The sequence below is a fragment of the Amphiura filiformis genome, chromosome 2 (assembly GCF_039555335.1).
Source record: "Amphiura filiformis chromosome 2, Afil_fr2py, whole genome shotgun sequence".
Lineage (NCBI taxonomy): Eukaryota > Metazoa > Echinodermata > Ophiuroidea > Amphilepidida > Amphiuridae > Amphiura > Amphiura filiformis.
In genome coordinates this window covers 36,967,513-37,039,601 of record NC_092629.1, presented here as the reverse complement: position 1 = coordinate 37,039,601, position 72,089 = coordinate 36,967,513, and the positions used below count along the sequence as shown (strand labels likewise).

At 37.1% G+C, this 72,089-nt stretch overlaps 3 protein-coding genes across 3 annotated transcripts; 1 reads left to right on the top strand and 2 right to left on the bottom strand.

Moving 5' to 3' along the window:
• The first annotated feature begins 2,919 nt into the window (after positions 1 to 2,919).
• Positions 2,920 to 9,147, top strand: LOC140140446 (metabotropic glutamate receptor 8-like). The gene is made up of 2 exons (XM_072162209.1): positions 2,920 to 4,725; positions 8,647 to 9,147. The coding sequence occupies exons 1-2, from the start codon at positions 2,920 to 2,922 to the stop codon at positions 9,145 to 9,147; spliced, it is 2,307 nt and encodes a 768-aa protein (XP_072018310.1).
• Positions 9,148 to 16,867: 7,720 nt separating this feature from the next.
• On the bottom strand, positions 16,868 to 39,459 carry LOC140146165 (peroxisomal succinyl-coenzyme A thioesterase-like). Its single transcript, XM_072167927.1, has 9 exons — positions 39,257 to 39,459; positions 37,613 to 37,850; positions 35,951 to 36,208; positions 34,977 to 35,146; positions 24,412 to 24,528; positions 23,796 to 23,881; positions 22,330 to 22,438; positions 20,744 to 20,945; positions 16,868 to 18,890 (listed from the first exon to the last, which is right to left on the bottom strand). The coding sequence occupies exons 1-9, from the start codon at positions 39,332 to 39,334 to the stop codon at positions 18,754 to 18,756; spliced, it is 1,395 nt and encodes a 464-aa protein (XP_072024028.1). The 5' UTR covers positions 39,335 to 39,459; the 3' UTR covers positions 16,868 to 18,753.
• A 25,367-nt stretch (positions 39,460 to 64,826) lies between these two features.
• On the bottom strand, positions 64,827 to 65,438 carry LOC140140407 (uncharacterized). Its single transcript, XM_072162170.1, has one exon. The coding sequence runs from the start codon at positions 65,436 to 65,438 to the stop codon at positions 64,827 to 64,829; it is 612 nt and encodes a 203-aa protein (XP_072018271.1).
• Positions 65,439 to 72,089: the final 6,651 nt, after the last annotated feature.

The window sequence follows — 72,089 nt, the reverse complement described above, 5'->3', positions numbered from 1 at the left end:
AAAGCTTTACCTTGCACATATTGTTTGTTTTGCCTGATTTAGTTTCTTTAACAGTATCTGCGTTTTGATATTGCCTTTTTCCTTGTTTAATTTTGATCTATTTTGAAATGATATTGTTTGAGCTTTACATTGCACATATTGTTTGTTTTGCCTGATTTCACAATTTTCACAGTATTTGCTCTCGTTTCAATGTGCAATGTTGGCTTATTGTCAGCAGCGTTTCAGTATAGAAGTTTGCAAAAAGTGATTGAAGTTTGCAAAAGGTGATTGAAGTTTGCAAAAAGTGATTGAAGTTTGCAAAAAGTGATTGAAGTTTGCAAAATGTGATTGAAGTTTGCAAAAAGTGATTGAAGTTTGCAAAAAGTGATTGAAGTTTGCAAAAAGTGATTGAAGTTTGCAAAATGTGAAAAAGTGATTGAAGTTTGCAAAAAGTGATTGAAGTTTGCAAAAAGTGATTGAAGTTTGCAAAAAGTGTCCCCTCATGGTACACCATAGTATATAGGTCTTCATCTTGTTTTTATTTCAGTTTTTATTTGTGTATAGTTTTAACCAGTGTAAAATATATATTTTGTTTTCTCTGTATAAATTAATATGTTTTTTTATTATTGTAAAGTGCTTTTAGATACTAGTGTCCTTTTCTAATGCGCTATAATAAGACATAAATTATTAGTATATACTATTGAATTCACTCATTCTGTGACCTAAAACGGGCCAAAGGAAAGCGCGTTTTTGCCATAGTTAAACCCTTTTCTCACCAATTCTTGTCATAATCAAAGCAAATTTTAAAGTATTATATTGAATTCACTCATTTTGGTGACACATTTGTGACATCACGTAGACTACTTCGCTAATCCGCTATACTACATGTACAAAAATTATACTTTATCCCGGAGTACAATTATTGTGGCCTAAAACGGGAGCAAACGGGCTAAAGGAAAGTTGCCATTGTCAAACCGTATTTCCTTTTTTTTTTTCAATTTTTCATAATCAAATCAAATTTTGGTTATAAATGGGTCTAAAAAGAGAGGTTCACGTTTTGTAGATTTTGAGCCAGAAGGGGTACAGATGCTTCATTACATGACTATATGCCAATACGTACCGTAAAATGGGGGTAACTTTGGGCACTTTTCAGAGTTTTTAAACCACTGCTTCCAAACAAAACCAATTATATTTCTAATTAACTCTTTTTTGTGACATTAGGGTTCCCTTCTACACCTTGAAGTTGAAAAAGATTTTTTAATAATTTTGTAAGGGTGCCCTAGGGGTTAAAAATGACCTGACCAAAGTTACCCCGCCTTTGGGACAAGTTTGGTCACAGTATTACATTCCATGAAGGAAAAAAAATCAAAAAAATTGATCTTCGCTGAATATGGGCAAGTTGTTGTTTTTTGTGACATTTGACACCTTGCAAAATTAATCAAACACACATCCTTGCTCACAAATATCGATTTTTATTTTTTCTGAAAAAAATGTAAAAAAAATGCTGATTTTTGGTCAAAAATCCCGCTTTTTTCGTAAATTTCAAGGAAATTATACGCATGAGCGACTATTATTTCTTCCAAACATATTTCTTAAAATTGACACCAAATATGACTAAAAACAATATTGCTGTACGAAAATATGACCATTTAAAAAAATATATTTGACCGACCAAAGTTACCCCGCTGACCGAAGTTACCCCATTTTACGGTACAGTCCTTGCCTTTTGACTCTCGTCCAGGGGCGCCAAAGTGACCCCCTGACCAGCTACGTGTACTAAAATGACTGCACCGGGATATACAAGGTGTCACAGAGAAAATTTCCGAGTGAATAAATTTGAAAATAAGTCAAGAAATAGGTATCGGAATCTAAAAATTTAAAAAGCATCGCGTATATCATTTTATTGTGAATCATGTACACAAATATTATTTGATTCGGTTGACAGGTTGCGAAGAAATGAGCAGGACCGGTAATTAAAATGTCATTTAACAGAGAAAATGTGAAATAAAAATCAAACAATTAAATATTTTGCAATTCGCAATTTTGGAGGCGGGAAGGAAACATCAGTAAAGTCGATTGTGAAGGTGCCCAATGAAACAAATAATATAATCAAAAGAAAATAAATAAATATAAATACAAAAAAACTATTAAAGGAGAATTTCGTGATCCTAGCATCCTCTTTTAATGACATTTTTCAGTACATTTCCACGTAAAAAGTATATTCCCAAAATTTCAGTTGATTCCGATTTTGAGTTATGTGTATTACACTGCTCTATAGACAATACGTTGTAATTTCGTTCTGGTGCACCAGAACGAAATTCAAATTTCGCGATATCTTTGCTAAACGAATTAATCTGCAAGAAATATTTTGTACATAAAAACATTATGTAGCCAGAGTATTCCAGTGATATAAAAATCTCAACTTTTTTGAGAAAAGTGGGGGGATGAGGCTGTGGATCACGAAATGCCCTTTTAAATACAATCAAATTAAATACTATTCTCTTATCCGAGCGATATAAATCCCTCCCCCTTATAATTCCTCCTGGGGCTGATAGCAAGCGCGATTACATCATGCATATTCATAGATTACATGGGTGATTTTAATATCAAAGCAAATAATCAAACCCCATGGACAAATTCCACCAACGACAATGTCATGAAAAAGGTGCTGCTATTTTGATCTAGACGTCGATTCGTTTGTATCGTCACATTTTTCTTGTGGAGAAAATGTATTTGATGATGTGGTCACAACTTGTAATCGCAACTATCCTTCTAATTCAGACCGCGCAAAGTTTGAACACAAGTTTTGTGCAAAGTGTTTGTGAAATTCATCAAAAAGACGGTGATTATATCATTGGTGGACTCTTTTCGCCCTATGGCTACGCTTCAACAACTTGTGATGGGGAAATAAAAGACTTCATTATAGGTATGATCGAATCTATGACTTACGCTATAGAATCCATCAACAATCAAAGTGATTTGTTATCTGGTGTTGATTTGGGATATGAAATACGAAATGCTTGTAATGATGAAGATATTACATTGTGGACAATGCTGACGATGACTACTTCAGTTGGTAGATATGAATATACAGAAACGTGTCCTGATCAAAATCGAACCAATACAGGCAAAGTCATAGGTATTGTTGGGCCCACATCAAGCAAGACAAGTATTATTGCTGCAAAAGCAGGTAGAGTAGCGACGGTCCCGCATATTTCATACTGGGCAACGAGTGACGAACTGAGCGATTCGGACAGATTTCCCTTCTTTTTCCGCACTGTTCCTCCTGATAAATTTCAGGTAAAGGCGATTGTTGACATTTTACAACATTTCAACTGGAAGTACATCGCGTTGTTTTATTCTTTAGATTCTTACGGAATACATGGTGCACGACAAATTGTACGGTTAGCTGAGATTTATGATATTTGTATCGCAATCAACGTTCCCGTTACATTGGCAGCCTCTGAAAGAGAAATCGAAGACATAGAAGAAAAACTTTCGGAACACGATAAAGTGACAGTTATTGTATCTTTCGCTGCATCTGAGAGTGCAGTGGCTGTTCTCCAAGCTGTCAAGAAGTTAGAAACAACCAGACATTATACTTTCGTCAGTAGCGATGGCTGGAATCCAACAATAGACTTTGTTGATGTTTCGAAGAGTGGACTCTTCATAAATGCTCGAAGTGCTTTGCCTGATACCTTCCCGGAGTATTACAGTGAACTACCAAACAATCAGCAGCACACAAGTACGTGGTATCAAGAAGGCCTTCGACAAACGCGAGTCGCAGAAAATTGTACCGGCGATTGGGCTTCCTGTCCCGGTTTGAAGGTTCATTATAACACACAACAAGTGATAAGTGCGGTCTATGCGATAGCCTATGCGTTAAACGCGAGCTTGCAAGAATATCACCGTCGAAATGGATCCGCTGACCGACCCATTGATGGATGGCTTTTGAGAAAGAAACTTCTTGAAGTATCCGTTCCATCTGCAGGTGACACTTATTTTCAATTTGATGAAAACGGAGAGGTACCTGGATCGTACCAAATCAACAGCTGGCAAATTAAAAACGGTGTTTATGATTTAGTAGATATTGGCAAGTGGGAGACTCATCTCCACGTTGAAGAGGATGAAATTCAATGGACAACAAAGGATGGAAAAGTGCCGATTTCTCTTTGTATCGAAACATGTCAGCCCGGTTACATCGAGGTTCCACTGAAGAAGAAGTGTTGTTGGGGTTGTCAGAAATGCAATGACTATGCCATTGTTGTGAATAAGAACAATGCTTCAGTATGCAAAGACTGTCCCGTAAAAGAGTGGCCAAATGGTGATTTCAAAGCATGTGTACCTATACATCCATCTTTCCTCGGCTATCATGATCTAGTTTTTATACTCTCAGTAGCTGTTGCTGGTTTAGGGGTTGTTCTCACTGTCTTAGCAGCTGTTGGACTATGCTACTACTCTGAACATTCTCTCATTAAAGCAAGCGGTAGAGAGCTATGTGGCATAAACTTAATCGGACTAGGATTTTTCTGCGTCGTCGTCGCCTTGCTTTTTTTCAGACCTACACATATTACATGTGTGGTCATTGATGTCTGCATATCAACGTCGTTTTGCATTTCCTTTGCACCGGTACTCCTCAAGGTCAATCGTATTTGGAGGATCTTCAACCTGAAGCTCGGCAAGACACTCCGTTATGGCAGTCCGAAGACCCAAGTCATCATCGCTTCTTGCATCATCATGGTAGAGGTATTGTTTGCATATCATTGTTCTCTTAACCCTTGTCTAATTCAAGCATTGTTTATAGAACTTATCGAACATTTTTACAGTATTTCTAACAGGAAATGATATATGGGAAACCACTATAAAGTTTCATGCCCATAATAGAATATATTTTTACAAAATGGCCAGGATTTTGGTGTGAGGGGCAAAGCCAAATTTTCGTCCCTATTTAGGGAAAAGGCCAGATTTGTTTAATGAGTGACAAAGGGCTTGAAATAAAAAAAAGAGGCTAACACTTAAAAGCATGGTCCGAAAATGTAAACAAAAATGAAAACAGAAACCGAAAAGTCAGTTTACAAAGTTCATTAAACGGTATTTAGTTGGTGTTTAGAATGTCACGCTAATCATTAATTACCATGTCTATTGTACAGTCAACAGATTGAAAGATAAGCTAAAGCGAGTGATTTTGTTCGTGCATGTTTCTGTGATAACTTGACATATTGAAATCCGTCAAAAATGATAGCACAGTGTGGCTAAACACTCAATTATTTCATTTTTGGTGAAACCTAGTAACATTACAATACCACGTATGGTTGCAGAAGGTATCATAGAAATAATGTAGATAAAAATTATGGCGATAACACCATACACGAAAAAACAATATATTTGTTGCAAAAATGACAACATAGTACATAGCTTTTCCGGTGAAATTTTGTGAATATATAGAGGTTGTGCGTCAAATTATTGATTGATTCCAAACAAAGGATTTGAACTGGTGTCCGTCACCGTAATCATGGCGCAGTGCAGTCCATTCAATCAAATGTTGTCATCAACCTATTTGATCATAGTGCATTTGTTATGTGTGTGAGACGAACTGTCGCGGTAGATTGCAATCATGCTTTTGTTGAATACATTTGAGTAGTCCGCCATATCTACGGTATGATACATCATATGCACTCGTCGCAAACTCGTCGCTCACAAATTCAATAGCTACATTACTTTATTGACATGTTTATAATCTGCAGCCAAATTGAGAGCAAAATCGGGACATGCTTAAGTAATATATGGCCTCTGTCACTAAACGTGAACAAAATTAAAACGCTTGCAAAGTACATTTGTAACAATATTACAATAATTATCCATATAGTATCAGCTTTAAGATGAAGTATAATTTTTAGGCAATAAAGTCAAAACTATGCGTAACCTTTTGTTCAAGATTAAAAGAAAAGATTCTCCTAATTGTGTTAATTCATTTCTTTTATGAATGTGATTCTGTTAAACCCATTTGGAAAGACTTGGTTAAGATCATTAGAGACAGGCATGATATTGATTTTTCTATTTCATCCTTCGATATAATATTTGGTATCCAAGATGATAAATTCATTACTTACCTTTTATTGTGTATTAAATATTATCTTTATGTTTGCAAATTTCAGGACAAAATCCCTAATTTTATTAATTGTGTTAATTTCATTAAAAAGAAACAGAATATTATATTGCCAAAAGGCACGATAAGCTCTCCTCACATTATACAAAATGGAAATTTGATCTGTAATCTGTTTTATAAATATTTGTTCTCTGTGAGCCAGGACTGTTTATTATTGTGTAACATACTACAAATGAAATGCATCATTTTGTATCTTTTTATGTTATATAACCTTTGTTATTTATTTGATTGTGATTTTTTGTTGATTCTGATGATTTAAAAAAAACAAAAGCACAGGGCATCTCGGTGACTTGTGGAAAATATAATTAAAAAAATATGCGTAATCTTAACAAGCAAAATAAAATACACCTGCAACTAATGCTCAAACTTCATCCCACAAGCAATAAAGAACAAATGTGACGTGTCATGTCAAAAGCAAACACTTTTGGGCAGGTTATAAATTTTGAGGTTTTCACATATCATAACTATAGAGATATTTTTTTTAAATATTTCAATGTTTATAATTTTTATTCATTTCAGCAAACAAATTAATTTTGTTCCACAATGCCGTTTCCCCAATGAATTTGGACATTCCTGAGCGAAGATATTGAGGTCGTAAGTTATGGTATTATAAAATTGGAAATTGAGATATCGGCCTTTAAAAATATTATTGACAATATTGAGAGTAGGAATTACCTTGATAATGTCTCAAAAAATACAGGATGCCAGATACATTCCGGTCTGAAACTATCAGACAATATTTTAAACATTATTAACATCACAAATTCGCAACAAACCCAAATTGTGAAAAAATCACCCCCGGGCAGATTTTTGGCTATTTCTCCATTTATGATCCTGCCCAAAAGTGTCTGCTTTTGAAATGACACGTCACATATTATTCCCCATATAAGGATTCATTCAACAATTATTTATTACGTAAATTTGCTGTTTAGTGTTTTTAAACACTAAACAGCAAATTTACGTAATAAATAATCCATTTTGATATTCAAATAGTTAAAACTATTTGAATATCAAAATGAATTGTTCAAAATCTTACTAAAAGCATCAAGTTTTTTTTAATCTAATAATAACATTGACTCATTTGGGCGTACCATCTGAAACAAATCTTAAAACTACCATTTTATCCATTCATTAACATAATAGTAAAAATTGACCCTCTAAACTCAATAAAGATATTGTTAAAATGATCATGTTACCTACGAATACCCGAGTTTCTTCACGTATCATTAAATAAAGCGTTAGGTGTATGCCTATAGTTCCTTATATTCCAGAAAACAGACATCCCACGCTTTCTTATACAATATGTAAATTGATTCATATCCATTTGTTAAACAAATACAGAAACTGACGTAAACTTCATTTTCAAACATGAACTAGCATAAATTTAATAAGATCACATTGTTCGCGTTATAAAAAAATGAAAACAAATATTTCCTGGCTGAGCTAGCATTTTCCTAACACCCTGTGGTTTACAATACACGAAAAAAAAAAGCATTAATGGAAAATTATACCATTTGTTTTAGATAGATTAGTATTACGATATTGAAAGCATCCTCGTGGTATTCGTTGGTAACATTGGGTTATGATGTCATATTAACTGTCACACGTCCATGATTTTTTTTTCAAGATTAGTAATGGCACTTTTTGTTCCTATAAGGTAAACATCCCTACAACCAATTGGCAAAAGGAAACAAAAACATGTGGAGGCATTTCTATTTTGGACTTTGAAAAAGGACCTGTGTAAACTTTAGATTGGATTCAACCATTTACATTCCCCAAAAAATATATTGGGGGTGGGGTTGTTGAAGATACTTTAATACGAAAGGTCAAGATTTTCAAATGATCATCGGCTTTTCCTCCCAGCTACATATACTTTAAGTACATATCAGTAGATTTTTATTTTGAGGACGGTTAAATATGAAAAAATAAAAAAAATATCCATCTTTAATAATTTGCCATAAAACGTGTTTTATATCGCCAATTTAAAAAAAAATCAAAATTACATGATATCAGAAGGACATTCCTCGTATTCAAAATGCAATTCGATATGTCTGATGTGCACTCCCCGGGTGCACTCATGTGATATCATGTCCCACAAAAATAGTGTGCAAACGTTGATATTCGATCCCTTAAAGGAGTATTTCGTGATCCTAGCATCTTCTTTTTATGACATATTTCAGTAGATATCCACGAATAAAGCTTATTCCCAAAATTTCAGTTGCTTCCGATCGTGCGTTTGCGAGTTATGCATGATTATGTATATTGCACTGCTCCATAGACAATACGTTGTAATTTCGTTTGGTGCACCAGAACGAAATTCAAATTTCACGATATCTTTGCTAAACGAATTAATCTGCAAGAAATATTTTGTACATAAACATTATGTAGCCAGAGGTTTCCAGTGATATAAAAATCTCAACTTTTTTTGAGAAAAGTGGGGGATGAGGCTGTCACGAAATGCCCCTTTAAGTTATGTGCCTTTCTCCCTTCCTGTCTCTCAGGTACTTGTGGCAATCTCGTCGATATTCTTTGCTCCATCAACACCAGATCTTTTGATTCCTCCTCGACGCAAGCCATATTTGGAAATCTTCTGCCAATTCGGTTATGGTTTCTACGCATCTTGTGCCTACAATGCCGTTGTCATTGTTGCATGCTGTTACTACGCCTTCAGAGCTCGTGGTGTTCCAGATAATTTCAATGAATCCAAGTTCATCGCTGTTAGCGTTTATTCTACATTGATAGTTTGTCTCGCTGCCATACCAGTCTACATTACAGCCACTGATGTTGCACAGAAGATTGGCGCTTTGAGTGTACCGTTGCTGTACAATACTTACCTTTCCTTGTGCTGCTTATACCTGCCAAAAATATACGCGATTCATTATAAGAGCATGGATAATGATCAAGGGTCTATGATCAAAGTGAAGGTGTTCAGAAGTAACTCTCAGTCACGCGTGAGTCCCCCTCCCACGGGCCCGCCCACGGGACACCCAGTGACAATCTAAGACGGGAGACCGGGAGTGTGCACGTGCTACGTTTCTTTCGGGATCAGGACATAAGAGGGATTAAATAGGAGGCAGTGGTGTAGATTTCTTTTCGACATAGGGGAAGGAGGGGCGATAGGGTTGGATTTTGTTTTATTATAAAAGCATGGATAATGATCAAGGGTCTATGATCAAAGTGAAGGTGTTCAGAAGTTACTCCCAGTCCCCATCCCACGGGACACCCAGTGACAACTTGAGACGTGAGGGACCAGGAGTGTGCAAGAGCACGTGCTACTTTTTCTTTGGGATCAAGACATGAGAGGGATTAAATTGGAGGGAGTGGGCAGTGGCGTAGATTTCTTTTCGACCTGGGGAGGGGATTTTTATGCAGTATAGTGAAGCCAGCACCTTTTGACGGAAGAATAAGTTTTTGGTGCAAAGCGCGCAAAAAATCTAACCATAATTATTGAAGTCAAACTGGTGAAATTATACGCATGGTGCAAAATTGGAATAAATGCTCGCAAAGCACGCTAAAATTTGCACGTTTTAGGCTAAAAATGACTAAAAATGAGATTAACTTGGTCAACATGTGGGAATGATTGTATGGACCATCCCCCTTATCAATATATTGGGGGGGGGAGGGGGATTTATAGAATAGACACTAGATATTAATGCAACAACGTGAATAAGTTGATAAAGAAACCTATGTTAAACATAGTTTAAAATATTTGTACATATTAGTGTTATAGCAGTGGGTATTGTCCAGGTCTAGAATTGAACATTATAAAGCGTTTAGAAAATTTAACAAATTATCACACAAAACAACCGTCTCCTAAATTTTCTTATTCGGTTTAAAAAAACGTTTACGCCAAAAGTAGTTAAACTTATTGTAGATCCATCCTTTTTGCTCATTCTAGTGATAAAATTTTCACCCAGCGCCTTACCCGATGAGAGGACCGACCATCAAAAATGACCATGATAGGGTGGCGCACAGTGACATCGCCCCGATATCTTCATAGTAGAAATCGCCATGGTAGGTTGAATCCACAGCCACCTATGACCATTTTATTCGGACCTTATGAGATGCATATTATTAGCGAAGTGACTTGACTAAGGCTACTGACAAGAGACGGGTAATTGATTTTTCGCTCTGTGAGCAAGCTTGTATACGACATTGTCGTCAATGGTTATACTCTCTCCACTTGAGTGAGTGCCGCTATAGCCTGCTGCGCGCTGTAGTCCATATAGGACCAACGCAATATAAAATTGAGAGTTTTGGTCAAATTTTGACTTCAAAGCGCACGGCCAATTTTCAAAGCGCACGCTAACGACTATAATATCTGTTCAACAGGTATTTTCAAGTGTATGAGACCACATCTGGTTTCTTGAGAAAAATTCATTTACGGAGATATTCATCATTTTGTAACACAGTATCCGAAGATTTTCGTCTGATATCAAAATCGTGCATAGCAATTCACGTGTATGGATCCCGTGTATTCATTTTAATGTCTCTGCTGCACCAAATAATTATTAGCCAGGCGATGTCGGTGTGTGGCGAGGCCCATCATAGTTTTCTACAGTAAATTCATGATTCTCATAATGCTCTTGTAAAGCTATTGCAAGATATATCAACTTTTTTTTACTTGGTAGTTATGTTGAAATAGTCCTTTCTGTTATATTTTGATAGAAATTCCGGTGAAAACCGCATGTTCATAGAATATTTGGCCAAAAATATTATTTTTTCCCATACTTATGTACATAGCCAGAATTTCCCGCGGCGAGGGCATGCCCACATTTAGCACTACTTTCGGGCTCTGTTGCTATTTAGTATACTATTCAGCTCGCGCTGACGCGCTCGATTGAACGTCTACCGCTACGCGCTCGCTTAGTCCGTGAGGGCCACAGACTGCGGCTAGCCCACATTGTAACGTCATAGCAATATTATGTTGGGAATGTTTGCACCTACTTTGATATCACTGGATAAAGGAGACCCATAGCTATTTTACACTGGTACCAAATATAACAGTATATGACATTTATAATAGACAATTCTCGCGACAGATGATGGTGGATGCGATATCGCTATTTTGACGTCGCCATTGGATTAACACATAATCATGAAATCTTCACAAACAATTCTAAATTTGTTATGTGGTGTCAAAGCAAAATTATCTTACTCTAAAACCGTTGGGGTTCTGCAAAGTACCCCACTGCAAGTATGTTAATTGTTCATTTATAATCGCTAACCGTGTATTGTGAATGGGGCTGTCAGCCCTGTATCTTCGCCAGCCTCGTACGTCCGTGTTGCGTGTCCTATGCCGCCTGCTCGCGATTCATAATACGATGCGCCGCCAGCGGTTGCTTGTGCAAGTTGAACTTTTGACATCCAAGGGTCGACATTGCCGTTAGCTACTATTGGATTTTCACGCAAGGGGCGATAATTATAATAACGTTAAAAACAGCTCCACAAAGGATTCCGTCAGATCAATACATAAGAAATGGATCTACTATAATTATAAATTGCTGTTTTAGTGTGCATTCGTTTATTTTGACATTTAAACAGGCTATAACATGCTGTTCCCGTTTTGCATTTGTATTACGTGGGTTATGGATCAACATTTTTCCATGATGCACTGCATGTTTTGGCTTCTCCTCACCAACTGCTGGTGGCGCATTGTATTGTGAATCGACAAAATTATGGAGGGGGTCGCAAAAAACCCTTCTTCGTAGTCCGTGTTACAAAATATGGCTCTAGGATGAGGGTTAAAAGATGTTATGGTCGATTATGGTATTAGGGTGGATTAACGGGTGACAGGGTTGGTTAAGTGTTACCGTGGGTCACGGTAGTGTTTGATGTAATGTAAAACTGTTATTTCTAGGTTGAACAATGATGGGGATAATTAATGTTAAGAGGCTTTATCCGATAGACTCTGATGGTAGGTGGAAGATGGGGGTCAGCAAATTTTGTTCATATTTTGTCAATCAAACATGTGTCCATGAGTATTTACTGTGGAGGTATTAAAAAATTTTGAGGACCCCCCACTGGGAGATACTGGACCCCCCTCAAATTGACCCCCATGATTGTCTTCTCAGACACAAAAACTTTGAAATGGGCACTAACTTTTGATTAGAGCCACGTAATAACGCGCATCTGCAGACATTTTATTTATACTTCACAGTAATAATACACATTTTGTCTCGACATAAAAATTTAAAATTCTTTGGACAACATTTGGGTTGTTCCATTTTCAGAGAGGGGTGTAATGGCCTTTTCAGCAATTGTGTAAATGTGAAAAATCCTAATTTTGAAGCAAAGTTTGCAAGATGATTGTGAGAGTTCCTCAATATTTTTGTCAAAGTTATTTACTTGTTGGATAAAGTATATATAGGTTGAACAATTGAGCAAATAAAAATCGTGGAGACTTTTTCCGTTTTAAAATGAGCACATCTTACTTTATGCTCTTTTTTTCAGAAAAGTGCAAAATCCTAATTTTGAAGCAAAGTTTGCATGATGATTGTGAGAGTTCCTCAATATTTTTGTCAAAGTTATTTACTTGTTGGATAAAGTAGATATAGGTTGAACAATTGAGCAAATAAAAATCGTGGAGACTTTTTCCGTTTTAAAATGAGCACATCTTACTTTATGCTCTTTTTCAGAAAAGTGCAAAAGTGCAATATTTTCATGCTAAACTCAGGTACGGTGATTTTCTAAGTTTAAAAATGACAATATTTTTCTTTATTTTTAGCTGTATTAAATAAAGCCTAAATTTTCACTTAAGCTCCAATTTTGTCTATCTTTACAGGTAAGGTTCAGTTTTATTAACAAATGTTAGAAAGTGATACAACATCGAAACTAGTACTAAAACGGGCTCTGTTAGCAGTTAATTCGGAGAGGGCCTACTTTTCTTGTGAAATCGAACTTGCTTAATGTTACTGGGGAAATTCGCTTAAATATTAGTATAAATGGCCATTGCCATGACAATTGCCTTCTCTTTGAAATCTCCTAATACACGTAGCTTAAAATTAAAGAATCCATGTATATCAATATACTTATAAAGTGTAATACAAACTTTTTTAATGCAACAAATTGCTCAAAATGAAGAAAATGGGTCAATTTGGGGTTAAACTGCCCAAAATTCAAAGATCATAGATTACTGGGGAAATTCGCTTAAATATTAGTATAAATGTGCATTGCCATGGCAATTGCCTTCCCTTTGAAATCTCCTAATACATGTAGCTTAAAATTAAAGAATCCATATATCAATAATATACTCATTAAGTGTAATACAAACTTTTTTAATGCAACAAATTGCTCAAAATTTGGGGTCAAACTGCCCAAAATTCAAAGGTCATAGGTCACAGAAAAATGTTGTTGCTGTCATCTGGGATGAGGGAGGCAACAAAAGTTGGTAGGCCTATATTGGGTTTTACCTTGATGATAATGGGGACGAAACGCGGGGGACAAAACCTTCGAGTGGATCACCTGATGCGCGTTGGTACTGATACCGGGATGAAAGTTTAGCAGCATGGCACTGATGATGATATAGGACACTATCATGCAGCAGTTTGAGATTGTGCCTGTGACACTTATCAGTTTCCGTAGCAACATAACAACTAGCCATTTATATTATGTTTTTTTTGTTGTAAATTTTACCTCATATTGTGGAGATGTCCTTAAAATTTTACTCCCAAATAGCCAGTATCGGGGATAATAAATTTTTCCCCTCATCTTATTTTAACATACCACTGTCACCGTAGAAGGTCAAGGGTCAATACACATGACTTGGTTGGAGCTCTCTCCTACTGACAGTGTAAAAAAAGATCAGGAAAAGAAAATTTATTATCCCTGATACTGGCTATTCCGGGTTAAATGTTTAGGTCATGTTCACATGATGAGGGAATTTGTCGAAAAATGTTACCGGGGAAATTTGCTTTAAAATTAGTATAAATGGCCGTTGCCATGGAAACTGCCTTCTCCTTGAATTATCCTAGCTCACAATTAAAGAAGCCTCGTATAATCAGTAATATAAAGTGTAATACAAACTTTTGTAATGCAAGAAATTGCTAAAAATGTAAATATAATATCCATTAAACTATCAAAAAAGTATGCAGTGCAAAAATCTAAATTTTTTACTTGATGTAACGTATGTTGCGTGTCTATTTCGTTTTTCCAATTTATATTGTTATGTAAATTTTAACCTGTTATCTAGCTTTTTCTGTAATTTAAATATGAGGTCTATGGGCCTGGTTCAAAATTTGGGTAAAAAAGGTGCATTGGGTCAGAAATGGTCGTAACTCAACACATGAAGATTTGAGACTACTTCTAACTGCATAAATAGATTGATTGACCCAAAACAACATAGACTAGACACCAGAACCTGGTAAAAAGACCAAAAAATGACAAAGTTATGGCTAAAAATGTGATTTTCAGGGAAAATGCGGCCATTTTGGATTTTTGCTGTGCACATTCTTTTTTGAAACCCAGGCTTAACATTTTGTAATTTCATGTTGAGACAGGCCTAGGTCAAATAGAACATACAAAAAACCTTATCCTGAAGCAAAACAAAACAAGTCCCATTTATAGCCCACTCCTAGCATTAAGTTCCACCCCCAGGTTATTAGGATTTAGTACTTTGGGGTATGGGGCCCTACTAGGCCTAGTTCCTATAGCTTAAGTACTGATGCATGTGAAATGATTAAGAATCAGAATAGGAGCTTGTGATTCATAATACCACTAACATGTATGAATACTGAGCTTGTGACATGAGGTAGGGGCTCATATTCAAGGAGCATTATCTACTGGCGATTTTACCAATATGCTGTAAAAGAGAAACACCTACCCCTGTATTTGATTTGCATTCTTAAATGTGGTTCTTAACTCCTCAATGCAATAACTGACTATTGGCTCAAGAAAAGGGACTGCTACAGTGAAAAGATCTTATATTTGATGTTGGTGTTGTATACAGCATCATTATACCAATGTCCCATATTGGGAAAATCCATGTTTGTGTTCTATGAAAAGTAAAAAAGTCTCCATGATTTTTATTGCATTATATAAATGACCTATGTACAGAGGTTCTCTCCTGTAATGAACAATGTGAGAAAGATTGAGGAACTCCTACAATGACGTCACAAAGTAGAGGGATATTTCACTTTTTTCAAAAGTTGTAAAATGTGAAATATGGGCCCCACCCCTGTTCATAAATGGAACATCCCAATATAAACATTTGTTGTTTTATATTTTTTGATAAAGACAAAGGATGAAAGAAGGTGTGTAGAAAAATTTACTTTCATAGATGCTTGTCTTAGGTGCCAAATATTTGTTCAAAAATGGCATAAAACTGCATTTTACAAGTCAGGGAAATACGTGTTAGGGGGCATATTTTAGGGGGCCCCATATTTCCCAGGAGGGGGCATAGCAGATTTTTTTAAACTGATTATCATGAACACTTATCCAAACTTATTAAATTGCCAAAATATGGTTGAAATTTGCTGACCCCCATCTTCCACCTTTTTCCCATGGCATCAGTATTTCTCAGAAAATCTCTCTTAAATCTTGTTTGCATCTTTACAAGGGGTAGACACATGTATAAGGGTATTAGAACATCTGAAAAATACTAGAGAACAATAATAGCGCTATTTATTTGAAATCTTGTTCGCATCATTACAAAGGGTAGACACTTATAATGGTATAAGAACATCAGAAAAAAGACTAACAAATGGCAAGGGAATTTAAAAACAACTTTATCATGAAATGTAAGGAATAACCGAAATTATTTGGCTAATTTAAATTTAAAATATGTGTAATTAGCGCCCTCAATTTTCACACAAATGTACAGTAGACTTATATAGAATAAAAATGACTACAAACAAGCAGAAAAAGATGAACAATTTGATATAGAAACGAAAATCTATGTTAAGAATAGCAAAAAAATATATATTAGCGTGATAGCTTTTGATATTGTATAGGTCTAGAATTGAACATTATAATATGTTAATATTGTATGATCACATCAAACAACCATGGGTGTAATTTGAAGAGCCGAATAAGCTACTCGTCTTTGCATATTTTGCACTCCCTATCTATTGTGATGATTATTAGTGTTAGACATCTGTCTGTATAAGATAAATTAAAATGTATAATGTGAAATTAGCGTCGTTCTTTGTAGTCGAAGGGGTCTTTATTCCGAATCTTTAGTACGTATTATAGCTTTAGACATAGGTGTGTATAACCCGGGTGTATAACGTATACTATAATGTGTTTACACGTGTCTTTAAAAATCGTATAGAGGATATGCAGCCCAAATTCTCTTGAATCTAACACTATTTGCACATTTTGCACTCTGTATTTATTACCATGAAAATATGCAGCTCCGGACGTGCATTATTTGGTCGGGTCATTTGAAAAGTCGATTTATACAAATTAGTATCACTACAAAATGAGTAAATAGTCTCAATTTTGATTGTACTCACATTGAGTAAAAATGTAATCAAATAGTGACATCCATCAATTTCACTCATTTTGTTGCTCTGTTCCCAATTTACTCAACATTGTTACTATTTTAGGGCGTCTTTGCGATGTCCTGCTCCCGGGGAGGGGGCACTCCCACTTTGGAGGTGATGCCTTATATTTTACCACAACCATTTTAAAAATGGAAACTAATGGCCAGAGTACTACACTACACTTACTGGCAGAGAAGAACGGCACTTGTTTACATTTTGAGAGCGTACACAAAGTAACTTAGGCAGATGGGGTTTTATTTGGATAATTCAACCGTCTGACAATCATAACACCAGACCTGTTATCTAACCTGATTGGCCAAATTAATGTAAGATTAATAATGCAACTTTTTATTCTTCAGATTTGTACATAAAGCAACAATTGCATTTAAGAACTCATGCAATAAGCTTTTCATTAGTAATTAATGTACATGAAAATTTAAGAACATGCGCAAAAACACTATTTTAAATAATCATGTTTAGCATGTAGATACCTATTTTATTCCTTGCTCATTCTCTTTGATGTATAATTTGTATTGTGTAGTCGTGCTTAACAAAATAAACAAATAACCTAGAGAGTCAGCGTCTATTTATTTTGTCCCTTATTAAAAATGTTAAGGAAACAAGCAGTGTTCACCTAAATGGCATAGCTAAGGGGCAAGTGTATGCATGTGCCATGGGCCTTGTAGGGGGTGCCAAATCAACCAATTCAGTGCCCGCTAGATTGAGTCTGTGCAACCTTCTAGTGGTGAAAGTCATGTTTTCATTTCCACAAACCATGTTTACTCATCGGTTAAAGTCATAATGTACGATCTTTTTTCAGAATTTACCTTTATTTTTTTCAAAACCGATTTTTTGGCATATTTGTAATACTTACACATGTTCTAACTTAAATCTATGAGCAAGCTGTCAAATTCGTCCTATTTGTAGTAAAACGGGACGATTTTCTGTTGATCCCACATAAAGTCATAATTTTTTTACATTATGACTTTATGTCGGCCACGATCGCAAACCGTAGTCTCGTACAAAACTAGCTTGGTTACGCTCCCTCCACATGTAGCGTAACCAAACTGGCCGCGTAGGAGACTAACTCTGAAGCCGCACTTTTCGCTGTCCTAATCCAAATAGTGCGAGATGTTTCGAGTGATAGAGGTGAAGATTATGATGTTATTTCTTTGCAAATTCCCAAAGTTTTTCGCGTCAAAATGTATTGGGAACTTTCATAATGATTGTATATTATCATTTTAGAAGAAAAAAAGAAAAATCTAAAAATTTAAAAAGATCGTACATTAAGGCTTTAAACAGGCTTGACACAGCAGTATTATTTATTCTAGCACGGAAGACAGAATTTCAATCAAATGATTTGATTTCAGTCGAAAATTAACTCAAATGTGACGTGTCATGTCAAAAGCAGACACTTTTGGGCAGGATCGTAAATGGAAAAATAGCCAAAATTCTGCTCGGGGTGATTTTTTCACAATTTGGGTTTGTTGCGAATTTGTGGTGTTGTTAATGTGTAAAATATTGTTTGATAGTTTCAGACCAGAATATAACTGGCATCTTGTATTTTTGAGACATTTTTCAAGGTAATTCCTACTCTCAACATTGTCAATAATATTTTTAAAGGCCGATATCTCAATTTCCAATTTTGTAATACCATAACTTACAAACTCAATATCTTCGTTTAGGAATGTCAGATTTCATTGGGGAAAACGGCGTTGTGAAGCAAAATATCTCTTTATTTAAGATATGTAAAAACCGATAACCTGCCCAAAAGTGTCTGTTTTTGACATGACACGTCACAAATCTCTTTCATAAATGAAAACCCTCATGGTGGGCACGAGGGTTTTCAAATAGGGTGCATCAATTACAGGTATAGACTGAGTGGGTACACATTGGAAAGCATATTGAAATATATTAAGTACAATTAATAATAAAATTCAAATTTAATATAATTTTAGCTCATACACAACACCAAATCTCCCCCCACACACACACCCCCTCTCCCCCCACACCCTACATTATCCACTAACAGTAACATCCACTGATGCACTCTCACACTTATCATTGCACAATAAGTCAACTTATTAAAATATCAATTTGATAAAATAATAAAAAAAATATGATTTATAGTTTACTAAATAGAGACTGACTGGTTGTCTGTGAGCCAACATATTTGTCCAGGAATTGAAGTAATTTTGGCCAATGGTGTTCTTGCGCTCGTTGATGCTCTCGTAGTGATCCACCCCAGTCAATGACACCATCTGTGGAAGTGAACAAAACAAAGAGATTGTGATGCATTGTTATGTGATAAGTTGCAGATGTCAAACGACCTGGAGGTCAAATGGTCATTGCCCCTTTTTGGTGTCTTCAGCCTTCAAGCTGGCAACTTTGCATCACAGATAGTGCAAACTACTAAAGTATTCCTTTTTTCTGAATTTTGAAGCCAGACTAACATTTTGCTTAAAATTTAGCTAAAATCAGAGCAACTTTAACTTTTACCCCTGCAGAACCTGATAATTGAACTTTTTGATAAAAATTGATAATTTGACTTTATTTGACATAAATCCTTGACCATAGATTGTATAAGTGTGCACACAATTATTTCTTTATTTTTTATATTTGAACTTACGTTGGAAGTAAAGCTGGAATATGTTTTGACAACTGTGATATCCTAAGGGGTAAAGGGTAATTGTCTCACTTTTGGGTCATGTTCAGGATAACAGTATCACAAACAATCACCTCATCCTAATGACATAGTTCAATAACCTCAATAAACAATCATAGTGCAAAATTTGACCTCAAGTTGTAGAATTTGAGTTTTTGTACTCAAATTGTCAAAGTTCATTTAATGAATGTGCAAATGTATTGGGGTTAAAGAAGTGTGGCTGATAGATGAGCGTGTTGTGGATCCTAGTGTATCAACATACAACTTGGGAGCATGCAAATTTGAAATAGGTAATACAGAGAGCTGGTCTCCTTCGTCTAGTGATGACATGAGGTTGGTCCCATGATTATGCAACCTCCTTGTGCATATTTTAAGATGGAAAACCCAAGCTTCAGATTGTCCTACCTAAAGGCACTACATATATTTCAGATGGAAATTTTATTTTTGAGAAGACCATACATACAATTAATACAAAAATATTTTGTGGAAATTTTATTACAAACATAAATGGGGTACTTTTTTAATGGATCTTTTCATTTTACATGTTAAGTTTATGTATGGAGATGAAGATTGGGCTGGAAAGGGTGCTATAGCCTCATTTTAGACAATAAAGGCTCATAAAAAATGACCTCCATACAATTGTGCAACAAAATTGGCATCGAATGCTATTTGAGCAAATGCTAATACTTCTCAAGGGGCTGTATGGGTGGGAGCCGGGGGGGGGGGTACTCAAGTTTGGTTTTGGTAGGGACGTGCCGCTGAGATTTTGGAAGTAGACCCATATATATACCAATTTTTCAAGAAATTTGGACACATTGATATACCAAAAATCAAAATTTTCGGCCAAATTTACCCAAAATTGTCTTAGTTTTTACAAATTTTCCCAAAATTTTGGGAAAATTTTGGCAAAAAAAAAAAAAAATTGGGCTGTTTTCCGAAAAAATTGAGAAATTTTGATAAAAGGACCCATTCATATACCAAAATAGGCTTTGAAAAGGGGTCATTGGTATACCAGAAGGCTGAAAATGCTACCCATGTTTGCGGCACGTCCCCGTATGGTCATTTGTACTGAGTACCCCCCCGGGGGTGGGAGTCATGGGTAATCACTAGGGACGTGGAAAACAAGATCATTGCCTTTGCAACATCTTGCTACAGAGTCATGTCAAACACCAAGCTTGTGGATCATATTCCAAATGAATCTACCCCCTGAAATTTACAACACCACCACCCCACTAGTTGCCAGAGTCAAGACTCTTGACCTCAAATTTCTTGCCTATTTACTGCGTCTATACAGATGACGAGCCTGTAAAAGAATATGACCTTTATATTCCACCACACGCCGACCCAAAAAAACAAAAAAATGTCCTATATCTTTGGTTATGAAACAAAGGTGTACCCCTTGACCAGCGGAGGGGGGGGGGGTTAATAGCTTGTACTTCTAACACTCACCAGCTAGTTTGTAATATGACACCAAAGTAACAGGTGCATAGGGTGGCTCAATTAAATGTCCACATCCTGGATATCTCACTATTTCATAATTGTTACACCCCAGTGCTTTCAATCGCCTCTCGGCTCCATCTATAAAGACTGGCGCAGGCCAGTTCTGATCATCCAACCCCACAAAGAATAGCAGATGTTGGGCTTTCTCCAACTGAAATAAAAGAAACATTTAGAGTACATAAGAAATGGTGTATTTCCGAATGAACATTTTGATACATTTATTACCATTATATCTTACCTCACAGAATTGGAAAAACCATTGATATATTCCTAGACTTTTCTAAAGCCTTAGATACAAATGATCATACATTTACCATAGCAAGCCCCATTGTCTGTGGTATCATGATTGAACAATGTATATAATGTTATTGTCATGTGTACAAACCAATAAGGGTGCAACTTTTGAATCTGCACTTTCTATCAGTTAAGTTTCGTTATTTCTGCATCATTTCCCATCACTGATATGTCAATTTAAAGAAAACACCCTTGCAGGCATTATGGTCACCTTGAGCTTCTATTAGGCCATGTCATTTTGGTCCACTTTCATGTGACAGCCATCAGGGTCAGCCTGATGTTTTTTCCACATTTTAAGTAGGTAATGGGGATACACATTCTGCACAATAACAAATAAACACAATGGGAACAATCGCTTGCTACAAGAGAAAACTGAATATAATTAATAAGAAAGAAAGGACAGTTTACCAACCCAAAATGTTACAATTAAACAAGAAAACAAATAAACACAAATCCCGACTGGCACACGACCCAACTTGAAAAAAAAAGCAAGGGAATGTGCCAGCATCAGATTTGAACCCACAACCTTCCAATCTCTAGACGGACACTCTATCCATTAGGCTACCAACTCCCACTGATAAACAGTGGTTAAAACTGGGTCTAATGTAAGCAGCATTTTGGACCTAAACCAATGAACTGTATTTTCTGGTATGATCAGGGGGGGGGGGGTCACTCACTACTTGACTTGCTACGCACCTGTGTCCAAGAAAAACGTCTAAAAGGGTATGTTTTCACCACACAGCGTCGTCGACGTCTTTTTGAAAAAGGGGTCCTTTTTCAGAAGGCATCGCCATTTAGGGGCCCTTTTTCAGCCAAATCCTTAGATGTTTAGGGTTAGTTATATTATTGTTTGAGTGAGTTTGCACTAATTTGATAAAAATCACCACTTTTTAATTGATTCTTGTTACTTTCGTGCATGTTTTCTTCAGTATCTATATGTCTGCAACATCAAAAAGACACCTTGGGTATCAAATTAGCTCATTTCCCTGTTTACGCCACTTAGGGTATCAATATAGATATTTCTCAGTTGACGCCATTTAGGGTATGGTTTTTGCATGTGCTACGCCATTTAGGGTAAGATTTTGCATGTGTTTCGCCATTAAGGGGTGCAATTTGGTTACGTGAGAATTCGTCATTAAGGGTGCATTTCAGAGGTGTTCGGACGTGGGTGGGAGGCACTTTTGTGTGAGAGTGACCCCCCCCGGTGTGATCCCATGCCGCTCACACACACCCTGACTTACCTCAATTATAGAATCCGCTGGGGCTGTTTCTAATGGGTCACACGCTTCATACATATTTATGACAGGTACATCACCTACTTTTATGGTATTTATTCGGAAGAAGTCTACCCTGAAAGCAAAATCACAAACATATCAATTTGTACGCTTTCTTTAGCAAAGTCATAGTTCATTGAATTTACAACCATATGACAAAACATACGAAAATAGTAACTTTTTGCATAAGATTTGCAAATTTAAAAAAAATTGGCCATTGCTCACTGAAATGAAGCTAGTATATGGACAATTTAAGTGTGCTCTTTCATTTAATGACATAAAATTTGACAAATATTGTAAGGAAAAGGAGCAAAATAATAAATATTTGTATTACTGAACTTGACCAGAATTGTGTCGTAATTGAATTTAATACAATTCATGTGCGCTGCATGGCAAGCAGTGAATTCGCTTTCAAGAACGGGCCTAATCAAAACATATCAGGAGATGAGATTCAGGACATGACAAGCAACTTAAGACCAATTTTTGTTGAAATCGGAGCATGTGGCCAAAAAAACTGATCACTCCCAAAAATTTGACCGTTTTGCTTATAACTCAAGGACGGTATGTCGCAGGTAGGTCAAGCTATACTTTTTCTGAGAGAAAAGATTTGGTGTGCTTGTTAATCAGATTTGAGCAACTCTGAAATTTGACCACTGTGTTGACCTTTAACCTTGAATATGGCCGGAGTGCCAGGAAGTATTTTTTGTTAATATCTTGAATGTGTTGTAGGACCATAAAAGGAAGCTAAAAAAGTTGGTTTGGTAGAGTCCTGTGGGGGGGGGGGGGTCATCATTAACTTCCTGTATATACCAGACTATATTTCATACATGTGGAAAAAAACCACATGACTGACTTTTGCTGTTTTTATAACAAAATTATCACTAAAAATATTGGAAAATAGAACCAACTATAAATGCATCAACCTGCCCAAAAATGAATCAGGCCTACACGACACGAACGAAAGCACTGCGCATAGTACCCGGATGCACATTACACACAATCAATGCATGGTTTGGATTTTTCTAATTCTTGCTCTGATTGGTTCTCGCTATCTAAGAGTGCATGAAAATATTGTAATGTACAATGTGCTCGTCTTCACTACATTGTATCCCAACATTGATTGGTGGGGAAAGAGGTGATAGGCGAAAGATAAACATTGATCAAAGCAACAGTATTATAATTCTTAGTTTCGAGTGACTCATATAACCGCGCACTATGGTAAGAAGAACATGGGAACACATTTTTTTCTGATATTGTAGCCTGCTGAAATTTACCCCAAATATGGAATGTCTTTTCCAATATATGACATTGGAACTGTTAGACTTACCCCAAATATGGAATGTCTTTTCCCATATATGACATTGGTATTGTTAGACTTACCCCAAATACGGAATGTCTTTTCCCAAATATGACATTGGTACTGTTAGACTTACCCCAAATACGGAATGTCTCTTCCCTTATATGACATTGGTATTGTTGTATGTACACAGCTACCTGAGATACTAACACATGCACTTATCTGAAAAACAAAAGAACAAATAAAATAAATTGTTTCAATCAGTTGGCCATGAAAACTGTGTTTGACTTTATGACTTATTTAAAGGTATCACTTTTTTTAAAACTATGAAACCTTAAATTAAACACTATACCTATAATATACATGATATGAAGGTGAGATATTTATTTACCATAAGATTCAATTTTTGAAGCTACATGAGGTTAAATGGACAATTTTGTTTCAAATTTGGTTCGCTTTCTGTGAGAAATCACATTTTCTGTCCAACACTCTAACGATCGCCAATTGGAATAGTGCTCTCTAAACTGAGAAATTTTTCATATTTGGCCATGAACACTTGTTGTAATAGACCTGAAATCCACCTTGCAAATGATGTCTAAAAAGTTCCTATCCTTGTCTGCATAATGGCCAATCATGTAAGGATTTGGTAACACATGGTCTTGGTATGGTGGCACCCACAGGTCTTGTGCCTATTTATAAATATGTATTTATAAATATAGTTGAAGCTAACTGTTAAAACGGTTGTAACTTACTTTTTCAGGAAAATTTGTTGACATGAGAGCCGCTATCTCTGCTCCATATGATACACCACACACACCTATACCTCCTGGCTGTACAAAAGATTGGCTTTGAAGCCAATCCACGGCCTCCTGTGTCATGAAACAGAAAAATGCATATATGATATTGTGTTCTATTGTGGTACTCCACATGATGCTTCCTGGCTGTACAAAAGATTGGCTTTGAAGCCAATCCGTGGCCTCCTGTGTCATCCTGAACCGAATCTCACTTACTCTCATTATTTTGGAAAAGTGAGATTTAGTGAGATCAAGCATTCTGTACTTTGCAATTTTTTAATGAGATTTAGTGAGACTTGGTATTATTCAACTTTCTGCCCATTATGCTACAGTGAGATTTAGTGAGATACAGTTTTATGTGTACAAAAAGTGGAGTGAGATTTAGTGAGATACAGTTGCTGTCTACACTTAGTGAATGAGTGAGATTTTGTGAGATTCAGTTTTATCAAAGATATCAATAGTACAGACAATGAGATTTTATGAGATTTAGTAATGTACATACAGTTGCTGTCTACACTGAGCGAATGAGTGAGATTTTGTGAGATTCAGTTTTATCAAAGATATCAATAGTATAGACAATGAGATTTTATGAGATTTAGTAATGTACATTTTTTCTTATTTCTTATTATATGTGCAACTACCTTTATATAATAATCCTAGTATAACTCGGATCATATTATACTGTATTGCCTAGCTGATAAGCCACATCGCAACATGGGTCATATAATTATGTTATACCGTAATGTCCAGGTGATAAACCACAGCTCAACTACATTTAGGTCATTTATATTACACTGTATTGTCTAGTTGATAAGCCACAGCACAACTTGGGTCGTATAGCCTATGTTCTACTGTAATGTGTCGCTGATAAATCACAGCGCAACTAGGGTCATATATATTATACTGTTATTGTCTAGCTGATAAGCTACAACGCAACTTGGGGTCATATATGTTCTACTGTAATGTCTAGTTGATAAGCCACAGCTCAACTAGGGTCATATATTATACTGTATTGTCTAGCTGATAAGCCACAGCGCAACTTGGGTCATATATGTTCTACTGTAATGTGTCGCCGATAAACCACAGCGCAACTAGGGTCATCGATATTCTACTGTAATGTCTAGCTGTTAAACCACGCCACAACTAGTTATAGATAAGTATGTACTGTAATGTCAGTGAAATAAGCTGCAGGACTTTCTCATGTTATATATTTGTTTGTTTGTTTTCTTGTAGTAATAATGAAAAACCTTAAGCTCAATTATTTTATGTTTGTTTACCACTAAAGGGAGACAATTATAATCTAACTGCTCCATTGTAGAGTAAACATTTTTACTGTCAGCCTACGTGGCTTGAGAGCAAAGATACTAAAATCCTAAGCTCTTAAATTCAAAAGGCTGAAGGGGGGTGGGTTTTTGTTTTTTTTTTTTTTTTTTGTTTTTTTTTGTTTTTTGTACTTTTTTTGTATTTTTTTTTTTTTAGCTTTTTCAAAAACAGAAACTAAACAAAACTAATACTAATAACCCTCCATCTTTCTCAAATACTCATGCCACGACTTGTGGTGTCGCCTACATAAGTAGAGTCTACATGGTACGCAACCATGTACAGAAACTCTATATTTGCCCAGAGATTTGCAGAACCCACACCTCCGTTCCCTAGTCTGGCCATATATACCCTTTTCCGGTATTTTTCGGAAAACATGGCTGGGATGGGCTGCAGGCACTTTGCCGGGATCTGCAATCTCTGGGGAAGAGAATACATTTCCATGTCCATCTCCTCGCTGTCTGAGGATGACATGTTGAAATGATTTGGTTGAAATGATTTGGTTCTATCCATTCCATTATATATAGGCATTTTCTTCCCGCCATATGCACATTTTCGAGTCACATGATGTATTCTGCAATTCTATTGGACAATTTTCCCGCCATATGCCAAATTTGGATAATCATATTACATAATTAACAATAAAAAATTGATGTGTTTCTAGAAAATGTTACAAAATGAAGTACAAAATAAAAAGACCGTTCCGCCATAGGTATATTTTCAAGTCACATGGTGTATCCTGCAAATCTATTGGACAATTTTCCCGCCATATGCCAAATTTGGATGATCATATTACATAATAGCAAAGAAAGTGATTCGTTAACTAGGAAATGTTATATTTTTTATTTTCAAAGTTGAATTAGCTCTACTAAAAAGAGCGGGGAAATTACACAATAAATTGGCTTTTTTTGACATGTGACTAAACAGTGGGAAAATTATTTAGATTTTAAACATCACATGACATCATGTGACTTAGAGCGGGAAAATTATTTAAATTTTATGATCTCATGTGACTTAAAACGGAACATTACACAATCTGATTGGCTTTTTTTGACATGTGCCTAAACAGCGGAAAATTATTTAGATTTTAAACATCACATGATGTCATGCAACTTGGAGCGAAAATTAAACAATCCGATTCACTTTTTGACATATGATTAAAAAGCGGAAAATTATTAAGATTTTAAACATCACATGACGTCATGTTGACATAGAGCGGAAAATTAAAAATCTGATTGGCTTTTTTTGTCATTTAACTAAACAGCGGGAAATTATTTAAATTTGATGATGTCATGTGCCTAAACAGCGGAAAATTATTTAGATTTCAAACGTCACATGATGTTATGCAACATAGAGCGGAAAATTAAACAATCTGATTCGCTTTTTTGACATATGACTAAAAAGCGGAAAATTATTCAAATTTTCCAAGCAACAGAAGGGTATAAAAAGGCCAACATTCTGTGCCTCTTCCCTTTCTTCATTGAGAGACCACACGGTTAAGAGCTATCTTTTCCAAGTCTTGTTTGAACAGTTTTGTTTGAACAGTGTTTGAAGTGAAAAAGTTCACCCTACAAAATAGTGGAATATCCAAAGATATGTCTAGGAGAAGGCTGCTATCACTGCAGGCTGACCTGAGAGCTGCAGAGGGTGATACTTTCATGCAGGATATGGCAAGAGGAAGACGTAAAGCTAGTGGTGGAGGAGGTAATAGAAGAGGAGATGGAGCCGGAGGTAGTCGTGATAACGGAGGACAAGGAGGAGGATTAAATCTGAATGAGTACGTTGAGGCATTGAAGAAGGATAAGCATGTTGCTCAACCTGACCAAGAATATTTGGACGCGATATCCACTTCATCAGATCCATATGAGTACGACTCTAAGTACAGCAGTGATGATGGTGAGTGTGGCCAAAATTTATTGCCTACTGAGATGAAAACATTTACTGAATTTTTAGACACAAAAGATTATATTTTCAGATACAATAATAGTTGAATTTGAATCTTCTATAAGACATGAAAGGATCATAAAATGTTACCACTATATGGAAATATTTGTGCAATTGATATATTTTTGTTACATGTTAATAACCAAACAACTATTTTGCCCAAGATTTCCTACCCCACTCCCTCCCTTTCCATCTGAAGTAAGTTTGATCCTAGGACCATTGGACTTTGAACCAATTGTTTACCAATTAGCAAGTTCAGTCATCCAGTAACTATTTTGCCTAAGATTTCCTATTACCCCACTCCCCTCCCTTTCTATCTGAAGTAAGTTTGATCCTAGGACCATTGGACTTTGAACCAATTGTTTACCAATTAGCAAGTTCAGTCATCCAGTAACTATTTTGCCTAAGATTTCCTATTACCCCACTCTCCTCCCTTTCTATCTAAAGGAAGTTTGATCCTAGGACCATTGGACTTTGAACCAATTGTTTACCAATTAGCAAGTTCAGTCATCCAGTTGTTTACACATCCCTGTTTACACCAAGTAAACTACTGTGAGATTCAAGCATGAACAAATTGTAAAATGTAAACTTTTATTTTTAGCAATCATAAGTTTTTGTTTGCAACTGAATGGACATGAATTTTAAAATATAGTATGTACATGTAGTAACATTATACCAAATGGTAATAATTATAAAAAAAATTATAAAATATGTTGGCAACTCTGAATATTTGCTAATGTTACTTATTCTATCACACTCAGGTGGTGTTGCTGCTGGAGATGATGATGGTGCTGATATGGATGTGTCTGATGGCAATGGTGGTGGTAATGACCCTGGTAATGACCCTGGCAATGATCCCAACGATGACGATGATGATGACGATGATGATGACGATGATGACCCCAATGGTGACGATGATGGTAGTGAACCTGGCAATGACGATGATGATCCTGACAATGATGACCCCAACGGTGACGATGATGGTAGTGAACCTGATCCCAGTGATGATGATGACGACAATGACGATGATGATGATGACCCCAGTGGCAGTGATGATGGTGGGTTCAGCGTTTATATCTTAGACAAAAAATGAGATTTCCCAGAGGCCTATATATATATATATATACTACCGTACTCAAAACTTTATATTTGTTGGCACATTTTAACCTTCTCCTGAAGTCAAAGTCAAAGTCTTTTTAAAAACTGTTTTAAACAAATTAGATGGTCAGTCAAGTCAACCAATTGTTTACAAATATCATTTTTGAGGGGAAAACTTCTAAGCTTCAGAATGAAAACAGTAAATAGATGCATTTCACTTGTCACTTGTATTCAAGCCGTCAGCCCAGATAGCGAAAGCTAAAGTAGTGAGTACTTTTTCAATGGATTTGTCAAGCAAAAATGTTTGACTTATTCAGAATGAAAACATAGAAATTTGAAGTAGCTTCAATATGTAACTGAATGTTCCCAAATTTATTGTTTTGTATCAAACACAGGTAGTAGTAGTGATGAGGGATCTGGGTCTGGAGACAGTAGTACCAACCCATCAGATGGCAGTGAAGGCGAAGGTGACGGTGAAGATGACGGTGAAGATGACGTGGGGTCTGAATTTGAAGATGAAGAGAGGGAGAGTTCAGATAGTTCGGATGAGGAGATGGTGTTGCCACCTCAACGCCGGCGACAAAGACCTATCCGCCATTTGGACTCATGGCCGCTAGAAGACGACCCCTCATCGTACTCGGACTCCGACCATGACGAGGTGCCCGACCGGCATGGATGGAAGAAGCGTGGCAAGCCGCACCGGGTTCGCCAATTTGAGGGAGCTGGGAATGGGCCCACCTACAATGCAACAGGCATGAGCCCAATGGATCATTTTTTGAAATTTTTTCCATTGGCCATAATGCAGTCAATAGTCAATTGGACCAACCAGGCCCTCAGAAGTGCCAATGAACCAAGGACAACGTTGGCAGAGATTAGAGCTTTCTTCGGAATCACACTAATGATGGGGCTCGTACCACTCAAGAGCATTTATGACTATTGGTCTACAAGACGGGTCTCAGAAACGAACTGATCTCTATAGTGATGACCCGGAAGCGGTACCTTCGCCTCTCAAGTTTCTCACATGTAGGAATCCAGACGAAGATGCTGACAATTGGGCGAGGGTAACTCCTGAAGACAAGCAACATTACTTCCACCATACCAAGCGACACCCTCTATACAAAGTGCTGCCCGTCTGGGAAGAGGTTCTGAAACGCTGTGGGGACAACTTTAACCTGGGTAGAAACATCGCCATTGATGAAGCCATGATTCGATACAAAGGCTTCAAAGCATTCACAAAAAGTTCTTTATGCCAAGTAAACCAATCCGTGCGGGTTTCAAGGTGTACGCTCTCTCTGCGACTCTGCAACACATTACATGGCAAACTTCAACGCTCATCCCAGATATACCACCACGGTCTATAAAATCAGTAAAGACCTGATACGTCCAGTGTTTAACAAATGTCACCATGTTTTTATGGACTCGTATTACACAGGTGTTAATCTGGCAAAGAAGTTGCTGCGGAGACGGACCTATATGACGGGCGCTATTATGAAGACCAGAAAAGGACTTCCGGCGCAGTTTAACCTCGGCGACAAGAAGAACGGTTCTAGACGCAGAGCGGTGCACATGCGAAATTTCAATAAGCCGCGTCGTGGCACAATGTATTTCAGGAAACAACACCACCTGTCCTACACCATGTGGAACGACAGCCGTCCAATGCACGTCTTCTCGACTGGTCACCAAGCATGGCGAAACCGTCCAGAGGACGTCGTCCTGAGGACCTTCTCCTTGGATGGCATCCTTCCAAAGGAGAAGCACCAGGTTGCCGCCCAAGCAGGTGCTAGATTACATTGCCAACATGGGTGGAGTCGACCACAACGACCAGCTCCGTGCATATCATACATGCAGCCGGAAGTCCAACATCTGGTGGAAGCAACTGGTCTATTTCCTGCTCGACATCTGCAGAGTGAATTCTTACATCTGTCACTCGTATGGACGGAGGAAAGCTATGCGGCAGCAAGACTTCATCCACGAGGGCGTTGAAGGTCTCATAGACGGCTACGCCTACGGTCAAGACCATACCAGAAGGCACTACAGCAGCCGGCAAAATATGAGGGCGAGACCAGTGCCTGCGCACAACGGACCAATCCACCGCCTGGAGTTGCTGAAGGGCAAGAAGGAATGGGGCATTTCTTGCGTCGCTTGCAAGGCGGCAGGAAGGGTCTGCGCTGGACGTCGTGGCAAACCAATAGTCACCAAGTGGGGATGCCGAGCGTGCGGGGCCCACTTCTGTCGTCTGCGCAAGAATCCGGAATGCTTTGCCAGCTACCACGGTGCGAGACGCCCTAATGCTGCCAACTAGATCCGTGCACCCACCCAGATGGACCTGCTTCAGATGGATCTTCAACCGGGCCCGCCTACTTCCACGGGCCCGTTACTTAAAACCACCACCCCACCAGTTTGATGGGTCTTGGCCCATGTTACGATCGATGCCAGACCCAATTGATAACTGGACCAATTTTGGCAATGGCGATGACTGACTGGTCTGAGCCACAATTTTTTTTTTTTTTTTTTGGGGATATGTGAAAAGATGAAATATTTTATAAATTTTAGGGGTATATGTGAAAAATTAAAATATTTTATATGTAAAAATATTGCAAAGAAATAGCTTGTAGGTTTTACACAGCCGATTCTTAATTTTTAGGCCATGGAAGTATGGGGTGGTTGCTTTTCAGCCTATTCTGTTTTATTTTTTTGATTATTTTTTCCAGCTTTTGAGCTGAACAAGCATTTCTTTGCATCATCAAAAAAATGGCAAGGATGAGATATACCGAATGACAGAGTGGTTTGGCCAATGTCTATGATCGATGCCAAACCCAGATATAGTCACCGAGTAACTCTGAGCCATTTTAAAATTCAGAAACATGTTGCCTGGCTTTTCAGCTTAAATCAAATTTCTTTGGTATGAAATTTTGCATGGCTTTTCAGCCTTGGTTTTTCTAATATAAATTTATGCAATTTTAGGGAGCTTTATGCCTATGGTTTTTCAGCCTAACGGCATGAGATACTTGCATCTGTGGCTTTTCAGCCTCGATGTACATGTATCTTGAATGTCTAAATTATAAATGTTTGTGCAAAAGTGAAACCTGGCTTTTCAGCCAACCTAGGCTATAAATTCATAGTGATGTTCCCTATTCAAATTACTTTGACTTGCGGCAATATTGTTTCTGAATGGGGGGGTGGGTGGGGGATGGCAATGATGATAGGGAAATTTCCCACCTTGCAAGCTATACAGCGCTAGTCTGCTTGCATTGTAAATATCTGAGCCATCACTTCAACAACAAAAATGCTATGGTCCTACATACACTCAACCCCAAACTAAATCAATGTTACAGTCCTACATATTCAATGATCCCAAACAAAATGTACGCCTATGTTCATGACAATAAAATACAGGGCTATTAGCTATATTCAAAACAAATAAATAGCTAAAAAATAAAATAATGGCCTTTATTCATAACAAACAAATAAAATTTGTGGTTAAAGTACTCCTGTCACAACACTCTCATGCTGAGCCCAAAATAATTAACAAAATGAGTTACAGATAAATAAAACAAAGAGCATGACTTTTGTTTTGGTCAATAGTATAATAGATAATGAAACTAAAACTAAAATGTGAAGTCTATAGTTGATTTGTAGTTGTCAGTGACCACTAGGATTGGTTAATGATTATGTCAGTCTCTGCCCTTTTGCTGCAGCTTAACAGCAAGATATTATGGTACATGATTGAAATACCACAAAACACCACACTTGAAAATAAGATTGAAAAGATCGATAGGCTTTAAAATTTTAATTACCACAGCTAATTTGTTACAACATATATAAAAAACCAAATACCACCTATTTTTTACAAAGTAAGATTTTGTGAGATTTAGTTTTTGAGAAATTTAAAAAAAATGAGATTTAGTGAGATTCAGTTATGACTTTACTTTTGTGCATTTTTTTGTAGTGAGATTTTGTGAGAATTAGTTTTGTATGAATTAAAGTTTGAGTGAGATTTAGTGAGATTCAGTTAACATGTTTAAAATCAGTACAAATAAGATTTAGTGAGATTCGTTAATAACATGCATTAATAAATTACATGTTATTTCAACATACATTTCCACATCTCACAAAATCTCATTCCACTTTTTTAATGAGATTTAGTGAGATTTAGTTATTAACAGGCTTTGCAGATGGACATTTAGTGAGATTTTGTGAGACTTGGTTATTTACCAGGGTTTTTCCCCTTGTGTTCAGTTAGGGTTAATGCTCTGCATGCTAGCCATGCGCTTCAACGGAAAAAGTTGAAGTTTTGAAATATTTTCTCAAAATATCAAGAGCTATCTTAACAACTACTGAATCAATACTAGGCTTGTTTGTACTCATTTTAATGCATTTTTCATGCTGATTCCAAATATGGTCATGAAAATTTACATTTCTGAAATTTTTGAATTTTTAAAAAATTTTGAAACATGTCGCCTGCAGTCGACACCAGCGTGAAGAGAGTTAAGATATTGTGTTCCATTATGTTACTCCACATACACGTACCTCCTGGCTGGCCTCCTGTGTCATGGAACAAAAAAATGCATATTATGAAGCTGTATCAGCAGATTGTTGGTATTGATGTCTAAGATGGTGGTGTAGTTTAAGGTTAGCAACTATTTTAAACTGTTCTCAGCATCTTGTGAATGGTAGTGAGCTTTGGCAAAAATTGCATTGATCATTTCATAGCGATCAAGTGTGTAGAAGAATTAAAACATCACAGATATAGTTTTATAGATCCAGTGGTTCTTGAAGTATGTTATAAAGAGGGCTGAAACAACAGCAGTTTTGTAAAATGTAAAGAACTCATTAAAAACAATAAATCAAGCAAGTTTCAGAGTATATAATTTGTAGAATGACCCATTGCAAATGTATCAAAGTGTTATTTTTCAATAATATATTGATTAAGGGATCTAGAATGAGCGTTTATGGCGTTTAGACAGTATTTTTTTGTGGGACATGAGAGCACCTCAGACGTGTCGAATTGCATTCTGAATACTGAAGCATGTCTTTCTGATATCAAATAATTTTCATTTTTGAAATTCACGATATAATACAAATTTTATGACAAATTATTAAAATTTGATATTTTTCAAATTTTGATATATCACAGTCCTCGAAAATAAATTTTAGAAATCTAATGATATATTCTTAAAGTGTATGTAACTGGGAGGAAAAGCCGACGATCAATTGAAAATTTTGACCTTTTATAAGATATGGATTTTTCCCCAAAAGACCTATTTTTTTTTGTGTGTTTTGGAAAAAAAATCCATATCTTCAATACGAAAGGTCAAAATTTTCAATTGATCGTCGGCTTTTCATCCCACCTACATACACTTTAAGTATAAATCATCAGATTTATAAAATTTACTTCAAGTACTGTTAAATATCAAAAATATCAATTTTAATGATTTGCCATAAAATGTGTATTACATTGCGAATTTCAAAAAATCAAAATTATTTGATATCAGAAGGACATTCTTCGTATTCAGAATGCAATTCGATATGTCTGATGTGCTCTAATGTCCCACAATAAATACTGTCCAAACGCTCATACCCCTTCCCTTAAGATAATGAAAATCTATTTTTTTGGCTGCTTCGACCAACAATACCTCGTCTACCCTTAAACATCATTCTGGACCTGTTGCCTTTAATAGGCCAATTAAAAGTAAGCCTGTTGTTGATCTGCATCCTTTTTTGAAGCAGTATCTTTTTAATTCTTTTTCTTTCTTTTCAAATTATCATGCCCCAGTCTATATTTTATCCCAGAATCTTTGCAACATCTGATGAATCAATTTCATTTCCCAATATTTTCAATAGCATGCACAGGTTTTCAAAAGTCGAGGGAATGGGTCTCGATTCCCCTGACTGTTCTAAAATTTTGGCTCGCTTATTGCCGTAATAGCTATTTCCCGATTTTCCCCGAATGGGTGCATTTCCCCGACCTTTTGCAAATACTGGGGTACGTGCCCCTGGCCCCTTTTTTAAATTTTATATTAAGATGTCATCATTTTAAATCTAAAAGCTACTGATATAGCCATCTTGGGACAGGCCCTCGATCTTCCTCCATTTTTTTTAAAAGAAAAATCTGCAATCATGAACTCTTTTACTTGGTCTTACTTGAGAAACAAACTCACCTCAAAATAGTCAAGTTCTAGTCTCTCAAAAGTAGTTGGTAAATCCTCATATCTGAAGTATGGTAAAGCATATGCAGCAAAACCTCTAGATGCTAACAATGCAGCGCGGAATTCTGCGAGTCCACCTGATGAGCCAAACAGGTCTATCACCCCTTTAAAGGGTCCAGGCCCTGTATAAATATTCCAATTAAGAATTTAAAAAGTAAATTAAAAACACACACACACGCACCCCCACAGACAAAACACTGCACAAACACCCAAAACAATGGTAAACAGTATTTGAGCTAGAATCACTTTCCTTTAAAGGGCAAATAGGAGTTTTTTTTGGTAGAATCTTATTAGGCCATCTTAATTAAATTCTGTGTCTCAAAGCTTGTGATAAATTGAATGCGGAATGCAGTGTTTTTTACCGTTTTTTAAATTTTTTTTTATGTGTCGGTACAGGATTTCGGACAAGCATTTTGTGCATAAAATATCCAATGTTGCAAATGTTGGAATATGAGACAAAAAAATCACTGCTACAAACTATTTTTCTTCTCTTTTATTGTTTTCATGTCCAAAATTTGAAATCAAATACGAATTTTGAGTTTTATTTTCGCCTTTTTGTTTAAAAAAAATAAAATAATAAAAAAAAATGAATTTCTTGATTTTCAAAGAGTTCTACGCGCATGATTTTACTAATGCACGTGGCAGCTTTGAGACACAGGATTTAATTAAGATGGCTTTATATATACATGTAGTGAATAACTCATTGACTTGTCTATGCTTAATTTTTGTTTTCATATATTAATAAATCACGCTTCTGCACTAATTGGATTTGCAAAATTTGACCCACATTAAATGTCTGGCACAATTTATTTTGTGGCGTAAGATTTTTTTTCTGGGGCTGGGTAGTGGGTACTTGGCCCTAAGGAATTTCATGATGCTGAAATACTATGTTATTTAATTTACTTGGCCTAAGCTGGAATCCGTACCTTTAGGTTTGAATACTTTTCCTCTCACTTTTCCAGATCGCACTTTAATTATTTCAACGCCAGGCCTCATATATGTCTTCTGAATCTGTGTTTTAGCTACAGGTGCATCAGTTTGTAATGCTGATATATCTAAATGTCCTTTATGTACTGAAAGTGTTATTTGCATAGGTATAGTGACATCTTTTTTGGCGTATCGTAATCCAAGTTTCTGTCCAGGTGATTGTGTCATACTCCAAAATAGACCCATTGGCTCTACATCTGTGAACGACAATGAAAAGGAAAATAGGTATGTATACGCTGGTGAAGTGATGTAATAATCAGATTAACTACCATAGCAATAGGTGAAAACAATTTTGAATATATCGTGCTGCACTACAAGCAGGTTGCAATCATTACCTGTGTATGTAATACACCGGTTTTTTCAAAGATACTAATCTTGCTGGTGCGGGTGATCAGCATGATATGGTTCATTGCAGAGGTTCTGCGTGAAAGTACCAGTGCACTAGTGTGGTATATTTTAAATGGTTTTCACCTATTGCTTTGGTAGTTATATAATCCACTTTGACAGCATCATGTGAAATACATAGGGGTCAGGGAATACAAATTTGTTAGAATCTTTGCAAGAATTGCTGACTCTAGTTTAATCTATCAGAATCTGAAATACACTGCACCAGTCCGACACGCCGCTAGTCCGAATCTAAAATACACTCTGCCAGTCCGACACGCCAATAGTCCGAAAATGAAAACCAATGTGCAAGTCCGAAACTGAAAACCACTGGGCTAGTTTGAATCTGGAAAACAATCCTTCAGTCCGACACTGCGTTAGTCCAAATCTAAAAAACACTGCGCTAAACTGAAAACCATTGCGCTAGTCCGAATTTGAAAAACACTGCACTAGTCCGAATCTGAATTAGGGAAACACTGCGCAAGTATGATATTCAGACTAGCATAGTGTTTTTCAGATTCGGACTAGCGCAGTGTTTTTCAGATTCGGACTAGCGTTGTGGTTTTCAGTTTCGGACTAGCACTTGGTTTTCAATGTTGGACTTGTGCAGTGTCGGACTGAAAAAGTGTTTTCCAGATTCATGGTTCCATGTGTGAAATATTGTTGCTTCTGCCAAAATATTTATGGATTAAATATGATCAGCATATCCCCTCCAACTTGTAAAGAAAAGACCGTTTTGGTCCATTCAACCGTGACTTCTCTCTAGTCCGAATCTGAAATACACTGTACCAGTCCGACATGCCGCTAGTCGGAATCTAAAATACACTCTGCCAGTCCGACACGCCACTAGTCCGAAAATGAAAACCACTGCGCAAGTCCGAAACTGAAAACCACTGCGCTAGTCCGAATTTGCAAAACACTGCGCTAGTCCGAATCTGAATTAGGGAAACACTGCGCTAGTATGGTATTCGGACTAGCGCAGTGTTTTCAGATTCGGACTAGTGTTGTGGTTTTCAGTTTCGGACTAGCGCTTGGTTTTCAATGTCGGACTTGTGTAGTGTCGGACTGAAAAAGTATGTGTTTTCCAGATTTGGACTAGCGCAGTGTTTTTCGGATTTGGACTAGCGGTGTGTCGAGCTGAAAAAAGGTTTTCAGATTCGGACTAGCAGCATGTCAGACTGAGCGGTGCACCTCATCCTGCTTGCATAAAAACACACCTGTATAAGTTCCACCAAGCGAGGGATTCTGCTCCATTGAAACCTCCCCATTACTATCCACCACAAAATGTCCATGTGCTTCAAAATGTAGTCCTGGATCTGGCAGATATGACCTCACAGTAACCTTTGATCCTGGGTCAAATCCAGAAAGTTTGATTTGGACCTTCTCATCTGTGAGTGTAGTAGTAGGTGCAGCATAGATGGCGGCCATGGTTCCATGTGTGAAATATGGTTGCTTCTGTCAAAATATTTATGGATAAAATATGATCAGCATATCCCCTCCAACTTGTAAAGGGTTCACAAATGCAAGTTTCCTCCCTCATCAAAACGTACGCTACAAAATTTTCTACAAAATTAAAGATTAAAGATTGGTCCACCAAATCGCTTCAAGTAGATACATTCATTTTGCAAACTTTCCATTATCCAGACACCCCCTGCGAAGTGCATAAATTCATGTACGCTCCCTGTGTGAGAGATTAAGCCAGTGGTGGATAGCAGTTGGGGGGAGCAATTTTAGAAAAAATAATGAAATGGCCGCGCGCGAGGGCAGTGTGAGGAGGGATGTGATCCCCTCAGAAGAAAGAAACTTTTGCAAATAAGACCTAATTGAAGCGATTTGCAAAATGATGGTACGTGAAGCCTTTCGTGGACAAGTTTTTTTGTATTATTGTAGGCCTATAAATTGTATTAAACATAAATTGGCAAATGTCGAAAGCAGAAGCAAAACTGGCCACTTGTTTATCAACTACGTAGGAGGTGCCTCGGAAGTTGGAAACATTTTTCAAAATGAAGGTCCATACACTAAAGCCATTTTGGTGCATCATTTTTACATTATTATATTCATTGCTTTAAAAAAGGCCTGAACTGAATTAGCATGCATTTTTGGCACAACATGTTACACCAGAACACATACTTTGAATCAAAGTTTGGGCCGGACACATTATTTAGTACTGTACTAATTAAAATTATAGTACCTCCACAAGCAACACACAAACACATGAACATGACACACATCGACCTACACATTTGATTCAACCTGACTAATATGTGATGTGATCAAGCAAAATCAGTCAGAACTCGGAAATATTGATTTTAAGACATATATAAAATAGCCAAACAAAGGTTTTGTTTCCTGTTGTTTTGGAAACTCTTTAGAATTACTGGTTGTTCAGTGGGGGTTTTCTGCAACATCCAGCTTTGTAAATGGCATGCTTCTTGCTATAGATCCTAATCCTATAAGAAACTGAAAATTTAATATTTCCGAGTTCTGAATGATTTTGCTTGATCGCAATCATCGCATATCACATATATTCAATTAGGGGTTCATTCATAGGATTGAGGGCATGATCGCTGTTTATGCGCTCCGCGTGAGATGGGCGCGGTGACATGCGCATGTACGCAACACTAGCAAATCGTGGATCGTGTTAATTGGGTTCCAACGCTGCGTGACGCAGCTTGTTTATGCCCTGCGTGCTGGTCATAAACGGAATTTATGACCAGCAAAAAAGGGCCCAAATCCAATCAGAAACGTCGTTATATCGTGAGTATGTATGAACCAGTATTTATTTTTTCTCAGTTTGCACCATATACATGTATACAACATCAACATGTATTAAGCCCACACAGCACTTTCACACAATTCACCTTTATTTTCCGGCACCAGCCAGTAGCTACTATTCTCTTTGTCTGGCTCAAAAGTCTTCCAATTGATGTCCAAGTCATAAATGTTAAAAAGCAGTTTTAATTGCTATCAAATAACCTTTGTTCTTTCTTGTCAGTTTTGTGCAAAGAAAGATAACATGCATTTTCATATCTTCAGTTCTGAAATTTTGTGTCAACAATCAAACTTGGCTATACACAGCCTGTCAGCCAATTTAGACCACGGGCTATCAATAATGAAAAAACAAACAAACAAGCGGTAATCGCTGATTTCCAACCGCCGGCCCGACCTATGAATAATTCATTAAATGACGTATATACTAGCGTTCTAGGTATTCTGTGCAGTATAATACAGTACGAGTGACCCGTACAGTGCACGAACTACCACATGGGCAATTGATTTATTTGTTTGTTATTGTTTATTAATTTTAATTTGTATATATATATATTTTAGTTTCTTTAGGCCTATTTGTTTGATTTTTATTTGTTTAAATTAGTTTGTTTATAAGTTTGTTAATTTATTTGTTTGTTTGCTTGTTTCTTTATATTTTGTTAATCACTTTGCTTATTTCTTTGTATTTTGTTTGTTTATATTAGTTTATTTGTTTATAAGTTTGTTGTTAATTTATTTATTTATTTTATTGTTTTATTAATTATATTGTTTATTTGTTTGCTTATAAGTTTATTTGTTTGTTATTTTATGTTAATTATTTTGTTTATAAGTTTGTTAATTTGTTTACTTATTTATTAATCATTGTTTTTTGTTTATAGGTTTGTTAATTTATTTGTTTGTTTGCTTGTTTATCTTTTGTTAATGGCTTTGTTTATTTGTCTGTATTTTGTTTGTTTGTTGTCAATTTGTTTGTTTGTTTGTTTATCTTTTGTTAATTATATTGTTGAGTATATTTCTTTGTTAATTATTTTGTTCATGTCTTAGTTTGTTTATTTGTTTATTATTTTGTTGTATATTTGTATGTTTATCTATAAGTTTATTTATAATCGTGTTTGTTAATTTGTTTATTTCCTATCGTTTATTTGTGTATAAGGTTTTTGTTTCTTTATTTATTTGTTTCCTTATTTGTTTATAAATTTAGTTACTTCGGAGTGGTGTAAATCGTTGTCATTTAATGAATAAATTGATTACTGCTGCTTGTTTTTTTATTTATTTATTTATTTATTTATTTATTTATTTATTTATTTATTTTTTATTTTATTTATTTATTCCTATTTATTCATTTAGGCCTATTTATTTATTTGAGGGTATAGGGGGCCTACATGCGTATTGCGTTTATTTTATTTATTGGTTTACTTATGATTATAGGCCTACATTTGCTTGTTTATTTAATAATCCAATTTTCTTTGATTTGCCGTAGCTGTTCGGCTCAAAAATAATATACAAATATACGGTATATACTGCCATGAGAGGTTCTGGTTAAAACTATGGGCCCGAGGTGAGATCAATAGTACTATTTTGTAAAATAGTATTAATTGATCTCAACGAGGGACCATAGTTTTAACCAGAACTTCGAATAAAGGCAGTAGGGTAGCTGCAGGTAATATGGGACAGCAGGTAATATGGGACACCTGTTTTCATTTGAACAAAAAGTAGCTTAGAGAAGGTAAACACTTTAAGTTGATTTGTTAAGTGTTTAGAGACATCAATTGTGCTTCTAGAAATGCAGTTTTGGAGTCTGTGTATCAAACTCTTAAAGAGTGAAATTGCCCAAAAATTATGTCGTTTTTTGGCCTGATATAAAATCAATGACGTCACATTTTATGATTGTGTATCCAAAAACTCTGGTACTGAGGGGCAATTTGTCATTTTTTATGATCTTTAGGTGATGGGTTAAGCTTATCAGCAGGTAAAATTCCACTGACAAGTGGCACTTTCCTTTTATAAATGATTATTTTCTCTGATTTTCAACTGAATGGGTGCAGGTAATATGGGACACATAGGAAATTGTGCGCATTGTCAATGCGAAAAGCAAAACTATTTAGAAAATTGAATTTTCTTGTAGAAATTTGCATTTAACATTCAAAATCATGTAACAAAAATGTTTTTAGAACAAAAGAGTGATTTTCTGAACTTTTTGATTTTCACCATAGAGATAACACAGTGTCCCATATTACCTGCACATGCAGGTAATATGGGACACTTGACGATGACGTCATTTTGACGGCATAGCGTCCAAACAAACATAAAAACAAGGTAACATTGCCTGTTTTATTAATCTTAAAGGACAGGTTGTTCATCATAACAATCTCTTGTGGGCATATCTTCTTTAGTTTTTATGCAAATAAGCTAAACGTCCTTAATGGTCCCATATTCCCTGCAGATGGCTTCCGTTTTGCCCCAATTGGACATAATACATCTTTACTCAAGGAAATGTAGGCGTTATCTAGGGGCCTACTCGAGCATGGTAAACACTTCGCTGAAACATAGCCATATATATGAAACTAGCCCTACAGATAGAATTAATGATTAAAAGTTAACTTATATACTCCACAGAGATGGGTAGGCCTATATACTTAATATTTCTTTCTAATCAAATATTGGTCATACATGTTATAGGCCTACTAGGTCTATAAGAAGTTAACCACTCACTCCACAAAGATGGTAGGCCCACTTAATATTGTAACTGAATATAGGCCTACATATAACTAGGCCTAGGGCCTACCGATGGAACTACTGATATAAGTTTACACCCAGGGTGCCGTTTTGCCTCATAGGGGGGTTCCGTTTTGCCCCGATAGTGGGGCAAAACGGATTTATTTTTTTGAAAATATTTCTTCATTTTTATAAAAAATTGTAAGATTCAAGTTATATTGGTTAATGGTATATTAAAGGTAAATGTAAACTTCAACTGAACATATATTTTTAAAATCATATTACTTATGGTGACGTCACAGAGCATCCTCGAAGTTAAGTGTTCCGTTATGCCCCACCTTCCCCTACTGATGGTAGAACTATTTTTGGTCATGTGATCCACTTTTAACCAATCAATGAACAAGAATATATTAATGAAGTATATAAAAGGGGATATATCTGACAGTAAAAACTAACATTTTATGACAAAGAAATTCTAATCTATTCAGTGTGAAAATTTTATAATAGGCCTATGGCTTTCAGTTAGTAGGCCTAATAGGTAACTGGAGGAGGGTGATCTTTGGCAAAATTTGTTTGGGATTGGAAATGTCATGGGGGTTGAAAATTTCAAAAACAAAGAAATACAAAGGAAAACGTTGTTCTTCTAGGGGGTGGAGCTTCATTTGAGGGGTTCAAGCCATGATTGCGCAACATTTTTTTAAATTTGGGGTTGACCCCCCTACCATGCGCGTATTTGGGAGGGGCTTTGGGGGCATCAGCCCCCGGGGTGAGCAGGGGCAGGGAGTTTTCAATCTATTTAGATTGATTCCTATCATCAATTGTTAAAAGATTGACATCAATCGGCCAAGGCTGGCCTATGGGGAAGGTGGGGCATAACGGACCCCCGGGGCAAAACGGAACCACCTGGAAAAATAGGCCTTCGCAATACTGCCGTCTATGCAAATTATATTGAGGAACACAAGTATGGCTACGAGGATTTACAACAAAAATTTTATCTGAAACAATCCACTGACATTCGAGCAAAATCGAGAAAAAAAATTACTACCCGTCTGGTGTAAGATATGTAGATGTTTAATGCGCTGAAATTTTACTTCATTAATATCGGATTCCCAAATAATTGTGTATATTGTAAACACGAAGGTACTAGCCATGAGCTGTATTAAGTGCATGGCCTATATGCTACGATGTATTATGCATGCAACCTATTTCTAAAAAATCGGGTATGGGGCAAAACGGAACCCTAGGTGTGGGGCATAACGGAACAGGGTTCCGTTTTCCCCCGGGGGTTTTGTCCCACAGATGGGTTCCGTTTTGCCCCAATTGGACATAACTTGTCTTCACTCAAGGAAATGTAGGCGTTATCTAGGGGCCTACTCGAACATGGTAAACACTTCGCTGAAACATAGACATATAACTAGACCTACAGATAGAATTAATGATTAAAAGTTAACCACTTACTCCACAGAGATGGTAGGCCTACTGAATATTTCTTTCTGATCAAATATTGGTCATACATATTATAGGCCTACTAGGCCTATAAGAAGTTAACCACTCACTCCACAGAGATGGTACATGTAGGCCCACTTAATATTGTAACTGAATATAGGCCTACATATAACTAGGCCTAGGGCCTACCGATGGAACAACTGATATAAGTTTACACCCAGGGTGCCGTTTTGCCCCATAGGGGGGTTCCGTTTTGCCCCGATAGTGGGGCAAAACGGGGTTTTTTTTTTTGAAAATATTTCTTCATTTTTATAAAAAATTGTAAGATTCAAGTTATATTGGTTAATGGTATATTAAAGGTAAATACAAACTTCAACTGAACATATAATTTTTACAGTCATATTACTTATGGTGACGTCACAGAGCATCCTCAAAGTTAAGTGTTCCGTTATGCCCCACCTTCCCCTACCTAGTTCTCCCGCCCCCTGATTTCTGCGGACTCAATTTTTCAGAAAAATTGGGGGTCTTTGGGTGACAGAGCACTGTTTTTGGAAAAAAAATATGGGGGGTTTGGATGGGGGTTCTTTTAAGAACTCATTGTTAAAACAGCATTTAGGCCTAAAGCTTAACTACATACCCGGCCGGTAGGCCTACGCGTCACGTCCAAAATGAAAGTGTCCCTCCCCCGTGCTTTTTAGCCTCTTTTTGGCTGGAAATTCTCACACACGGCGCGAAAATTTAACCACGTTGTCCTCCGTACCGTACAGCCTGCAGCAGTATACTGCCTGCAGTCGCAAAACCAGAAGCAATAGAGCTGGTTGTACCATGGCAGCTCAAATTGGATTGGGGGGAAATTTGTTCCTCAGTTTGATGTTAAGATATCGGCTAATTTTGGATATGTTTTTACTAAGGAAGCGGTTAAAGATGTGATTAGAAACTATGAAGTATCAACCATATCTTCTTTTGTGATCCAGAAGACAAGACAGTCGGAAAATGAAGCAGGTAGGACTAGGAGCTCCATACGATTCAGTTCTTTTTGTAATTTGTTACATACTCATAATAGGATTGAACTAGAGCATCTCTATAATTACACAGGCCTATGAACTATGTAGGCCTATAATATAGGGAGGCCTACCGGTATATTATGAACTAGGCCTGTAGCTGGACTTGTAGGCCTACAGGCCCTACCTGCTTAGCCCTATAGGCCTACTACGAGAACCGTAGGCTATATGTTTCCGGGGGTAGAATGATGGGTACGAGATGAGCTGAGATGACACTCATTATGCTCATAGGCGAGCCTGTATCGGGATGAGTTCTTGCTATAAGCTGCTCTGGGAAGCTGCTATATAGGCCTACTTGGTATGTCCTTTGGTTCTATACTTCATAGACCCATTACATATATTATAAACATGATTAAGGTCACCAAGATCTAGAACTGCACTCCGGCCCTGTCCCAAAGGGAGCATGATGTCAGTGCACAAGTATGTCCTATATATCTGACTCTCCCCAAATACACGGTACTGATATAATTTAACACTACATACATGTATACAGGCCAAGCTGCATAAGGGACACACCATCATTAGATATTGTCGAGGGGGCAGGGGTCACCTTTGAAAAGCCCCCAATATGCCAATAAAAAGACACCCTTTTAACAGGGGGGGGGGGGCTAATAGGCCTATCAATAGCGTAGCCAGCGGTGGGGCAGAGTGCCCCCCTGACAAAAAAAGAAAGAAAAAGTGCCCCTCTGACAAAAAATGAAAGAGAAAATCAGGAGGGTACAGAAAAAGAAAAAACCTTTCTAGCAAAATTCAGGGCCAAAATAGTGTCTGTGCCCCCGAAATTTTATTTTGCCCCCGACCAAGAAAGCTGGCTACGCCCCTCGGTAACATCGCCTGTTTCACACTAAGATGGATTTTATTTTCTGCATCAAATTTTATACTTTCAGAATTAAACAAGGATTGCTGTATTCAGAGACGTAGCCAGGGGGTGCGGGGGTGCTAATTGGCCAATAGGCCTACAGCATTCAGCATTATGTGACAACACTGCCTCTGCCCCCAAAGTATACAAAAAGTCTCAAAATTAAAGAATCTGCGAGTGTAGTGAGCGGAAAAAATTGGATTTTTAAAGCTATTTTGGTAAAAAAAGGTCCAAATTTGGGGAAGAAAGTCCACTTTTCGCAAAATCTCCCCCACCCCTTGGAAAAGAATCCACTTTTTATACATCAGCACCCCCACAAAAATCCTGGCTACGGGCCTGGCTGTGTTATCCCCCTCCAAACAAGGACTATGCACAAGTATATACCGGTACTTAATTCAAAGTCTTAAGGGGGTACTACACCCCTGCCCAATTGTGTGCACATTTTTGCATTTTTCTCACAAATTATAGTGCATTGGGAACAAGTAAGACATGTATATTATAGGGGCAAGGACTACAACTACTGCACTGGAAATTGTATTTCAGCACAGACAACAGTTGTGGAGTTACAGTCAGAAATGAGGGAAAACCAATATTTGATCAATAAATCAATAACTACATGCTTTGAGTTGCTGAATTTTCAGTGCAGTAGTTGTAGTCCTTGCCCCTGTAATATACATATTTTACTTGTCACCAATGTGCTATAATTTTTGAGAAAAATGCAAAAATAGGCACAAAATTGGGCAGGTGTAGTACCCCTCTAAGAAGAATAAAACACAGGAAAAGATCATGCCATGCCATGCCTGGAGATTACATCAATGGTACAAAAAGCTTTGAGAAGCATTGTACAAGTGGTCACGATTTACCTATACCCTCTCCGGATATCATCAGGATTGCAAATTAATTTACTAGGCCTACCCTTTTCTTATTGATCAATTTTAAAGACCCGACATACATGTAGTTGGCAGTGGTGATACAAACCCACCCTTTTTTTTTTTTTTTTTTTCAAAGGTTACTATACTGAAAACTGATCATAGATAAGGCCCTTCGCACTTGATTATTAGTTTCCTATTTACCGCCCGCGTCCAAAATTGAAAATCTCAAAATAATTATTTTATTTTTGTTTCTAATTTTCTCCTTTAAAATAACTTTCAACTACTTCTACTTGCCATTTTCTGACTTTAATAATATCAACAATAATGATGAATGAACAAAGAGTACAACTCCACCTTCACTTATTTATAAAATCAAATATTGTTGTGAAATAATTAAATGTCCGCTCTAGTCAAAACGAGTCAATAGTTGCTTGTAATAGTTCAAACTAAATAAAGAAAATAAAAGATAATTATAATTAATAATTAAAAGTCACCTCGTCCCTTTTTCAAAATCTTTAACAGGAAACTAATAATCAAGTGCGAAGGGCCTAAGTGGTTATGGTGGTCCAGGAGGTGCAGATTTGCATCCAAAGATAATTACATAAGTTTAATGTGATTTCAATATTTTTTTTTGTTTCAGTGTCATTCAATTGGAAATTATACAGTAAGCTTTGAGATTGCAATTGTTGATTTCTAAACCCACCCTTTTTATCAGTGACCATGCTTTATTGGACACGCATTTTAACCAGAAATATTTCAAACCCACCCTTTAAAGCATTTTGTGGACCCTTCAAACCCACCCTTTCCTTCTAAAGTGTGCATGGGTTACCAACAGTGCAAGATACAAAATCTACCATTGAACACGTACAATGGTAGATTTTGTATCCACTCCTGCATCTAGGTAGACTCTCCCTCGGGTCCATGGAGAACGACTGGTTATGTAGATTACATAGCATTAAAAATCAACGTTCAATGGACTTTCGCGTTCACTTATAATACGAGTATATTTCTATATTGCTGCATGGTTGACTGTGGTGGGTGTAATTAGTGGCGTCGATTTGTGGATGAAGAGGTATGGAATTTTGGCATTGAAGAAAATAAGGGGGGGTTACAGGACTTTGGCATTTTTTTTTTCATAGGGCATTATGTAATTATTTATTGTTACATTATCCAGAGATGGAACCGAACCGAGACTGGGGGCCAGTCTAGCATCTAGGGTCCCCAATATTGATCAATATTTTGAACGTGTATGGGCCGTATAAAAGGGATATCAGGATATCCCACTTAGGGACTGTTCACAAACACTTGTAAAGGAGGGGGGGGGGGCTGATGCAAAGAGAAAAATTCACATATTTTTTTCAGGGCTCTCTTTCAGACCTAAAATTATTTTCAGGGCCCCTCTTTTGGCTGTGAAAAAAGTAATTAAACTCATGTTCTACGAGAAAAATTAAGGTGAGTTTTTTTAAAGGCCCCTTCATTTCAGAGGTATACAAATTTTCAGGGCCCCCTGTTTTGCATCAGGCTCCCCATTACAAGTGTTTGTGAACGGTCCCTTATCTATGCAAAACATAGGCCACCCTTTTCATCTATTTTTTTGTTCACAGATGGTGTATAGGCCAGTGACCCCCGCTACCTGTCACCCAACGACCCCATATTTTTTCTAAAAATCTTGCTCTGTCACCAAAAGACCCAAAATGTTCTGAAAATGTGAGACTATCGCCAAAAGGTCCCATTTTACTTTTAACAAATTTGATGTCTTTAAAAACAACCCATGTTTTCAAGTAAACTCTCACCCAAAGACTCCAATACATGCAGTCATAGTTGTGGGGGGGGGGCTTTAGGCGTTGAGTTTGGTGTGTGGGCTGGGTGAAGTTTGGGGTGTAAGTGGGTTTGAGTTTTGGGTTTTAGTGGGGTTGGGGTGGAATTGAGTTCAATGGGGTTGGGGTGGAGTTAAGTTTTGGGTGGGGTTGTGTTGGGGGTTCGAGGTGCGGTTGAGGTTGAGTTTGGGTGTTGAGGTGGGAATTAAGTTTCGGCTTGGGTGAGGTTGATTCAGGGTTTTGGGGTTCGATTGAGTTTGGGGTTTGGGTTGAGTTTGTGGTGTGGGTTTTGGCTGTTGAGTTTGGGGTTTGGGTGGGGATTAGTTTGGGGTTTTAGTGGAGTTGAGTTTGGGGTGGAGTTGAGTTTGGGGTTTGTGATGTAGGGTGGGGTTCGAATTTTGGATTTGGGTGGGATTGACTTTTGGGTGCGGTTGAGTTTGGGGTGCAGTTGAGTTTGGGATGTGAGTGAGGTTGAGTTTGGGTGGGGTTGAGTTTTGGATTTGGGTGGGGTTAAGTGTGGGGTTGGGGTGGAGTTCAGATTTGGGTGGAGTTGAGTTTGGGGTTTGAGGTGTGGATGGGGCTGAGTTTGTAGATTTGGGTGGGGTTGAGTTTGTAGGTTTGGGTGGGAGTTGACTTTGGGGTGAGGGGTCAACTTTGGGGTGAGTTGGATTTGGGGTGAGGTTGAGTTTGGGTTTGACTTCGATTGAATTTTGGGGTTCGGGTTGAGTTTGGGGATGTGGGTGGGGTGAGTTTGGATGGGGTTTAGTTTGGGGTGTGGTGGGGATTAGGATGTTGGTGGGGTTGAGTTTGGGGTGAGTGGGGTTGAGTTGGGGGTTTGAAATGTGGGGTGAGGTTGAGTTTTGGGGTTTGGGTTGGGTTCAAGTTTTAGATTTGGGTGGGTTGAGTTTTGGGTTTGAGTGGGGTTGAGTTTGGGGGTTTAGGTGAGGTTGAATTTGGGGTTTGAGGCGAGGTTGTGTTTGGGGTCACGTTGAGGTTGGGGTTCGATTGAGTTTTGGGTTAGGCTTGGGGTTACGTTTGTGGTTTGGGTGTGGAGTGGCTGAGTTTGGGGATGTGGATGGGGTTTAGATTTGGTGGGGTTTTAGTTTGGGATTGAACCAAGGAATCCAAAAATGTACTTTAAAATGGCACAGGGTGTAGCACTAAGGAGTTATGAAACGGAAAATACCAAATATTTTAGGAAAAAATGTAAAATGTGACAAATTACAAAAAAAAGTTAGCTTCACCCCACATATTTTAAAATTCCATAATTCAATTCCTCTGCCAGAGCTTTAGATATATTACATAACATCATAAGGTTTAATAAAATTAAAATAATTTTGCGCCAACCTCTTTCAAGCCATATTTTCCCATTGACTTCAATGTGTAATGGAAAATAAAATATGCAAAATTGCTTCTCAAAGCAAATTAAATTACCTGGAATATGATTATGATTGTATGGTGTTTTAGTATGCAGTTGAAAGTGAATTGTAAAAATATGAAAAAGAAATGGACCTCTTGCATCATATGACCGCTGGGGTCACTTTTATTAAATTTGCTTCTCCTGATCATCCACCTCCTGATCATCTTCCACCCCACATATTATGCTAATTAGATGCTAATTATTCAAATGTTAATCATTTTAATTTTTATACAACTGTTATTATGTTTAAGTTAAGAAGCCGGACTACAAATTTGAATCAAATATTACAGAAATAGTAAAATGTTGACAGTAGATCTAAAGGACTCAGACAGAGGGAGGGAGAAGGGGATGTTAAGACTATGTATGGGGTAAATAATATTTTTTTAAATCATATACGATATTTAATTTCAGGTGATGAGCACAAAAAGCGTGTATATTGGGAGGATGTTGCCACAAGTAAATTAACAGTTCAGGAAGCAGCCATCAAGTATGACGGCATTCCATACTATTATGTCTCTACCACAAGATATGAATGTCACCATGGCAAAGATTGGAAAGAAGATTACAAAGCACGGAAGAAAGCTGCTAATAAACAGGTTTGTAAATATCTAAGTGAACTTCAATGTATCAATTAAGGGTAGACGAGGTATTGTTGGTCGAAGCAACCTAAAAATCGATTTTTATTATCTAGATCAATATATTATTGAAAATTAACACCTTGATGTTTTGCAAAAGTTAGTTCTACAAATCGTATACCTTGCAAACTTGCTTAATTTATTGTTGTTAAAGGCCCTTTCAGTGATTTCACAGGAACATTTAAAAAAAATGGAAATTTGTCAGAGTTGCTTAGAAATAAAGAATAAGTCTACAGAATTTCATTAAACCACTTTTCCCTGAATACATCGACAAATTAGTCAAAAACAGACGTTTTAGAAAGGTTTTCTACTTCAACTCTGAGAAAATCGAGATTTTCGTACAGTGCGCCACCAATCGACTGGAAAAACTTCCTAGTCCAGTGTTTCTAACACGGGGAAGTAGAGTCTAAATTGATTTAAAACAGACGCTTTTAAGCTACAATTTTGTAGTAGAAAACAAAATAAGCAATTAAAGGTCACCGAGGCAAACTAACGGTCAATTCAAATATGAAAAACAGTTAAAATTGTGTATTTTGTTTAAAATAGTAGCTACTGATGTAATAAGTAGTAGAAACAATACGCAACGCGTGTTGGTGCGTGGAGAGTGAGCTTCTTTCGATCTCGAGTCGGACTTTTTGTACTGTCAGTATCAAAAGTCCAGAATCATGCAAATGCTTTATTTTGTCTAAAATACACGGCTTTCGACCGAACCACTAGCAGGCTATGTTAGCACATCTATGCCAATTACAAAGGTACCAAAATCTGAATTTTGATGATTTTTACGATCGTCCGGATGAGCAAATCACTGAATGGGCCTTTAATGAGTTATGTACGTTTTACAAAAGTGTTGTTGTTTCAGCCCTGTTTACAACGTAACTCAAGAACCGCAGCACCTATAAAAGTATATCTGTGATATTGTAATTCTTCTACACGCTCGCTATGAATTGAGCAATGCAGTTTTTGCCAAAGCTCACTACCATTCGTAAGATGCTGTGAACTACCAAATCACAACAGTTTAAAATAATTAATAACCTTAAGCCAATATCTCATACAGGGGTAGCATTATAAGGTCCAAAAATCTGGGTCATATTTTCCAATGTAGTGACCATATTATTTGGGGTAGCATTAAAGACCTGAAAATCCATATTGCATCTAGACCCAAGTTTTATATAAAATGGGATCAATTGAGCTCTTCAATTGAATGTATGAACGTTTGGACAGTATTTATTGTGGGACATTAGGGCATATTAAACATATCGAAAATTGCATTCTGAATACGAAGAATGTCCTTCTGTCTGATATCAATTATTTTTTGAAATTCGCAATGTAATACACATTTTATGGCAAATGATTAAAATTGATATTATCAGTACTCGAAGTAAACTTTATAAACCTGATGATTTATACTTAAAGTGTATGGGTATATGTAAGTGGGATGAAAAGCCAAAGATCAATTGAAAGTTTTGACCTATCGTATTGAAGATACGGATTTTTTTCCCAAAACACCAAAAAAATTAAGTCTTTTTGGGAAAAAATCCATATCTTCAAAATGTTAGAAAAATGCAGAAAAAAGTTTAGAACTTGAACATTACATCTGTTAAAGAAATACATAGGCAATTTTATTTTTTTGAGTCATGTCCACTTTTGCTTGGAATTACCCACCATTAGATTTGTAAAATTTACTTCGAGGACTTATAAAAAAAAAAAAAAATATAAAATTTTAATAAAATTTTTATTATTTCGTGAATTTCAAAAAATTATTTGATATCAGAAAGACAGGTCTTCGTATTCAGAATGCAATTCGATATGTCTGATGTGCTCTCATGTCTCACAAAAAAATACTGTCGAAACGCTCATTCCAGATCCCTTAAAATGATGTTCAAAAGTTTAAATAAAATTTCTTCAGTGATCCATTTTAAACCAGTGCTCTTTCAAAATTTAAACAATGTTGTTAATATTGAAAATATTTAAAACAACTCTGTTTTGCATTGTCTTAAAATGCACTACATCATCAGCAAATTGTCCCTGTGTCAGTGTTGGCTATTATCATAATTGATAACACTCATTCTAGAATGAGTGTATGAATGCTATAATGCTCATTTCTGAAATGTATAATAATTAATATTATTGATAATTATATTTGATTTCAATTTTTTGTTACAGGCTGGAACAGGTGAACATGGCTATGCTGGGATAAAATCGAGAAGAACTATCCAACCTACCAAAAAACTTGATTGCCCAGCATATCTTATTGTAAAGGAAGTTGTGAAATATCCCGATTTCAAGGTAGGCATTCGTTATAATAATATGTTCAAGTAAATCATAAAAGTTTGGTGTGGAGAAAATCTTACATAATATATTGAATATGCGACAACATCAGCTCCATAAACATGATAAATATACTTTAAAATTAATTAATGTCATAACTGCTAGAGTTCATTTCAGTAATAACCTGGGAATAATCACTCTGGGCACTGACCACCAGCCATGTATCAGCTTTTAAGAAATCACTCCTACATCATCACGACCCATTGTTTTTGGTCCCTTTTTCATATTTTTTAAAACAAATAAAAAAACCATTGTTAGTTGCATAAACTGTGTTCCAGCAAGCAGAAGAATGAGAGGTTACGGTTCGCTATCTCTAAGGTTCGCTATCTCTAAGGTTCGCTATCTCTAATTTTAAATAAGGTTCGCTATCTCTAAGGTTCGCTATCTCTAAGGTTCGCTATCTCTAATTTTAAATAAGGTTCGCTATCTCTAAGGTTCGCTATCTCTAATTTTAAATAAGGTTCGCTATCTCTAAGGTTCGCTATCTCTAAGGTTCGCTATCTCTAATTTTAAATAAGGTTCGCTATCTCTAAGGTTCGCTATCTCTAAGGTTCGCTATCTCTAATTTTAAATAAGGTTCAGCTATCTCTAAGGTTCGCTATCTCTAAGGTTCAAGCTATCTCTAAGGTTCGCTATCTCTAATTTCAAATAAGGTCCGCTATCTCTAAGGTTCGCTATCTCTAAGGTTCGCTATCTCTAATTTTAAATAAGGTTCGCTATCTCTAATTTTAAATAAGGTATAGATAGCGGACCTTATTTGAAATTACAGATATCGGACCTTATTTAAAATGAGAGACAGCGGACCTTTTTTTAAATTAGAGATAGCGGACCTTATTTAAAATTAGAGATAGTGGACCTTATTTAAGATTAGTGATAACGAACCTTAGGTATAGCTCACCCTAATCAAAATTAGTGATAGCGAACCTTAGAGATAGCAAACCTTAATTAATTAGGGATAGCGAACCCTAAACAAAATTAGTGATAGCGAACCTTAGGTATAGCGGACCTTTATTGCAATTAGTGATAACGAACCTTAGAGATGGCGAACCTTCAATAAATTAGTGATAGCGGACCTTATTCAAAATTAGTGATAGCGAACCTTATTTTTTTTAAATTAGTGATAGCGAACCTTATTTAAAATTAGTGATATCGAACCTTAGAAGTAGCAGACCTTTTTTAGGTATAGCGAACCCTTTTCTCTATTATTAGAGATAGCGGGATTCTGATCTCCATAGACTTTACACATTAGTGATAGCGAACCTTAGAGATAGCGGTCCTTAGAGATAGCGGGATGTCACCGAATGAGAATATTGCCACAAACATCACCAGAAACACAATATTTTACACCAACTTTATTACCAAATTTTGGCGCTTTGTCTTCAAATTTAACATGATATTGGGAATTACCTCTCACGCATGATCGCACACAGTGACGTGGGCCATAAGTGGGGCCCCATGTCTAAAATAATAACTGACATAGGTCAATATCTTTCCCGACATACTTAGTAGCGAAGTCCGTAGAAGAGTATTATTTGTGTGATCCATCCACACACTATGTACACATACATTTGGCCACATTTTTTATAGGATAAATAGAAATTTATTAAACATGGTAACAAATATTCTCTAGCAAATCGGTTATACAATCAAACTGGTAGGCATATATTATTATCAAGGCTGTCAACTACAATGTTCATTTTGATGATGCGTGCGATTTTAATTATGGTACCAGAACCAAAATGTCATATTGGTCTACTCTGTGTGACACTTTTCCAAACATGCCATATGAACCTAATATATTAATATTGAGCTATGCTCACGGTCTGCACCATGGGTGTGTGGGTCAGGGACAACAGTGGGGTTGTAGGGGTGGGTGCATGTGTGTGATATTTAAAAAATAGTTAATTGAAATCGGTACATAAAACATAACACAATTAGGCCTATCATTATTGTATACCTGTACTATTACTTGATCAGCTCAGTAATCGGCGGGAATCATTAGGCAAGTTACCACTATGCCAAAAAGTAGACCCATGTTAAGAGTGATATGTATATATAGTTGATCTGTCTGGTCAATATTTTGTGCGTTAAAGAAAGAAGACAAAGTATAGGACTTCAATTATTAATTTGTAATACTTCTACTAGTGAGATGTCACAAGACAATTCTCGAAATAAAATATATTGATATTAATTTGCGATGTAATAAGGCCCGCCGATTACGAGCTGATCAAACTATAGAAAAATAAATTCAACGTGAAATAGCAACTTGATCAGCAAGCTCTGACCAATTCTGCCCTTGACCTGTTTATCATTTATCTATACAGATAACAGCAAATACAGAAAGAAGACGCAGAGATGCCTCGAAGGCATTAAGAAAAGCACTTGCTGATGGTGACGACAAAACACAGGAGAGGAGATTTTACATCTACCTACCCACAAAGGAGGATCATAAGGGCACACATGCCACGGGTGAGGTAAGCATAGTACCACTGCATGATAGCATGTGAATTGAAAACACAATTTTCCGGACGTTCTATCAATGTTAGCTTCTAATAATGCAATTGAAGATAACCATTTTACTGTATCCGGAATCAGATGTGCACTTCTATACATACAACATTATGGTAAAAACCAAGCAATGCCCAGACTACTAATATATACTGCATATGCCAATTATATTTTTTGCAAACAGATATTTTCATGGTTTCAAGTTTCACTGACAATTTGGTGTTAAAGGTGTTAAATTTGCAGTTATTAGCATATGATATAATGAAATACGCAAGAAATTTCTTCAAATTAACATTTATGTGGACACATATTGATCTGGGAAAATAAAACCACCAGAACGTTTACAGCATAGCCTGCCTATATGCGTATGTGACCGTCCCCACAAGCCACTTGTAAAGTTAGCAAATTTTATACTTACAGTACAAAATGCGCATAAATGTGGAATTCATATGTACCTCAAGTTGTTGCAACATGTTTCTCATTTTGTTAATGAAAGTCAAACACCATTTAAACCAATCATTAATCCTATTGTTGAAGAGTATAAAAAGCTTCTACTTATGCTAACTCCTAAATAGCTCTAGTCTTTGTTTGCTTATAGATTAAATCCTGTTCAAGTGGTAGGTTAACCTACAATTAACAATGAGAGGACCCCGGGGAGAGGACATTCCTGAACTTCGTTGACTTGGGGATGTTTTGAAGTGACTGCCAATTATGAAAATTTGATATATTTAAAAGGGAAATAATGTAGCTCCGAAGTAGTGTACCCTTTTACTGAAAGAGCAAAGTATAGCAAACCATAACTCTTCTGGATATCGTTTGAAGTCAAATGATATATCATTGTAAACCTTATGATATATATATTTCTAAACACAGAAGAAAACAAAATTGACCAGGGGTCGACTTTACGAGCATTGTGATGCAACAGGCAGGGGCATAGCAGACTCTCACTACCGTATGGGTGAGATTGGGGATTTCTGCAGTAGTATTTGGTTGTAGCACTTACTATTTCTGTTAACCCAAAAGGTTTTCAGATTTGGAAAAAAATGAAAGACAAGCAAAAAATCCTAAACAAACAAACAACATCAACAAATTTTAGAAGAAAAGGAAAAACATAAAACAATCTCCAAGATTTCTGGTAAATGCATTTGTATGCATATACTGCATTTATTATGAATTGTTTATAATTTTAAAATAAATTACCTTCGCTCACTTTTTCTCATAATACTTTAGTCCTCATTTTATCTTCACTGCGCAATTCCATCAGAGAGACCCTGTCACTGCAGATCTTTAAAAGACATGTTAAAACCCACCTTTTTGATTTGTTGTAATTTCATTTGTTTTTCTTTGTACTGTGAAGTGCTTTGAACTGCGAAAAAACGCTATAGAAATATTTTATGTTTGTACTACAAAAATGTGCATGAATACAACAATCTGTAATACAACACTTTTATTACCATTCCAGCTATATCTTTAATAAATGACTGTATGCTACTCTAATCTGCAGGATGATGGTGATTCCCAACGAGTTGACCCTTCCATTATAAAGAAGATTGAGGATGTTGTTGCCAGCTATGAGGTACGGACAACCTCTGAGATGGAGCTCATTTTAAAGTATTTTGTACAAAATGAGCTCAACCTGAAACCTGCACCATCTGAAGATAATCGGCGGTTCTACCCACATCGGAAAGATATACGGTATGTTACCATTGTTACAGTGTACTTTAAAATATGCCAGAAGTTAAGTATGCGGCTGCAAAAACTACAGAACACATTCGACATTATGAAGAAAATATTAAGAACATGCCTGGATGTGTTACAGAACACATCAAGAATGCCTTGGAACAAGAAAATACAAGACTCAATACAGAACACCTTAGAGCACATATTGCACGTAGAATTTGTGAACATGTTCTAAATCTGTTACATCCTTGGACACATCCTAAATGCATTCAGAACATTATGTTCAATATTTTGCACTGTATGGTTTGGTGTTGGTGCATATTGATTAAGATTATGATGCACAATTAGTCAAAGATCTCTACTGGTCTATTAAAGTTAAAGCAAGTGTCAGTTTGAAGCTTCGCCTCACCCTTTGATACTACACTTGACATTGATTTGATGCCAACAGGTTGGGGTGATGTTTTGAAATGGGTACCACTTTATGACTGTATGATATCTGAAGCAAAATGACACACATGCATACCCAATACCCAGAACGTTGGTGTTGACTATGCATATTGACATATTACCCGTGTGATCAGGTGGAAGCTTGGGCAGACTCTTGCTCTTACTTACTCTTACTCTCTAAATTTGAAAGATTAAAAATGCTAATCTAGCTAGCGATTAAAAAATTTTATAATAAAAAAAGCGGCGATATTAGTTACTCTTTCAATCGATTAGAAATTAATCTTGGAGCAGACCAATGAAAATGCTTAAAACGCGTCATGTGCTGCAGTGACTCTGCATTTCTTCACCGTTGCTGCGATGCCATTTTTTCGGTGCGCAGTGGTGAGGGTACACGTATTGAAACTGCAATAGATATTAATTGATCTGCTTTAGCAGGCTTTCCCGATTTATGAAGTGTTGAAGATTTGGAAGGGTATGTTTGTATGATAACTAGTAAATAGTGAGTGTGTGTGTGGGATAGACGTGTGGTTGGCTAACTTCATGGTTTGAGTTAAGCTTAACTGTCAGCGAGCCGCGCTTCAGGGCTGAATCGTGAGTTAAGCTTACGCCAATAAAAATATCACACACACAATTTAAGACTAGTTATCAAGCAAACATGCCGTCTGAAATCTTCAACACTTCATGCAACTGGAAAGCCTGTTAATCAATGCTACAGCAGATTGAGTAATATCCATTGTAATGTCAATACCGAACCAAGGAATGTACATGTAGGATAGATTTAAAATTAATCAAAAAAGATTATTTTCTTAATCCAATATTGTTTTATCAATATATGATATTAATTTTATTATAATTGATGTAGGCCCTAATCTTTTTAAAGATTAAAAAAAAGTAATCCAAGAAAAGATTACTTTTTAATCCCAATAGATTTGTCCTTCAGGACAATCTCAAATAGATTAAAAAGTTAATCTTTTAGATTGAAATTTTAATCTTTCGAATTTAGAGAGTATTGTGTTTACTATGAACACATATCAGGATGGATTACGCAGAACACAAAGATCTAATATTCTTATTAGATAACACTGGTTTATTTATTACTGGAGGTCGCCATCTTGTGCTACTCAGATTATGGGCGCACATCACTATATGATGATATCAATACACCTTCCCTCCTTTAAAAGATAGGAAGTTACTATATAACTTGACATCTGATATTTCAGTATCTCAAAAGTCCAATGTGACATCAATTATCCAATTCAGGAAAAAAAAATGCTTATCGAGCATAACCAAGCATTTCGGTTGATTAAGTTAACATGTCACAACATGTGAAACTTTAAAAATTATTGAAAACTTTCAACTTCAATTAACTCACAAAATTTAGAAATGATACCAAATTTTGACTGAATAAAGTGATTTAGAAAAAACAATCAGTTCTTGTCTTCACTTTTGTATAATTAAAGTGTGATTATATATCAGACATGTGTACCATAACTTTGAAACAAGTTTTAAAGTTCTTCAGTTCAGAGTTCACAGACTCGTGGTACACAAAATTAATGTTCAAGAGTTCTATGTGCAGTCATACACATCACTGCTGTACTTGGATTAGGCTTCCGGACTCTTGTACTTCTGCGGATCTCAGGTGGATGGTTGTTCACATCTGGTTGCGCAGCTGGTTGGTTGTTGTTCCCTTCTGGTACTGGTTGTGCAGGTGCTTGCTGATCAACTACTGGTTGGTCGTCTGCATCTTCTGCATCTGTACCATTCATCTTCCTCCTCTGGTTCAGTCGTTGCCAACAGATGACGTCTGTTTCTTCTGAGGACTTCACCGGATTCAGTTCTCACCTTGTAGGAACGGTTTGGGAGAACTTCCACAACTACTCCTTTGAGTGACCATTGTGGTTTGTTCATGGTTGGTTTATCCATGTTTTGTAGTCTAACTGTAGCTCCTTTTTTCAATGTTTGAAAAGGCACAGCTTTTGCTTTTTTGTCATAGTTAGTCTTTTGTCTCTTTTTCAGCTCTTTTTCTTTTCAACCACATTAGAGCTGGGCGACTGGTTCTCAAGTAACTTTTTAGCTACTGGAAGATTTGATCTGATCGTCTGTTGAACAGTAACTCTGCTGGGGATTTACCATGTTCCAGAGGTGTACTTCTGTATACTTGAAGAGCTTGATAAATATCTTCACGAGTACTAGTTACTTTCATTATCATGTTTTTCATTATCTTCACAGCATTTTCTGCTTGTCCATTAGACGATGGAAAGTGAGGACTTGATGTAGTGTGATTGAAGTCCCACTCCTTTGCAAACTCTCTAAATTCTTGACTTGAGAATTGAGGACCATTATCACTTATGACTTGAACAGGTGTTCCATGTCTGGAAAATATAGATTTCACTATATTTATTACAGCTCTGCTTGTAGTACTGGTAAGTGTGGAGATCTCAATATACTGAGAATGATAGTCTACCACTGCTAAGTAGTCTTTCCTGTTTACAGTGAAGAGATCCATTCCAACTTTTTCCCATGGAACTTGTGGTATTTCATGAGGTTTCAGTGGTTCTGCCTGTTGCTTCTTTCTGTTACTCATGCATGTTGAACATGTTTGTAGCATATCATCTATGTCAGCATTCAAACAAGGCCAAAAAATAACTTCTCTAGCACGGCGCTTACATTTTTCCATGCCCAAATGACCCTTGTGAATTTGTTGCAACAGTTCTCTTTGCAGACTTGTAGGTATTACTAATCTGTTACCCTTTAAGATCAGATTTTCTACCACTGACAATTCATCTCTGTAGTTCCAGAAATCTCTGATTTCTACTGGACACTGTTGTCTCTGTACTGGCCATCCTTCCATTATGGCTTTAGTTAGCTTTTGCAGCACAGGATCTATCAAAGTTTCTTCTTTGATTTTCTTAGTTGAGCTTGTGGTTACTGGAAGTGATGTCATGATCATATCAACATAAACATCTATGTCATCTTCCATACTTTCATCAGCTTGTGATGATGCATTAATATCTACAGCTCAAGAGAGAGCATCAGCATCAAAGTTTCTTCTTTGATTTTCTTAGTTGAGCTTGTGGTTACTGGAAGTGATGTCATGATCATATCAACATAAACATCTATGTCATCTTCCATACTTTCATCAGCTTGTGATGATGCATTAATATCTACAGCTCGAGAGAGAGCATCAGCTGTAAATAGCAGTTTACCTGGTGTGTACTCTAACTCAAGATCATATCTTTGCAATCTAATGCGCATCAACTGTAACCTTAGCGGACTTTCAGAAAGTGGCTTCTTAAATATAGCTACCAACGGTTTGTGGTCCGTTTCATCTTGTACTTTCTGACCATACAGGAACTGATGAAATCTCTCGCATGCGAATGTTAATGCTAAACATTCTTTCTCGATTTGCGCGTATCGCGTTTCAGCACTTGTCATCGCTCGAGATGCATAGGCAATTGGTGCCCATTGCTCGTCATTATGTTGTTGGAGTAAGACTGCTCCAAGACCATCTTTAGATGCATCAGCAGATACTTTGCATTGTTTGTCTGGATTATAAAACTTAAGCACAGGGGCTGAAGAAAGCACTTTCTTCACTTGCTGCCAAGACTTTTCTTGCGCATCACCCCAAATCCACTCATTCTGCTGATCAAGCAGTCAGATTATGGGCGCACATCACTATATGATGATATCAATACAGAGAGTAATAGATGGAATTATAGCAAAGACATTATTCCTAGGAAACAAAAAAAAGCATAAGATGCTACTGTAAACTTTCATATGCATAATTTTTTGAATAATTATTTTAACTCTTGTACACAGTTTTCACATGAACAAGGCTGAAACGGCTTTACGAAAACACAAGAATGACCAGGAGAACCTTGAAAAGCTCATAGATGAGTGGAAAGACACAGATGAAGAGCAGTTCTTCTTCAGAAAGTTGCAGGAGGTAATAACTAGTTTGACTGAATAAATTGGTTTTGTAAATTGTACGAGTATCAGATTAAAGTATTTTTTTAGTAAATTGCTTTCCTGCAATTAAGGAAATAATAATGTAACATTTTCAGAGTGCTAACATCAATTCCTCCCTCCAACACCAAAAACAAATTTGAGCAAACCCATGTTAACATGAGACCAGTAAGACCCTACAAAACATTCATTGATGGGGTGGGAAGTTGGCTAATATAGGGGTGTGTCTAATTCAGGCCTTCTCAACTGGCGGCGCGCGTGCCACTTGTGGCGCTTGGAGTCAGTCAAAGTGGTGCACGGTAATTTTAATATTTTTTTCACCTAAATCTTGAACAAAAGGAGGTGAAAATACTCAATCTGGGCCTTTAAAAAACTTAAAATCCATGACCCCCGATAAAACTTCATTACTACCCCGTACCCGCTATGCGCCCGCTCTAACTCACAAAGTCCTCAGGCGCCCTTAAACACTTTGGCACTTCATGATCACAGAAATTTTCCAGTTGGCGCTTCAAATAAACTAGTTGAGAAGGCCTGGTCTAATTCAAATACATGATCATGATGATGGACTGATCATGATGATGTCTGATCATGGTTGTGCTATAATTTATAGTCAGTGGCATGTCCAGGAGGGGCTTTTGGGTGCTGAAGCCCCGGCACTTTGTTAAAAGTCATGTATCTGAACCCCCAGCATGTAAAGAAAATGAAAATGAAATGAAATGAAAAGATCCTTGTAACTTCCATCCGTAAGCGTCACAATGTACGACTTAGGCTCTGCCACGATACCAGGCCACCAAGTTTCCTCTTTGCGAAGATCTTTGACCACAACAGAATCTCCAGGGAAGAACTCTCTGTATTTGGTACCGACGTCATGTGCTGATTTCTGTGCACTCTGCTTATTTGTCACTGCATCTTGTAAATTGGGGCGTACTAATGACAAACGTGTGCGAATCTCTCTGCCCAGAAATAAACTGGCTGGTGTGCTACCAGTGGTTGCATGCTTTGTCGCTCTGTAGATCATCAAGAAGTTATCTAGCCTTTGTTGCAAACTTTGGTTACTATCCTTAGATGAACTTAGACTCCTCTTGAAAGACTGCACCATACGCTCTGCAGCACCATTACTTGACGGCTGATATGGCGCTACTCTAACACTCTTCACACCATGAACTTTCAGAAAATGCTGAAACTCCTCACTTCGAACTGTGGACCATTGTCGCTGACTATTTGTAGCGGAAATCCATATCTGCTGAACAAATCTTTAAGCACTTTAATCGTTGAGCTTGCTGATGTGTTGTTTTTCATCAGGATGATTTCTGGCCACTTTGAATAGGCGTCTATGATAACCAAGAAATGACGACCATCTTTCTCGGCATAGTCAATATGTACTCGTTGCCATGGAGATCCGGGCCACATCCAAGGTGTCAATGGGGCGGGAGCTGGTCTATTCTTGGTTTGCTGACAACTTGTACATTGTCGAACCGTTTGTTCAATTTCCTGATCCATGTTAGGCCACCATACGTACATGTAACTACGAGCCATTTCTTTCATTCTGACCATTCCTGGGTGTGCAACATGTAACTCCTCCAAGATATCTTTCTGATATTTCACAGGAACGATTACCCTCAATCCCCACAGAATACAGTCCTGTTCGACCGATAACTTTCGTATCTCGCGGTGGAAATATGGTTTGTATCAGTAAATCTTCAACTTCTGCTGGCCAACCGGTTCTGGTAAATTCCAATACCCTAGACAATACTGGATCTGTTTGTGTTGCCTGTTTAATCAGCTTACTAGTGATGGGCAAACTGTCCAATAACTTATCCTCCACCTTGAAGATAGCGTCGGTCTCTTCATCCACAAAAGGCAAAGGTAGACGTGATAATGCATCGGCTAATGCATTCTGCTTAGATGGAATGAATTTGAGATCATAGTTGAATGCTGATAGAGTGATTGCCCATCTCTGTAGACGTTGTGCAGCAAGCGTTGGTATGGCATTCTTCGGTCCTAATATCCGTTCCAAAGGCTTGTGATCCGTCAAGATTGTGAAGAATCTTCCATACAGATATTTGTGGAACCGCTTCAATCCAAACATCATTGCCAGTGCTTCCTTATCCAGCTGTGCATAACCTTTCTCGTGCTTGTTGAGACTCCTTGATGCATAAGCAATTGTTCGTCGTGAACCGTCGTCAAATACATGCATAATTACTGCACCTAGACCGTATGGTGAAGCATCTGCTGCTAGTTCCAATGGTAACTTGGTATCGTAATGTACAAGCAACTTATCTGATGAGAGCGTTTCTTTCACTGTGTTGAATGCCGTTGTACAAGCTTCTGTCCACTCCCACGGTTTGTTGCCAAGTAGCTCATTCAGTGGATAAACTACAGTCGATAGATGAGGAACAAACTGCGCTTGGAAATTCACCATGCCTAAGAACGATCTTAGCTCTGTTATATTCTGCGGTACTGGTGCCTCCTTGATGGCTTTGATCTTCTCATCAGTCGCTTGAATGCCTTTCGCAGATATCCTCCTACCCATGTACTCTACTCTGTCTCCCATGAACACACACTTCTCCGGTTTGACTCGTGAGACCGTGCTTCTGAAATCGCTGGAACACTTTTTCCACGCTTGCGAAGATGTTCTGTGTCGTCTTTGCCAGACACTAGCACATCATCCATTATGGCACAGGTGTAATCAAGATCTGCAAGCACTTGCTCAATGAAGCGTTGCCAAATCGCTGGACTTGAAGAAATTCCAAACGGTAATCGTGTGTAGCGAAATAGGCCTCTCTGCGTATTTATCGTAACAAGTTCTTGTGATTTGTCATCCAATAACATTTGCTGATATGCACACTTCAGATCAATCTTGGAGAACTTCTGACCTCCTGCCATCTTGCTGAAAACCTCCTCAGGTGTTGGCATTGGAAATTCATCGGTGTGGATGGATTTGTTGACTGAAACCTTGTAGTCTCCGCACAATCGCACATTTCCGTCAGCCTTCGGTACACAAACTAGTGGTGTAGCCCATTCGCTGAAATCTACCGGAAAAATAATGCCTTCGTCTTGCATTCGTTGTAACTCTTTGTCAACAGCTGGACGTAGTGCAAAAGGTACAGAGCGAGCCTTGTGAAAAATAGGAACTGCATTCTCCTTGACGTGAAGCGTCGCCTTCACTCCGTTCACCGTGCCTAGACCCGACTGAAATATCTCACTGTACTTTCCTTTCAACTTGTCCATTGATGAATGACTGATGCTGTATAGTCCTGCTTCTGGAAACAAACTTGGCCAATCAAGTCTGATGACTGCCAACCAATCTCTACCAAACAATGGGGTGCATATCTGTCAGCATATACGACTACGAGAGGTAACGACTGTGCTGTCTGACCATCATATTTAACATCAACTACAATCTGTCCTGCAAGATTCAACGGTGTGCCAGAATATGCATGTAAAGGACGTTCTACTGGCCCCAATTGCAAATGTTTGAAATGTTTTTCAAAGACCTTGTAGCTTATCATTGATGATGATGCTCCAGTATCTACCTCCATATTCAACGGTATACCTTGAACGTTAACTTGAACCATCACTGCCGGTTTGGAGTAATTAATTCCATCTCCATCTCGCACATCGTCATCACCTTCAATCATAAAAGTAGAATCCCCTAAGGTACCATAATATTCATCATCATCACGATCTTCATCTTCATCAACATAATTACTTGCTGGTTGCTTCCTCCTTCTCGGAGCTTTACATTCTGATTTCAAATGACCCATTTCGTTGCAATTGTAGCAAGTGTACGCCTTGAATTTGCATTGATCTCTCGTATGATTATTCAATCCACATCTATCACAGCGCTTACGGTCATGACGGTTACCACTGTGTTTGGTTTACTCTGCCATGTCTGCTGTTGTTGATCACGCTTTCTTGTATCTATTATTATGATATTGGTTTCCCTTACCAATTTTGTTGACTGAACCCTGTCCCCGGGCACTCATATCTCGTACATCCTTCAGTGCTGCCTCTTCCGCCAGAGCCATGTCAACCGCTTCTTTAAATGTGTAATTACGGGATAGTAGCTTCCGTTGTGTATTCTCTGATTGCAAACCACAAATAAATCTGTCTCGTAAATTTTGTTCTAGCTGATCCCCCACAAATTCGCAAAACGCTGCCATCTTCTTCAACTGTGTAGAATAATCAGTGATTGACTGACCACTTGCCTGTTTGGTCGAATGAAATCGAAATCTCTCAGCCACAACTAACCTCTGTGGTCTGTAATGATTTTTCATCATGTCTGTAAGTTGTTTGTAAGTCTTACCACTTGGTTGCTGCGGGTAACTCAGATCCCGTAAAGTTTGGTACACATCTGTACCCACACTGGAGAGAAGGATTGCTCTTCTTTTATTTGCATTTTCATCATTGTCTTCAATGTCCATCGCAATGAAATATTGTTGTAATTGATCCAAGTAACACTCCACATCGCCGTCTTGTGCATCAAACTCATGAAAAATAGGTGTTTGTTTTGCCATCGTGACAAGAGAAACAAGTAACCGTATTCCGTGATAGTTCGTAAAATTCGTCAGTGTTCAAATACTACTACAATCGTATTCCGTAAAGTTCGTAAAATTAAATCAGTGTTCAAATACTACTACAATCGTATTCCGTAAAGTTTGTAAAATTCGTCAGTGTTCAAATACTACTACAATCGTATTCCGTAAAGTTCGTAAAATTCGTCAGTGTTCAAATACTACCGCGATACCGCCGCTGTTGCAAAATGTCGTCTGCTCAAGAAATGCAAAAGGTAAGCTTACCGCGAAACTCGAATGGTTCAAAATTCGTCTTATCCTTGATCACAAAAGTTCCACTGGTGTTTGTTATTGTCTATAACACTTAAGCTTCCTTCCAATACCAAAATTCCTTCGCAAAAGTCTTTTAAAACGGTTTTATCTCGTCGCCAATGTTGGATATCGTAAATATTATGCACTTACTATTTCTGGTGAACGGCGAATCAGTCAATCAGTCCTAAGTAGTCTTGGGCGGTATATAATATTCGGTAATACATCACAATAACAAATATAACAACTAGTTTAGGGATTTTTCCTAGCATGTATGCAACCTTAATGACAAAAGAATATCCTATCATTCCTTATAGTAATAGGCCCAATATACAGTAACATGAGGGTGTTGTTAGGTAGCACTATTACAACTTTTAAAAGTAGGTATTTTAAAATATGAATATTTTCCCCTGCTCTTAAGATTTTCAGGGATCCCCCAGTAAAACTTTTGTGGGGATGTGACCCCTGTCCCTTCACTTGCGTCGCATATGTTGATCAAATATACAAACAAACCAAACAGGGTTTGAGTTAGAGTGTTGACCCCGGTCCCCGCACTCCGTGCATCCGCGGTATTCATGCTTGTCGGTGAACTTTAAAACACCCCCTTTTGCATCTCATTTCGCGAAGTTTTTAGGGGAAAAACACCCCTTTTTTTAGCGATTTCGCGAATTATTTGCCCTTCGACAATACCCCTAATTTCGCTAAAACGCGAACGATATTTCTAATATGCTCTTTTCTGGCAAAAACGCGTAGGCTGCTCGATCAAAATACCCTTTTTTTCAATTTCGCGAACTCGTGGTTTGAAAAACACCCCTTTTGTGTGTTTCATGAATCGCGTTTCTTCATCTGAAAACACCCCTTATTTCGCGAAATTTTCGACGAGCATGAATACCCGCGGATGCACGGAGTGCGGGGACCGGGGTGTTGACTATTGTATTAAAACTGAAATTGTATGTTTCCTAAAATTAAAACTCTTTTATACTACAGGACAACCAAGGACAAGAATCAACCTTGCTTTTTGTTCATCAGACCACATGGCAAAAAAAACTTTTGATGAAATATGGCCAAGAGATTTGTCTTCTGGATGCCACATACAAAACCGTCAGGTAATAGTAGTGTAAATCATAATGGCCTCAGATCATGTGCGCCTTGGGGTGGGGGAGATTTGCAATTTATAGATGATCCATCAATGACTGTGCCCACACCAAGTGTAGTAATAGTGCAGTTGTACTTGGGTCATGAAGCCTAACAAATCCCGGTAAAAACGTAATGGATATGCCATTATGCTTATTTCCCTATTTCACATGCTCAAGGACATTTCTTTACAGATGAATGAGCATGAAAAGAGTCTTCCGCATGACTATAAGGTGCGGACAAAATAACAGATTACTTGACTCAAAATAATCTAATGTTAAGGTTGGTCTGAACCCTCGAATTATGGAAATTTTCGGGCCTCATAACTTCTAAATTGTTGGTCTAAAGTATATAAAAGTATACATATTTAGAATGGCAAAGACTTGATAAATTCATCTGAGAGGTCAAATTTGGGCCAAAATGGCACTTTTGGCCCAAAATCCCCAAAATAATGGTTTTTGGCCCACTTCTTTTTTGTGCACCGTAACAAAAACATTCTTGGGCGAAAAGTTTTTTGAAACTCATTTTTAAAAACTAGATCAAAATATCTAGGACCCGTTTTTCATTTTTTGAATTTTGACCAATTTCACCAAAAATATTTGAAATTTGTGCCAAAATCGGGCTTTTTTATGATTTTTTTGAAAAATCAGCATTTTTGGACCATTTTTGGCGCAAATTTCTCAAAGTTAGTCGAAATTCAAAGAAATGAAAAAACGTGTCCCAGATATTTTGATCTAGTTTTTAAAAATTAGTTTCAAAAAAATTTTGGCCCAAGAATTTTGTTGTTACGGTGCACAAAAAAGAAGTGGGCCAAAAACCATTATTTTGGGGATTTTGGGCCAAAAGTGCCATTTTGGCCCAAATTTGACCTCTCAGATGAACTTATCAAGTCTTTGCCATTCTAAATATGTATACTTTTATATACTTTAGACCAACAATTTAGAAGTTATGAGGCCCGAAAGTTTCCATAATTCCAGGGTTCAGACCAACCTTAAGGAGTGTGTCACCTAGATTTTTAAACATAATTTAATAGAACCATTATTTATCTGTCTATGGTTTTTATAAAGTATAGGTGACACACTCCACTTCTTGTAAAATAGCCCTGAAGTTGATCAAATTTCACACACAAAATAAATGGATGGCTACACCACAAGCGCTGATTTTGGTCGCAAAACGCTCAATTTATCCATGTTCTGTGGCCGAGGCATAATCCCCACCCAGCCATTGGCCAGGTGTCATGAGACTTAGAATTGATTTAATTAGGCCCCCACAATATTTGCAAAATACCTTACCAATTGTCTGCCTTATATAAATGTCATAATTATAGAAATGCCGTACCAATCGTCTTACTTTTCCTGCTCACTTATTTGCAATCTCATAATATTTTCCTTGTTTCTACCACTTAACCTCGATTAAATTGGTGCTGTTTGTATTTGAGGCTTGTGTGGTATAACGAAACAGCACAGTTCTTGAGCACCAGCATAATGTTATGGTTCATAGTGTCTGCAATGTCGTCAGATTTTATTGTTGACACGTTCATAATAATTCCAGTGAAATTGGTATGGTTAATTCCCGGGGTTAATTTATGATGTTTTCATTGGCAGTGACACACTTTATGGTTTCTTCCACATATGCTCTACCACTGTTTTTCATTGCAGTGAAATCCAACACAGGCTACATAGTGGTAGGGACATTTGTCACTCAGGATGAAAAGACAGAGTCAATCAGGGAAGCGCTAGACATCCTGAAGCAGTGGTGTCCTGGTTGGTTACCAAAGTATTTTATGACAGATTAAGCTGACCAAGAAATCAATGCTATAGAACAAGTGTTTCAAGGTATGGATCTTAGACCATTGGTTACAAGTACTAAGCAAGCAGGTGTTTTAAAGTCAAAATCCAATATACAACATACTGCAGCATAAACTTTGAAGCTACATTTCTGCTGGTCAAAAACTATAATTATGTCTCATTTAGTCTTCAAAACTGATATAGATCAGGCATGAGAATTTTCAGCCAAAACTCGAACCAGTCTTTTTTGATGTCAAAATTCCTGCAGTTTTATTTATTTTCAGCCTATTTTCAGGTGTTTTTGGCCAATTTTACGCGCTTTTATTTTCCAGATTTTTTCATAAATGCGTAGTCCCATGCCTGATAGATAATGTCATGAGAAAGCATCCTAATTAATCCCAACATGCATGGAATAAAAACAGAAAGTAATTAGCATACTTATCAAGAAATCACATGGGTTAAATTGACTTAAGTGTGCCAATAATCTTTAGTTATCTTTGCTAATTGCCCTAATCTCTTTTTAAGTGCTGAAGATTAATAGGTGTGATATGTTCTCCCTCCCCTCCAGCTGTTTTATATAGTGACAGGCCTTCAAGGAGTTCTTGCTGTTGTGCAAACTGAAGGAAAGAGTGACATATATCTGGACATATCTGGACATATGGTCATAGACATAGTGGTTGACCATAGATGACTTGTGGCTATATTATTTTTAATATTATAAAAACCATGAAAACACTGGTAGTCCATGGATTAACTGTGGCATAATGACAAAAGATCTCAGAGTAGTATCTGTGTAGAAACCACTATCTTAGATGCACTTAATTATGCCTTGAAATAGGCTACTTTTCTAGTGGCATTGTGATATTGATGTGAGACTCCCACTTTATTCAAATGCACAAAAGCTGTAGATGGGAGTTATAAGCACAGGTTTAGGTTAATCCAGTAATTGTATTCAAATATTTTCATCTGTACATTTGCAAGTTGTGCCCCCCCCCCCAAAAAAAATCCTGGCTATGCCACTGCCTGTCATTACTTAGCATCAATGTAGTTTCTGGCCATTCTACTCGACAAATTAAAAGAATTCCCCACCCATTCCCATCACCATTGAAAATAATGTCACTCAACAGGCCTGCAAAACCATCTTTAGTATCATATCATTGCGAGCCTTCCAACACGCCTGTGTCTGCATGCACTTTTGTGCTCAGGATCACACTTTCAATGTTCTAAAAATATGAGCACAATATCAAACACAGTCAGAAGGTTGACTTGGACACAATTGCGCATATTCAGATCACCAGAATTCTGGTGAAAAGTCTGACACTTTTTTGCACACTACTTTTTCACAGTCGTCAACCCAGCTCAGAGTTTCCGGTTCATTGACAACTAAATTACCTCTGTCTAAGAAAAGGTATTCACTATAGAAAATGTGCACACATGATTCTGTTTTTATCCAGAAAAGTGTTATTGTCATACATCATGCATTTTGATATATTTACACTCTATCTATAGGCTGTGATGTATTGATCTGCGATTTCCACAGAGCGCAAGCCTGGGAAAGGTGGACTAATCGCCAAGAGAATGGATTACGACCCATCAGAAAGGATGTACTGGCTAAGTTGAACCGCATAGCACATGCAGTATCTGTTCAGGAGTACACAGAGGCAGTGGAAAGCCTGAAGAGCAGCAGCATGTGGAATGCAAACCAGAACCTCCGAAGGTGGTTTGAGAGGAATAGCTATCGATACACCAGGTAAGAATTACATGCATCTTGAATTGTAAACTGGCCTTTCTTTAGTTTCTTTAGCATTATACAGGGTGTATCAAAATGATGGGTACCCATTCAATATCCAGTGAGTTTGGACAAGACTGCCCCGAATATTCCGACTGCCCCATCAAAATACAGTATAACATCCACCTTATTTGAAGTTTTATGTAAGAAAAGGTCATAAAACTGTAAACTGCAGTCATTTCAAGACAATCTAGTGTTGAATTTGGGAGAAGCAGGTGTTTCATTAGACAACAACCCATGGGTACCAATCATTTTGATATACCCTGTATGAGAACAATTATTTTTTTTGGATGAGGTCTTAAGATCTTATAACATGTATAAGTTAACTGGTGCATAACATACAAAATACTCATATGTTTGTTCATCAAATTACAGATTACAGCACGTACATCGTGTAAGGATTCACTTCTAACACCTCATCCTTTTAATGATATGTCCATTAAATTATAAAAAGTCCACTTTAAACCATTGCAAGGTGTCCTTGTCACATACTGGCAGCTGATAGCTGACTATACTCCATATTCCAGAAAAATACAATTTTATTTGGGATTTCAAAAATATTCATGGTCCGGTCGGTGCCCCCCACCCATGTGATGAACCCGCTACACCACTGATCAAGTCACAAATATCAAAGACTTGGAACAAGTCTAAGCATTCAAAATCTTGAGTAAATGCCGAAATTTTGCTCTAATTTTCACTTTTTTGTGTTACTTTAATTATTAATGGTTGGTTAACATGTCTTTTCCAAAAATCAGAATGCATAAACTAAAAATAGTCTTATTACAAGTCTTTGGGCTTGATTGTCACAGCATATGAAAAATAATCTAAAAATGCATGTTTTTGGCCCTTATTTCTGAGAATTGACCAAACATTACAATTTGACTTTTATTGCTAGTTAGGACTAAAGGATTAGCATTTAACTATGTTTCAGCTTTCATTTGGCAAAACAGGATAAAAATTAGTGCTGTATTTTTCTGGAATAGGGAGTGCTTTTATTAATTGTGTATTCTTGTAGAGTTCAGATGTGTGCATCATGCTATATCTAAATATATGTTTATAATCAACATATTTAATATTTTAGAACTACTAAAAAAAATAAGCCACCAAAGCACCCTTGATTCCATCAGCAAAAGGTATTACATCCACTGTAGGCCCTATAGTGCGCTGTAAATAGTAACATTTACATTTTTCTTACATGCAGAGATGGGTTTGGGCTTTTCGCCAGAAACGCTTCTTATTGAGTGTGAACACCAATAATGGCATCGAACGGCAGAATCGTGCCTTTAAAGATCAATACATCCTGAAGAAATACACGCTACCTCTTAGCAAGATGGTACAAATACTTGTACAGGAGTTCCTGCCAGACTCATGGAAAAAGTAGGTTTAGCACAATTTTGTTCCTCAATGCATCATCATGGGTTTATGGAGTGAAAAGATTTAAAGTTATGTCATAATATCAAATATTACCTAAATGGTATAAATTTTTGCCTTTGATGTTTCAAAACACAACCTCATGTTAAGTTGATGATCCCCTTCCCCTCTCTACGCCGCTAAAAAACTTTTGCCCCCGACATGCCAAATTTTGTGGATCCCAATTGGCAAACCTTAAATGGTCTATATATATGTTGCGAGCGC

What these genes read in the sequence shown, in the direction of transcription:
- LOC140140446 (XM_072162209.1), top strand. Translation starts at nt 2,920, where the DNA reads ATGACTTACGCTATAGAATCCATCAACAATCAAAGTGATTTGTTATCT. An exon ending in CTTGCATCATCATGGTAGAG is followed by an intron (nt 4,726 to 8,646) that starts GTATTGTTTGCA and finishes CCTGTCTCTCAG; the next exon opens with GTACTTGTGGCAATCTCGTC.
- LOC140146165 (XM_072167927.1), bottom strand. Translation starts at nt 39,334, where the DNA reads ATGACTTGGACATCAATTGGAAGACTTTTGAGCCAGACAAAGAGAATA. An exon ending in GCTGGTGCCGGAAAATAAAG is followed by an intron (nt 37,851 to 39,256) that starts GTGAATTGTGTG and finishes ATATTTTGACAG; the next exon opens with AAGCAACCATATTTCACACA. An exon ending in TAGAACTTGACTATTTTGAG is followed by an intron (nt 24,529 to 34,976) that starts GTGAGTTTGTTT and finishes TTCATGACACAG; the next exon opens with GAGGCCGTGGATTGGCTTCA.
- LOC140140407 (XM_072162170.1), bottom strand. Translation starts at nt 65,438, where the DNA reads ATGGCAAAACAAACACCTATTTTTCATGAGTTTGATGCACAAGACGGC.